Consider the following 70,487-nt stretch of genomic DNA (forward strand, 5'->3'; position numbering starts at 1 on the left):
AAAATAAATTTATGATTACCAAGGGTAAGGAGGGGAGGGATAAACTGGAAGATTGGGATTGACACATACACATTATTATATATAAAATAAACAACAAACACCCACCATATGGCACAGAAAAGTACTCAATATATTATAATAATGTATAAGGGAAAAGAATCTGAAAAATAATATATGTATATATATATATAACTGAATATATATATGCTGAATATGTATAACTATATATAATACATATATATATATATATATGTATGTATAACTGAATTACTTTCCTATACACCTGAAACTAACATAACATTGTAAATCAACTATACTTCAGTTAAAATAAAATAAATAGTTGGTAAGTGAAACCTCAATTTTATCAATAGCAGGGTCAAGCGCAAGAGGAGGTTGAACGCCTTTTCATTTCCCTAGCCATGAAAACTTCAGGTACTTTAGGAAGCAGGAAGAACATTTCTCTACTACAGACTCTTAGCCCATTTCTGCAGGGCCTGCCTTCTGATATCTTTGCCATTATTTTCTATATAACTCCTGGCAGACATTCCCACTGATGACATTTTTCTTTACTGAACATTCCCAAACTAGATTACCCTTTTGGAAGGAGGCAAAGTTGATGTTTACCATGTAACTTCAGAAAATCTCACTGATGTCCTGGCTCTTTTGTGACCTACTCTCAACGAATATGTTGGTCTGTTTTGCTGAAAATTTTACCTTCATTTTAGTTGCAAAGGATTTGTTACCAAAAGAAACCACTCATTATACACAAATATACAATTTCAATGTTTTATAGGAGATTATTTGACTTAATTTAAATAAACAATCATTAGACGGAAAGAAATAGAAACAATAGAAGTAACAGCACATACATCATCAAATTGGGCTGACCTACATCCAGACGTAAACAGTGCTGGGAAGTCCTGAGTAACAGCAATCTTGAGTCCCAATTAGGAAAAGGTCCTGGGCAGTGCATCCATCCCATGGATGAGACTTCATAGTGCAGTTTTGTGGGCTCCTGCTTATAATTCCAAGCTGAAAACTGACATCATCAGTTTACACAAAAAAAATGCAGCTTCTTTTTTTAAGTTTTACAATGTTGTTTGTTTCACCTTGTGAGTCATTAGACTTCTTAGACCCCAGGGTCTGGCCAGATCCTCAAGGGCTTAAGAGATTCTAAGACCCACTCCCTCTCTTATCTAAATCACCATCTGACTCGTGCTTGCCAACAGGCAGGAAACTGGGCAGTGTTCGGGCAGGTCAGAAGCAGGTCAGAGGCCTTCTCTCCTGCTTCTAAAGCCTGAACAAGATTTCTTCCATTTTAATTTCCCTAATGTGATCTGAATCTCCTCACTCCCATTCTCAGCTCCCATTCTTAAAACAGGTGATCACACAGAAAATCAACCCTTGGGATCACTTTGCTTTCAGCAATGACTCTCCTTACAAGGATTTTCCAATTGGCCCCTCTCCTCAAGTGCCAAGTGCGTGTGATGCCTCAGGAGCCATGTATGAGATCCCAAGAAGTGATAACTCTGGTGTTTCCACCTCCATTCAGACAGACCAACTCCATTGCTTCCTAGCTCCCACTGTACCGATTTTTATTCTGGAGTTCTACATAATGTTGAATTTGGAAAAAAAAAAAAAAAAAAAGATTTATTGCCTTAAAACTTACAATGAAAAAGATGGAAAACCACTGCCTTACTGAACGTCTCTAGATCTGCCCATATTTCCAGGCTCTTCCTTTCAAAGGATTTTTGCTCACTTCCCTCAGTTCATTCATCCACTTCATAGAAATATGAACATCTGCCGCAGAATATGGACATGTTCCAATTATCGTTTATGTGGGGGGTAATAAAGATGAAATATGCAATCCTTGCCTTTGTGTTTGGTTTCCTACTGCAAAGGTAGAGCTGGAGGAAAAGGCTTCCATTTAGGACTTGGATCCCAGAGAGCAGGATAGCAAGAGAGGGTTTGTGAAACAGGGAATAAAAGAAAACAGCATGGGTCTACATCAGCAAGTTGGCCATCCACTACCCAAGCTCAAGCTGGAATCTAAAGTGGCAGGGATTCATGCCTCTCCCTACTCCCAGCAGGCCTGAAGTCAAGATGGCAGCAATTGATGTACAAATATACTCTCCCTCCCTCACCAATGGAGTGGAGGTAGGCCATGGAGATAACTCTTCTACAGTGGCATCTAGAATTTCACAAGGAGCATTAGGCTCTGGTTGCTTATGGTAGAAACTGCTTTTTTACTGCATCCCTTGTCTCACTTCTCTGTCTCACTTCTCCACTCCCCTTACCAGTGCTTTGGGCAAATCTCCTCCCAAGTAAACTACTTGCACTTGAATCCTTATCTCATGGTCAGTTTCTAAGGGAACCCAATCTAAAACAGGGATATTTAATAGAATATCAGAAATTTAGGTTTGGAATATGAGAGAGAGAGAACAGGCAAATATATAGATTCAAAACCAAACAGCAGTTTTATTTTTATACTACACAATATCCAACATAATTTTCCAAGTACTGTAGACAATTCTTAGATGGACTGATGTACACCTTTAGATGCTACATGGTTGACTAGTTATTAAGCTCCACTTCTGGCAGCATGATTGATCCTGAAAACCCTGACTGCCTCGCAGTGCTTTAATAATTTCTCACCAACAGTACCCAATAGGACATCAGAGATACATTCTCTGTGGTAGCTTTTGGTTTCCTAGGTGTTCCACTTTTGGCTGAGAATTTCTTGGATCCTGACTTAGCTCTCTATTTGAACCAATCTCTGCATTTACACATTTTGAAAATGTCTCCATGGAAGGGAGGTAATTCTCAGTGGAAGAAACAAAGTTGTGGAGTGATATACTGCAAGGCTGAACAATCAGTTAATTTAAATATAAGTGATATTTTAAATGTATTTAAAAGTTGGAATCAGTGAACTAAGATGGACTGGAATGGGTGAATTTAACTCAGATGACCATTATATCGACTACTGTGGGCAAGAATCCCTTAGAAAAAATGGAGTAGCCATCATAGTCAACAAAAGAGTGTGAAATGCAGTACTCGGATGCAATCTCAAAAACGACAGAATGGTAATGATAACCCTATATGCGAGACAGAATAAGAGACACAGATGCATAGAACAGTCTTATGGACTCTGAGGGAGAAGATGAGGGTGGGACGTTGTGGGACAATAGCATTGAAACATGTATATTATCATATGTGAAACAGAACACCATTCCAGGTTCGATGCATGAGACAAATGCTCAGGGTTGGGGCAATGGGATGACCCAGAGGGATGGGATGGGGAGGGAGGTGGGAGGGGGGTCCAGGATGGGGAACACATGTAAACCCATGGCTGATTCATGTCAATGTATGGCAAAAACCACTACAATATTGTAAAGTAATTAGCCCCCAACTAAAATAAATAAGTTTATTTAAAAAAATTAAATTAAAAAAAAAAGACAGAATGATTTCTGTTCATTTACAAGGCAAACCATTCAATATCATGGTAATTAAAGTCTATGCCCCAACCAGTAACACCGAAGAAGCTGAAGTTGAACAGTACTATGAAGACCCAGAAGACCTTCTAGAACTAACGCCCAAAAAAGATATCCTTTTCATTATAGGGGACTGGAATGTAAAAGTGGGAAGGCAAGAAACACATGGAATAACAGGCAAATTTGGCCTTGGAGTACAGAATGAAGCAGGGCAAAGACTAATAGAGTTCTGCCAAGAGAATGCACTGGTCATAGCAAACACCCTCTTCCAACAACACAAGAGAAGACTCTACACATGGACATCACCAGATGGTCAACACCAAAATCAGAATGATTATATTCTTTGCAGCCAAAGATGGAGAAGCTCTATACAGTCAGCAAAAACAAGACCAGGAGCTGACTGTGGATCACATCATAAACTCCTTATTGCCAAATTAAGACTGAAATTGAAGAAAGTGGAGAAAACCACTAGACCATTCAGATACAACCTAAATCAAATCCCTTATGACTATACAGGAGAAGTAGATTTAAAGGACTATATCTAATAGACAGAATACCTATGAACTATGATGATGAACTATGGATGGAGTTTCGTGACATTGTACAGGAGACAGGAATCAAGACCATCCCCAAGAAAAAGAAATGCAAAAGCAAAATGGCTGTCTGAGGAGGCCTTACAAATAGCTCTGAAAAGAAGAGAAGCGAAAAGCAAAGGAGAAAAGGAAAGATATACCCATTTGAATGCAGAGTTCCAAAGAATAGCAAGGAGAGATAAGAAAGCCTTACTCAGTGATCAATGCAAAGAAATAGAGGAAAACGATAGAATGGGAAAGACTAGAGATCTTTTCAAGCAAATTAGAGATACCAAGGGAACATTTCATGCAAAGATGGGCTCAATAAAGGACAGATATGGTAGGAACGTAACAGAAGCAGAAGATACTAAGTAGAGGTGGCAAGAACACACAGAAGAACTGTACAGAAAAGATCTTCACAGCACAGATATTCACGATGGTGTGATCACTCACCTAGAGCCAGACATCCTGGAATGTGAAGTCAAGTGGGCTTTAGAAAGCATCACTACGAACAAAGCTAGTGGAGGTGATGGAATTCCAGTTGACATATTTCAAATCCTGAAAGATGATGCTGGGAAAGTACTGCACCCAATATGCCAGCAAATATGGAAAACTCAGCAGTGGCCACAGGACTGGAAAAGGTCAGTTTTTGTTCCAATCCCAAAGAAAGGCAATGCCAAAGAATGCTCAAACTACCGCACAATTGCACTCATCTCACATGCTAGTAAAGTAATGCTCAAAATTCTCCAAGCCAGGCTTCAGCAGTATGTGAACCATGAACTTCCAGATGTTCAAGCTGGTTTTAGAAAAGGCAGAGGAACCAGAGATCAAATTGCCAACATCTGATGGATCATCGAGAAAGCAAGAGAGTTCCAGAAAAACATCTACTTCTGCTTTATTGAATATGCCAAAGCCTTCGACTGTGTGGATCACAATAAACTGTGGAAAATTCTGAAAGAGATGGGAATACCAGACCATCTGACCTGCCTCTTGAGAAACCTGTATGCAGGTCAGGAAGCAACAGTTAGAACTGGACATGGAACAACAGACTGGTTCCAAATAAGAAAAGGAGTATGTCAAGGCTTTATATTGTCACCCTGCTTATTTAACTTATATGCAGAGTACATCATGAGAAGTGCTGGGCTGGAGGAAGCACAAGCTGGAATCAAGATTGCTGGGACAAATATCAATAACCTCAGATATGCAGATGACACCACCCTAATGGCAGAAAGCGAAGAAGAACTAAAGAGCCTCTTGATGAACGTGAAAGTGGAGAGTGAAAAAGTTGGCTTAAAGCTCAACATTCACAAAATTAAGATCATGGCATCCGATCCCATCACTTCATGGCAGATAGGTGGGGAAACAGTGGAAACAGTGGCTAACTTTATCTTTCTGGGCTCAAAAATCACTGCATGTAAGCCATAAAGAAAAACACCAATACAGTATACTAACATATATATCTGGTATGTAGTCAATCGGTAAAGATAACCCTGTATGCAAGACATCAAAAGAGACACAGATAAATAGAACAGTATTATGGACTCTAAGGGAGAGGGCGAGGGTGGGATGATATGAGAGAATGGCATGGAAACATGTAAATTATCATATGTGAAACGAATCGCCAGTCCAGGTTCAATGCATGATACTGGGTGCTCCGGGCTGGTACACTGGGATGACCCGGAGGGATGGGATGGGGAGGGATGTGGAAGGGGGGTTCTGGAAGGGGAAAACATGCACACCCATGGTGGAATCATGTCAATGTATGGCAAAACAAATACAATATTGTAAAGTTAAAAAACAGAAAATAAACCAATTAAAAAAATCACTGCAGATGGTGATTGCAGCCATGAAATTAAAAGATGCTTACTCCTTGGAAGGAAAGTTATGACCAACCTAGACAGCATATTAAAAAGCAGAGACATTACTTTGCCAACAAAGGTCCGTATAGTGAAGGCTATGGTTTTTCCAGTGGTCATGTATGGATGTGAGAGTTGTCCTATAAAGAAAGCTGAGTGCCGAAGAATTGATGCTTTTGAACTGTGGTGTTGGAGAAGACTCTTGAGAGTCCCTTGAACTGCAAGGAGATCCAACCAATCCATCTTAAACGAGATCAGTCCTGGATGTTCATTGGATAGACTGATGTTGAAGCTGAAACTCCAGTACTCTGGCCACCTGATAGAAAGAGCTGACTCATTGGAAAAGACCCTGATGCTGGGAAAGATTGAGGGCAGGAGGAGAAGGAGAAGACAGAGGATGAGATGGCTGGATGGCATTACCAACTCGATGGACATGGGTTTGGGTGGTCTCAGGGAGTTGGTGAAGGACAGGGAGGCCTGGCGTGCTGTGGTTCAAGGTGTCGCAGAGAGTTGGACACGACTGAGTGACTGAACTGAACTGAACTGAAAAGTTGTTATCATAGAACAGCATGCATATTTAGATGTATTTATCAAATATTAATCCATTGAAGACAACTGAAGCACAACCTCACTTTCTGTGCATTTAGAATGAAGGTTCTCTTACTAGACATAGATGATGGTCACTAAATATTTGCTAGAAGAAGGGCTTTCTAGGACTGTATCTAAATTTCATATAATGTGTCATTGACTGGGAAAGTTTTAATAAGTTTTGAGTGTGTGTGTGTGTGTGTGTGTGATGGAACCACAGACCAACTTGCTCAGCCATTGCCCTAGGCAATAGCAAGTGAGTCATGTAAGGAGCAATGTTGGAAGAAGTGTCAATCTTTTCTAACTTTAAGGCTTGTGATAATATTGACTAGACTGAGAAGTTTTTGTTCAATGGCAAAAATTCAAAATATGAGTTTTTCTTAGGCAATTTTCATGAAGCAAATTATTAGCAAATGGTCAGTGAGAGGGATTACTTTGAAATAATGTGCAACTGAGATCTGCAACACTTGGTGATTTCTTTAAAAGATTTTGTTTGTGACCCAGGTCAGAAGGTCACAATTACAATCCTCTTGCCCTAGTATGAACTGCCATTGTGTTACTGAATGACGAATTTCAGAAAACTCAAGAACTTTGCGATGGCTGAGTGAGTGAGTGAAAGTCACTCAGTCGTGTCCAACTCTTTGCAACCCCATGGACTGTAGCCTATGGAATTCTCCAGGTCAGAATACTGGAGTGGGTAGCCTTTCCCTTCTCCAGGGGATCTTTCCAACCCAGGGATCGAACCCAGGTCTCCCGCATTGCAGGCAGATTCCTTACCAGCTGAACCACAAGGGAAGACCTTGGGATGGCTGCCTCATTCTGTATTGAACAGCTTGGATATTTAGACCACAGTATGTGGGGGTGGGTGCTGTGTACACATAAAAGCAAAATCCCAATGCACAGGAATCAGCATCTCCCTCAACACCCTCTTTACAGCTAAACACGCACAGACCCACTGTGCCTACCAGCCAGGACCAATTGCATTTGTGCGGGTCTGTGCTGCCTTTCAGACAGGTTTTTGAAAAGAGTAGCCTGGAGTATTTCTGAATACAGTAAAGAAAGTTGTTTTTTTCCCCCTTACATACCGGAGGGTTTTCCTATAGCCTTGAATATCAGCTTTAGAATCCCAGAAAGGTCTTACCACACAATACAGGCATTTTATTCACAGAGTACAGTATCAGGATATTCTTTTTTTGAGATGAATAATACAGTTTTAAAGTGATTGCAGAGTTCCTGAAGTTAGTAGGACTTTGGAGAATACAGGACAACTTGAACCTAAGGTGCTTAAGACCCTTGTAAAAGTTTTACGGTTCTTTCATGCTTTTGCTTTTGTGTTTTAAAATGTAGAAAGACCTTGAGGGAGAGAAGAGGAAGCAAAATGTTATCAGAAGAGGAAAAAATATCTTGTGAATGCTACCTGGAGGGGAAAATGTGAAACTGGATCTGAATTTCCTTTTTGTTTTTGAGAAGAATGTTACTGCCTATGAAATATGAGGCCTGTGAAGGACAAAATGTTTCAAAGTCACTCTTTGAAACAGCCCCCAAATTCCACATGTGGGGTGTTTTTGTTACATGACTGAACAACTTGTAACTGACAGTGAAAGCTCTAGAATCCCCTTTTCTGCACTCACAAATCTCAGACATTCAATTACTTATCACTTATTCCTATCACTTATTATGGGCTTCCCAGGTGGCTCAGTGGTAAAGAATCTGCCTGCCAGTGCAGGAGACACAAGAGATTAAGGTTCAATCCCCGGGTCAGGAAGATTCCCTGGAGGAGGAAATGGCAAATCACTCCAGTATTCTTGCCTGGAGAATCCCCATGGACAGAGGAGCCTGGCAGGTTACAGTCCATGGGGTCACAAAGGGTCAGAAATGGCTGAGGATGCAGACAGTAGCACTAGCCTATCACTTATTATTCATTCTGTAAAAATTATGGTAATATCTACTATGTACCAGGTACAGCATCATGTTGTGAAGATGAAGATAATGGTGAGAAAAAACAGACACTTTCCCTTGTGTCTTGGAGTTGACCGTCTAGTGTGCACAGATAACAGACATAATGGCCACAACTCTGACTGCTGCCAGAGACAATAGGAGAGGCTATGAAAACACAGGAAGGTTGATATGCTTTGGAGGTCAGGAAACAGGTTCCTGTAAGGCAGTCAGGACTGAGGTGAAATGTCAAAGGACATTCCAGGTTGTGGGAAGAACCTAGGGAGAAACTCTGGGATAGGAAGGAAAGAAGGGGACTGCTCCTGGAACTAAAAGGTGGAGAGGAAAATCTAGAGGTAGGGTGGAGAGAAATGGCAGGGAGAGGGCTCCAGATCAGTAGCACAGCCCCTCATAGAGCTGCTTTTTCACCTCTTCTGGATTTCTGACTTTATGTTAAAAGAAAATGGACAGCCATTAAAGCGTTTGAAAGAGAGATGTGACAAGATTTGATGGTGTTTTTTAAAAAAAACACACTGAATGGAAGGTGAATGAGAAGTTGGAAGCCAGCAGGAGACCTGATGGGGTGAGCGATGGGGGCTAGTTCAAAGGCTGTGGCTGTAACCCTGACCAGAGATGGTAGTGGCAGGAGGGACAGAATTGGAGTTTCTTGAAATATTAATACTTAAGCCAGTAGCAAAGGACTGGATGGGAGAGGAAGAAATACGTGATCAGGGAAGATGTTGGGGTGGGCAGGGAGAGAGGAGGTGGTGAAGTAACCCGCAGTACACGTAAGTGGCGGGGCATCCAGACCATTAATCACGGGGCTGGTCAGAAAGCAGAAAGAAGGGTTTGTGTGGGTGTGTAGGTACAGGGAAAGGGAGGTGGGGTGGCAACAGGAGAGAGGGGCAGGGGTCGTGTTTGTGGGGGAGAGGTGGAAGTGAATGGCCACTCTAGCACCTAGGCCTCCAGTCTTTCCAGCACAAGGGGTGGCTTTGAAACTTTGGACCGTGACCCCCAGGGAGAAATACATTCTACACAGTCCTGCACACAGTGCAGGGGATAGAGAAATTCACAAGACAGTGTTTCCCTGTTTCACATGCAACGAAGGGAGATTTCCTATTATGTATGTGTTAGTGGCTCAGTCATGTCGGACTCTTTGCGACACCATGAGTTATGTAGTTCACCAGGCACGTCTGTCCATGGGATTCTGCAGGCAAGAATACTGGAGTGGGTTGCCAAGCCCTTCTCCAGATTTCCTAATCTTACACTTAAAAAAAAAAGAGGTCAGCTTGGGCATGTCCCCACTCTTCTGCCCACTTTCCCTAGGCGCTGACTGCAGTGCTAACTGCGTGCTGACAGCTGTGCTGACAGGGGTGCTGAGGGCGTGTTGACAGCGGTGCTGACAGCGGTGCGGACAGCCAGCTGATGGCGGCTGCGGCCACTGTGGCATCACCCGCGGGGTACTTTGTGACTCAGGAGCTGGGGCGAGGCCTTTAGTGCAGGCGGCACAGTCCGGCAGCCAGACCGCGCAGCAGTTTGTGCCTGAAGCACTGCGGGCCGCTGTGGTGACCCAACACTCCGCGGCGGCCCTTCACTCTCCAAACATGTCAGCCTCCACCAGCTCTCGCCGACCCATCAAGGGAATCCTGAAAAAGAGAAGTCCCGCGGCTTCCTCAGTCGCAGGCTCGGCCCAGCAGTCCGGTGCACCACTCCCGGATGTCCATAAAAAGAAATCCCGGAAGTGGGACGAGTCGAGCATCTTGGCTACCTGCCGTCCAGAGTACAGAGACTACGATTTCATGAAGGTGAATGAGCCCAGCACTCCCCAGTTCGGTCTGCAGGATTATGGGGAAGGAAGTTCAGAAACTTCTTTCGACGCGACTCTCGACAACTTAGCCAAGAGATTAGCCGCCATCTACATCTCCGATTCCGACTATCCAGCGCGGGAGCCCGAACTGGATGGAGCGCATAGCAGCAAACTCTACCTTGACAGGCAAGAGAAACATCGGCAGTTCGAAAGGAAAAGGAAACTTCACTACAGCGAAGGAAAGAACATCGAACTCGCCAGACTACTGATTTCCACAGATCTACTGCATGACGACGAGGATGAAGAAAGTTGGCACGTCGTCAGCCACGACAAGACTACCACCCAGGAAGACGCAGAGCAAGGTGCCACCAGCGATGAAGGCCTGAAGACCCAGACCGCCTGGTACACCAATGATGGTGACGAAGACGACGACAAGTAGACCGCATTTGATACAGTAGACAATGGTGGATCTCCACGTGGCAGTTGTGGCATCCACATCTTGTTCCTCTAGTCCGCGGCTGCTTCTTCTGTGCAGCTCGGGCAAGTACTGAAATACTTAACAGTTACATTGCACTGTGATAATTCAATGGTAAACATCGCAAATAATAGCTTAACTGGAAAAATCTCTGCTTGGTACTCTGGTTCTTTGCCGTAAATACCGATTCTGGTATTCCTCTAAAACCGCATTACTTTGAGAAAAGTGTTCCTTAATGTAAATGTATATAGTATATAGCTTTTCATGTGTTAAAGGTTTCAAAGGGGTGCGGGGGGGGCACTAATTTATATTCACTTCTAACCATACTACCTTTAATTGAAATGGTTTTGTTATAAAGGGAAAAGGCGATTGGTCCAGTGGGTTATGTAGTCTGATGAATATTCAGGCTGTAAAACACTTGTCTTCAGGGTGATCGGCCTGTTTACTTGAGAGGGAATATATTATGTGATTGTTGCATTTTAGCTTTAAATTTTATCTTACTTTGCTTTCAGTGGTTACAAGAAAATGACTAAATGTTTTCTTGATTAAAAAAAAAGTCCTTTTCCCATGAATTATCAGGTTCAAATTGTCCCAATAGTCTACTCTGTGCACTATATGGGCAGATTTGATATCAATTATAACTCTTCTTTCCTCATCCCCAGGAAGTCTTGCCCTCTCCACTCTTTGTTACCTCATGCCCCAGGAGGACTGAGGAAACAAAGGGTGGAGAGAGTAAGACAGGTTTGAGAAGGAACCACCGAGGTAATATTAAACTTTTAAGAAAACTATTACAATATTGTAAAGTAACTAGCCCCCAACTAAAATAAATAAATTTATAAAAAAAAAAATAAGGCACAAAAAACTAAAATAAATAAATAAATAAATAAAAAAGAATAACTGATATCAAATCTGCCCATATAGTAGTGCATACAGGCAGAGTAGACACTGGAACGATTTTAACCTGATGATTCATGGAAAAAGGACTAGTTTTTATAAGAAAACATTTAGTCATTTTCTTGTAAACACTGAAAGCTAATTAAGATAAAATTCACTTTCACTTTTCTGGGGCATACACAGCACAGTTTTTATGGAGTATCATAGATGATCAAAACATCAGAAACACTTCCTTCTCTCAAATATTCTTTCATTTGTTGCCACAGTGTCACTTCCATTTCAACCATCATGGTCCCTCCAGTCTTCTAAGATGTGGAGAAAATAGACTGCATAGCAGAAGTGTAATAGTCAGGAAATAGAATTCAGTTGCTAAATTTCTACACCTTTTTGGTTTACAGCCTGCTAAATAATTTGCTATTATTAGTTCATCATTTGTTCTAATTACCTTTTAGAGAGCAACTGAGATTTTTTTTTCACAACAGACTCCTGTGAAACTGGTGACATGGTTACAGTCGCAGAATGTATGTGGACAGAAGACAGTTCAAAGGTTTTGTGTGTGTGTGTGTGTGTGTGTGTGTGTCTTTTTCCATTTTTCTCTTTGAAACATTACTGAGGTAATTGTGGGTTCACATGCTATTGTGAGAAATCATACAGAGAGAGCCTGTGTACCCTTCACCCAGATTCCCTATGGTAACGTATCGCAAAACTAGGGCAACGTCACAACAAGATATTGACACCATCACTACAATCAAGATACAGAACATTCCATCACAGCAAGAATCCCTCAGGTTGCCCATTTGCAGCCACATGGTCTCCATTTCTATAATTTTGTCATTTCAAGAATGTTATATAAAGGAAAACATGTAGCACGTAACCTTTTGGGATATACCAGATTTTTTAGCCTTTTATCCATTCAAGGACATATGGACTAGTTCCAGGTTTTGGTATTACAAATGAAGCTGCTGTGAACATTCATGTACAGGTTTTTGTGTCAGCATAAGTTTTCACTTCTCTGGGATAAATGCCCAGGAGTGCAATTGCTGGCTTGCATGGTAGTTGCAGTTTCCTAAGAAACTGCCAAATTGTTTTACGGAGTGACTGTGCCATTTTACATTCCCACCAGCACCCAGCAACGTGTGAGCATTCCAGTTTCTCTGCATCCTCGCCAGCATTTGGTGTTACCTCTATTTTTCATTTGTCATTTTTAATCTATGTGTACTGGTGTCTTAATTTGCCTTTTGCTAATAGTTAATGATGTTGAACATCTTTCCATGTGCTTATTGGCAATCTGTAGATCCTCTTCGGTGAAATGTTTTCTGCTCATTTTCTATTTTGATTATTTTACTATTCAACCTTGAGAGTTCTTTGCAATTTTTTTCACAATTGGTAGCTTATTATTATCCTCTCACAGACACTTTTGCAAAGCAAAAGGTTTTGATTTTGATGTGATTCACTTGATCAAGTTTTCCTTTTCTTTGTGGTGATTTTGGTACCCTTGTCAAATGTAATCTCGAAAGATTTTTTTTTTTTTCCAAATCATGATTTCCTAATTAAGTGACATGGTATTAGGATGCATAGATTATGGACCTTTATTATTTAAGTTTGATTTTCCTATGGAAAAAGGTATCTGAAAATGTTGAGTTCCAGTTTCAACTTTTTATCAACATCACCTCCCCTGCTTAACTCCTTTGATGTCACCATTTGTTCACTCATTTTTAAGTAGGAAATTCAGCCAGGCTGGCTTTTTAAAACCTGGGACAGAAAATGGTATAAATGGGTTGCTAAAAAAGAGTAACTTCTACTTGAATGTCAAAGCGAATCCATTTTCCCCCCTAGACTTTGAAATTGCTTCCATTGTTTCCCCTCTACATTAGTACACTAAATAGCATGCTCTAATAAGGCAGAGTATTATTTAAAAAAAAAATGATAGTCAAGAGCCACTAAATTGGTTCCTTGAAATTACAACCTCAATTTGACAAATACTGAACTCAAAGGATCAGAATTTTTTTCTCTTAAAAGATTTTGTTCTGGGAGTAACCCTGTAGGTACTTATCATCCCTTCACACTTTAGAGTAAATGAAGAACACGGTATGAATATGGATGAAAGGGAGGGGACTATGAAAGTGAGACAAAGAGGTACCCAGAAGCAAAGAGCTGGGAAGGGAGGGGGAGAAATGAGGGAAAAAAAATGAGTGGAGGTTTAAGCTCACTAGTTTTAAAAGTTATGACTTGCTCTCAATGAGTCATTAACTCTGAACCGTCATCAAGAGGACACAAAATCTTAGTGAAGAAATGATGAAGAAAAGAAGAGTTCTCCACTCAGCCAAATAATTAAAGCAATGCTATTACCCCTGCCACTACTAATCACCATTTATTGAGTATATGCAGTGTATCAGACAGGGTACCAGGGCTTTGAAAGCCTTATCTCTTTCAGTGATGCCAATGATCCTCTGAAATAGTATTTTGTCCATTTGAGAAAGGAGAAAATTTCAAATAAATAACATTGCATAGTTGGCCCAAATGTATAGCTGCTAGGTGGTAGAATCAGGATTCATACCCAAGCCTGTCTGGCAGACTCAGGCATGGTGTTTTCCCCACCGTACAGTACTGGCTCTGTGCAGGTCCTTAGTGGTGGTGGAAGCCACCCCACCCCACCCCACCCCACCCCTCCCCCCTAATCACACACATCTGTCCTCACCTTGTAGCAGGGGCTGCTTTTCTGTACAGACAGTGCAACTGGTCTAAGGAGAATGTCCTCCAGTCTATTCTAGGAGGGGCCTGTGACCTCTGCCACACTGCCCACGTCCTCCTGCTACCACCTCCCATCCCCTGCTCCGAGCTTGTGCTCGGCCAGGAGCCTGAGACATTCATTCATACAAAGATGCCACCAGGGACAAGTATATGTGTCAATTGCACTTTGAAGGGCACACATTTTTTGTGTGTGCATTTACCAAGTACAGCCCTGTGTCAGGTGCAGTAGCCAGGGAAAGAAAGATGAATGAAACACAATCTCTGCCCTCAAGGAGGTCTAAGTCTAGTGCGGGAGACCTGTATGGTTCTGAAATGTTCATTGATGGGAACACTTTCAAAGAAGAGGATGCCTGTATTTAAAGAGGGACAAGTCCTGACTTAGATTACGTAACGGCTTGAAGCAACGAAGGGATTTCCACATGCCTGGGAAGCAAGCCACACGCAGCCTTCAGAGGAGCCCCAGTCTCCTGAAGGTGAGGACAGAGGGAGCCTAGCCCTTGAGACCTGGTCTAGTTCAGCAGCAGCAGCCGCCCTGCTCACAGCTGGCTGGGGTTGGGGAGGCGGGCAGTAAAGAGGGATTATGGACCAGCCATGGAAGGAGTCACAAGTAGCGAGCTCAACAGAGAGAGATGAGGACCTCTGAGGCAATAACAAATGGTTCTGCATTGTTTTCTGGCAGAATCCTTTCCTGCGATGCTGAGTTTTGAACTTATTTGAATGAGGAATTGTAGACACTTTGTCTCAGAAGTGAAGCAGTTATGTAAAATGCGAACCATGCTTCCTTTGTTTTTGGCTCCTGCTTTATGCCACTGTATTGTCCTCTTTGGCATTACCTTTCTTTGGGATTGGAAGGAAAACTCACCTCTTCCAGTCCTGCGGCCACTGCTGAGTTTTCCAAATTTGCTGGCATATCGAGTGCAGCACTTTCACAGCATCACCTTTGAGGATTTGAAATAGCTAAACTGGAATTCCATCACCTCCACTAGCTTTGTTCGTAGTGACGCTTTCTAAGGCCCACTTGACTTCCCATTCCAGGATGTCTGGCTCTAGGTGAGTGATCACACCATCGTGATTATCTGGGTCATGAAGATCTTTTCTGTACATTTCTTCTGTGTATTCCTGCCACCTCTTCTTAATATCTTCTGCTTCTGTTAGGTCCATACCATTTCTGTCCTTTATCGAGCCTATCTTTGCATGAAATGTTCCTTTGGTATCTCTAATTTTCTTGAAGAGATCTCTAGTCTTTTCCAATCTGTTGCTTTCCTCTGTTTCTTTGCACTGATCGCTGAGGAAGGCTTCCTTATCTCTCCTTGCTATTCTTTGGAACTCTGCATTCAGAAAGGCAATGCCAAAGAATGCTCAAACTACTGCACAATTGCACTCATCTCACATGCTAGTAAAGTAATGCTCAAAATTCTCCAAGACAGGCTTCAGCAATACGTGAACCGTGAACTTCCAGATGTTCAAGCTGGTTTTAGAAAAGGCAGAGGAACCAGAGATCAAATTGCCAATATCCGCTGGATCATCGAAAAAGCAAGAGAGTTCCAGAAAAACATCTATTTCTGCTTTATTGACTATGCCAAAGCCTTCGACTGTGTGGATCACAATCAACTGTGGAAAATTCTGAAAGAGATGGGAATACCAGACCATCTGACCTGTCTCTTGAGAAACCTGTATGCAGGTCAGAAAGCAACAGTTAGAACTGGACATGGAACAACAGACTGGTTCCAAATAGGAAAAGGAGTACGTGAAGGCTGTCTATTGTCACCCTGCTTATTTAACTTATATGCAGAGTACATCATGAGAAACGCTGGGCTGGAAGAAACACAAGCTGGAATCAAGATTGCCGGGAGAAATATCAATAAGCTCAGGTATGCGGATGACACCACCCTTATGGCAGAAAGTGAAGAAGAACTAAAGAGCCTCTTGATGAATGTGAAAGAGGAGAGTGAAAAACTTGGCTTAAAGCTCAACGTTCAGAAGACTAAGACCGTGGCATCTGGTCCCATCACTTCATGGGAAATAGATGGGGAAACAGTGGAAACAGTGTCAGACTATTTTTTTTTTAGGCTCCAGAATCACTGCTGATGGTGATTGCCCCCATGAAATTAAAAGACGCTTACTCCTTGGAAGGAAGGTTATGGCCAACCTAGATAGCATATTTAAAAGCAGAGACATTACTTTGCCAACAAAAGTCCGCCTAGTCAAGGCTATGGTTTTTCCAGTGGTCATGTATGGATGTGAGACTTGGACGATGAAGAAAGCTGAGCGCCGAAGAATTGATGATTTTGAACTGAGGTGTTGGAGAAGACTCTTGAGAGTCCCTTGGACTGCAAGGAGATCCAATCAATCCATCCTAAAAGAGATCAATCCTGGGTGTTCATTGGAAGGTCTGATGTTGAAGCTGAAACTCCAATACTTTGGGCACCTCATGCGAAGGGTTGACTCATTGGAAAAGACCCTAATGCTGGGTAGGATTGGGGGCTGGAGGAGAAGGGGACGACAGAGGATGAGATGGTTGGATGGCATCACCGACTCCATGGACATGGGTTTGGGTAGACTCCCGGAGTTGGTGATGGACAGAGAGGCCTGGCGTGCTGCAATTCAAGGGGTCACAGAGAGGCGGACACGACTGAGTGACTGAACTGAACTGATTGTCCTCTTTTGGAACATTGGGGCTCATGGTTGAAACTGGGGGTTGGGGAAGGTGCTGGCTTGTGCTGGGAGGAGAGAGGGACCCATCTTCATCCCTTCATCCCTCCCCAGATGGCTGGGGAGGAGGGGTGGAGGAAACCCAGGAGAGTGGCAGCAGGAGAGGCCAGCCAGGCTGGAGCCTGACAGAAGGAAAACACTAAGGGAGGAAAACAGAAGACGAAAGACTCCAGTCGTGTAGGGAAATACTGAGGTAGAAATGATAACATTCAATGCCATAAACCTCTTGCATTTTTCTTCTGTGCTAAAAGTTTACGTCCCTTACTTGGGCCACTGAGCCAGCTCCTGTCTGTTTTACAAAGGAGTTCTGCCACTCCAGTGCTACCTTGGTGACAAATCAGGTCTTTGAGGAGGGCCCCCTGGCAAGAGGCTGGCAAGTGGGGACAAAAGTGAGGAGTGGGGAAGACCCAAGGTGGACAAAATGAGGTGGCTGGATAGGTGATCGGGGAGTCTCAGGGGAGTAAGATGATGTCCTGAGTAGGGCCACAGCACTCAGGAGCCACTTTTTTAAAATTGAAGTATAGTTGATTTACAGTGTTGTGTTAGTTTCTGGTGTACAGGAAAGTGATTCAGTTATATAACTATATACTATGAAGTAAAAGTGAAAGTGTTAGTTGATCAGTTGTGTCCGACTCTTTGCCACCCCATGGGTTATGTGGTTCACCAGGCTCCTCTGTCCATGGGATTCTCCAGGCAAGAATACTGGAGTGGACTGGCATGCCCTTCTCCAGATTTCCTAATCTTACACTTAAAAAAAAAAGAGGTCCGCTTGGGCGGTGCCCACTCTCCTGCCCACTTCCACTATGCGCTGACTGCGGCGCTGACAGCGTGCTGAAGGCGGCGCTGTCGGCGTGCTGAAGGCGGCGCTGTCGGCGTGCTGAAGGCGGCGCTGTCGGCGTGCTGAGGGCGTGCTCTGTCGGCGTGCTGAAGGCAGCGCTGTCGGCGTGCTGAGGGCGTGCTGTCGGCGGTGCTGACGAGGGGTGCGACCATTGTGGCGTCACCCACGGGGTACTTTGTGACTCAGGAGCTGGCGCGAGGCCTTTAGTGCAGGCGGCACAGTCCGGCAGCCAGACCGCGCAGCAGTTTGTGCCTGAAGCACAGCGGGCCGCTGTGGTGACCCAACACTCCGCAGCGGCCCTTCACTCTCCAAACATGTCAGGCTCCACCAGCTCTCGCCGACCCATCAAGGGAATCCTGAAAAAGAGAAGTCCCAGGGCTTCCTCAGTCGCAGGCTCGGCCCAGCAGTCCGGTGCACCACTCCCGGAGGTCCATAGAAAGAAATCCCAGAAGTGGGACGAGTCGAGCATCTTGGCTACCTGCCGTCCAGAGTACAGAGACTGCGATTTCATGAAGGTGAATGAGCCCAGCACCCCCCAGTTCGGTCTGCAGGATTATGGGGAAGGAAGTTCAGAAACTTCTTTCGACGCGACTCTCGACAACTTAGCCAAGAGATTAGCCGCCATCTACACCTCCGATTCCGACTATCCAGCGCGGGAGCCCGAACTGGATGGAGCGCATAGCAGCAAACTCTACCTTGACAGACAAGAGAAACATCGGCAGTTCGAAAGGAAAAGGAAACTTCACTACAGCGATGGAAAGACCATCAAACTCGCCAGACTACTGATTTCCACAGATCTACTGCATGACGACGAGGATGAAGAAAGTTGGCACGTCGTCAGCCACGACAAGACTACCACCCAGGAAGACGCAGAGCAAGGTGCCACCAGCGACGAAGGCCTGAAGACCCAGACCGCCTGGTACACCAATGATGATGACGAAGACGACGACAAGTAGACCGCATTTGATACAGTAGACAATGGTGGATCTCCACGCGGCAGTTGTTGCATCCACATCTTGTTCCTCTAGTCCGTGGCAAGTACTGAAATACTTAACAGTTACATTGCACTGTGATAATTCAATGGTAAACATCGCAAATAATAGCTTAACTGGAAAAATCTCTGCTTGGTACTCTGGTTCTTTGCCGTAAATACCGATTCTGGTATTCCTCTAAAACCGCATTACTTTGAGAAAAGTGTTCCTTAATGTAAATGTATATAGTATATAGCTTTTCATGTGTTAAAGGTTTCAAAGGGGTGCGGGGGGGCACTAATTTATATTCACTTCTAACCATACTACCTTTAATTGAAATGGTTTTGTTATAAAGGGAAAAGGCGATTGGTACAGTGGGGTATGTAGTCTGATGAATATTCAGGCTGTAAAACACTTGTCTTCAGGGTGATCGGCCTGTTTACTTGAGAGGGAATATATTATGTGATTGTGGCATTTTAACTTTAAATTTTATCTTACTTTGCTTTCAGTGTTTACAAGAAAGGGACTAAATGTTTTGTTGATTAAAAAAAGTCCTTTTCCTGTGAATTATCAGGTTCAAATTGTCCCAATAGTCTACTCTGTGCACTATATGGGCAGATTTGATATCGATTATAACTCTTTCTTTCCTCATCCCCAGGAAGTCTTGCCCTCTCTATCCTTTATTACCACATGCCCCAGGAGGACTGAGGAAACAATGGGTGGAGAGAGTAAGACAGGTTTGAGAAGGAACCACCGAGATAATATTAGACTTTTAAGAATAACTGATATCAAGTCTGCCCATATAGTGCACACAGGCAGAGTAGACACTGGAACAATTTAACCTGATGATTCATGGAAAAAGGACTAGTTTTTATAAGAAAACATTTGGTCATTTTCTTGTAAACACTGAAAGCAAATTAAGATAAAATTCACTTTCACTTTTCTGGGGCATACACAGCACAGTTTTTATGGATTATCACAGATGATCAAAACATCAGAAACACTTGTTGCCACAGTGTCACTTCCGTTTCAACCATCACGGCCCCTCCAATCTTCTAAGATGTGGAGAAACTAGACTGCATAGCAGAAGTGTAATAGTCGGGAAATAGAATTCAGTTGCTAAATTTCTACCCCTTTTTGGTTTACAGCCTGCTAAACAATTTTCTATTATTAGTTCATCATTTGTTCTCATTACCTTTTAGAGAACAACTGAGATTTTTTTTTCACAACAGACTCCTGTGCAACTGGTGACATGGTTACAGTCCCAGAATGTATGTGGACAGAAGACAGCGCAAAGGTTTTGTGTGTGTGTGTGTGTGTGTGTGTGTGTGTATTTCCATTTTGCTCTTTGGAACATTACTGATGTAATTGTGGGTTCACATGCTGTTGTGAGAAATCATACAGAGAGAGCCTGTGTACCCTTCACCCAGATTCCCTATGGTAACATATCGAAAAACTAGTGCAACGCCACAACAAGATATTGACATCATCACTACAATCAAGATACAGAACATTCCATCACAGCAAGAATCCCTCAGGTTGCCCATTTGCAGCCACATGGTCTCCATTTCTATAATTTTGTCATTTCAAGAATATTATATAAACGAAAACATGTAGCATGTAACCTTTTGGGATATACCAGATTTTTTAGCCTTTTATCCATTCAAGGACATATGGACTAGTTCCAGGTTTTGGTATTACAAATGAAGCTGCTGTGAACATTCATGTACAGGTTTTTGTGTGAGCATATGTTTTCACTTCTCTGGGATAAATGCCCAGGAGTGCAATTGCTGGCTTGCATGGTAGTTGCAGTTCCCTAAGAAACTGCCAAATTGTTTTACAGAGTGACTGTGCCATTTTACATTCCCACCAGCACCCAGCAACGTGTGAGCATTCCGGTTTCTCTGCATCCTCGCCAGCATTTCGTGTTACCTCTATTTTTCATTTGTCATTTTTAATCTATGTGTACTGGTGTCTTAATTTGCCTTTTGCTAATAGTTAATGATGTTGAACATCTTTCCATGTGCTTATTGGCAATCTGTAGATCCTCTTCGGTGAAATGTTTTCTGCTCATTTTCTATTTTGATTATTTTACTATTCAACCTTGAGAGTTCTTTGCAATTTTTTTCACAATTGGTAGCTTATTATTATCCTCTCACAGACACTTTTGCAAAGCAAAAGGTTTTGATTTTGATGTGATTCACTTGATCAAGTTTTCCTTTTCTTTGTGGTGATTTTGGTACCCTTGTCAAATGTAATCTCGAAAGATTTTTTTTTTCCAAATCATGATTTCCTAATTAAGTGACATGGTATTAGGATGCATAGATTATGGACCTTTATTATTTAAGTTTGATTTTCCTTTGGAAAAAGGTATCTGAAAATGTTGAGTTCCAGTTTCAACTTTTTATCAACATCACCTCCCCTGCTTAACTCCTTTGATGTCACCATTTGTTCACTCATTTTTAAGTAGGAAATTCAGCCAGGCTGGCTATTTAAAACCTGGGACAGAAAATGGTATAAATGGGTTGCTAAAAAAGAGTAACTTCTACTTGAAGGTCAAAGCGAATCCATTTTCCCCCCTAGACTTTGAAATTGCTTCCATTGTTTCCCCTCTACATTAGTACACTAAATAGCATGCTCTAATAAGGCAGAGTATTATTTAAAAAAAAAATGATAGTCAAGAGCCACTAAATTGGTTCCTTGAAATTACAACCTCAATTTGACAAATACTGAACTCAAAGGATCAGAATTTTTTTCTCTTAAAAGATTTTGTTCTGGGAGTAACACTGTAGGTACTTATCAACCCTTCACACTTTAGAGTAAATGAAGAACACGGTATGAATATGGATGAAAGGGAGGGGACTATGAAAGTGAGACAAAGAGGTACCCAGAAGCAAAGAGCTGGGAAGGGAGGGGGAGAAATGAGGGGAAAAAAAAAGAGTGGAGGTTTAAGCTCACTAGTTTTAAAAGTTATGACTTGCTCTCAATGAGTCATTAACTCTGAACCGTCATCAAGAGGACACAAAATCTTAGTGAAGAAATGATGAAGAAAAGAAGAGTTCTCCACTCAGCCAAATAATTAAAGCAATGCTATTACCCCTGCCACTACTAATCACCATTTATTGAGTATATGCAGTGTATCAGACAGGGTACCAGGGCTTTGAAAGCCTTATCTCTTTCAGTGATGCCAATGATCCTCTGAAATAGTATTTTGTCCATTTGAGAAAGGAGAAAATTTCAAATAAATAACATTGCATAGTTGGCCCAAATGTATAGCTGCTAGGTGGTAGAATCAGGATTCATACCCAAGCCTGTCTGGCAGACTCAGGCATGGTGTTTTCCCCACCGTACAGTACTGGCTCTGTGCAGGTCCTTAGTGGTGGTGGAAGCCACCCCACCCCACCCCACCCCACCCCTCCCCCCTAATCACACACATCTGTCCTCACCTTGTAGCAGGGGCTGCTTTTCTGTACAGACAGTGCAACTGGTCTAAGGAGAATGTCCTCCAGTCTATTCTAGGAGGGGCCTGTGACCTCTGCCACACTGCCCACGTCCTCCTGCTACCACCTCCCATCCCCTGCTCCGAGCTTGTGCTCGGCCAGGAGCCTGAGACATTCATTCATACAAAGATGCCACCAGGGACAAGTATATGTGTCAATTGCACTTTGAAGGGCACACATTTTTTGTGTGTGCATTTACCAAGTACAGCCCTGTGTCAGGTGCAGTAGCCAGGGAAAGAAAGATGAATGAAACACAATCTCTGCCCTCAAGGAGGTCTAAGTCTAGTGCGGGAGACCTGTATGGTTCTGAAATGTTCATTGATGGGAACACTTTCAAAGAAGAGGATGCCTGTATTTAAAGAGGGACAAGTCCTGACTTAGATTACGTAACGGCTTGAAGCAACGAAGGGATTTCCACATGCCTGCGAAGCAAGCCACACGCAGCCTTCAGAGGAGCCCCAGTCTCCTGAAGGTGAGGACAGAGGGAGCCTAGCCCTTGAGACCTGGTCTAGTTCAGCAGCAGCAGCCGCCCTGCTCACAGCTGGCTGGGGTTGGGGAGGCGGGCAGTAAAGAGGGATTATGGACCAACCATGGAAGGAGTCACAAGTAGCGAGCTCAACAGAGAGAGATGAGGACCTCTGAGGCAATAACAAATGGTTCTGCATTGTTTTCTGGCAGAATCCTTTCCTGCGATGCTGAGTTTTGAACTTATTTGAATGAGGAATTGTAGACACTTTGTCTCAGAAGTGAAGCAGTTATGTAAAATGCGAACCATGCTTCCTTTGTTTTTGGCTCCTGCTTTATGCCACTGTATTGTCCTCTTTGGCATTACCTTTCTTTGGGATTGGAAGGAAAACTCACCTCTTCCAGTCCTGCGGCCACTGCTGAGTTTTCCAAATTTGCTGGCATATCGAGTGCAGCACTTTCACAGCATCACCTTTGAGGATTTGAAATAGCTAAACTGGAATTCCATCACCTCCACTAGCTTTGTTCGTAGTGACGCTTTCTAAGGCCCACTTGACTTCCCATTCCAGGATGTCTGGCTCTAGGTGAGTGATCACACCATCGTGATTATCTGGGTCGTGAAGATCTTTTCTGTACATTTCTTCTGTGTATTCCTGCCACCTCTTCTTAATATCTTCTGCTTCTGTTAGGTCCATACCATTTCTGTCCTTTATCGAGCCTATCTTTGCATGAAATGTTCCTTTGGTATCTCTAATTTTCTTGAAGAGATCTCTAGTCTTTTCCAATCTGTTGCTTTCCTCTGTTTCTTTGCACTGATCGCTGAGGAAGGCTTCCTTATCTCTCCTTGCTATTCTTTGGAACTCTGCATTCAGAAAGGCAATGCCAAAGAATGCTCAAACTACTGCACAATTGCACTCATCTCACATGCTAGTAAAGTAATGCTCAAAATTCTCCAAGACAGGCTTCAGCAATACGTGAACCGTGAACTTCCAGATGTTCAAGCTGGTTTTAGAAAAGGCAGAGGAACCAGAGATCAAATTGCCAATATCCGCTGGATCATCGAAAAAGCAAGAGAGTTCCAGAAAAACATCTATTTCTGCTTTATTGACTATGCCAAAGCCTTCGACTGTGTGGATCACAATCAACTGTGGAAAATTCTGAAAGAGATGGGAATACCAGACCATCTGACCTGTCTCTTGAGAAACCTGTATGCAGGTCAGAAAGCAACAGTTAGAACTGGACATGGAACAACAGACTGGTTCCAAATAGGAAAAGGAGTACGTGAAGGCTGTCTATTGTCACCCTGCTTATTTAACTTATATGCAGAGTACATCATGAGAAACGCTGGGCTGGAAGAAACACAAGCTGGAATCAAGATTGCCGGGAGAAATATCAATAAGCTCAGGTATGCGGATGACACCACCCTTATGGCAGAAAGTGAAGAAGAACTAAAGAGCCTCTTGATGAAGGTGAAAGAGGAGAGTGAAAAACTTGGCTTAAAGCTCAACGTTCAGAAGACTAAGACCGTGGCATCTGGTCCCATCACTTCATGGGAAATAGATGGGGAAACAGTGGAAACAGTGTCAGACTATTTTTTTTTAGGCTCCAGAATCACTGCTGATGGTGATTGCCCCCATGAAATTAAAAGACGCTTACTCCTTGGAAGGAAGGTTATGGCCAACCTAGATAGCATATTTAAAAGCAGAGACATTACTTTGCCAACAAAAGTCCGCCTAGTCAAGGCTATGGTTTTTCCAGTGGTCATGTATGGATGTGAGACTTGGACGATGAAGAAAGCTGAGCGCCGAAGAATTGATGATTTTGAACTGAGGTGTTGGAGAAGACTCTTGAGAGTCCCTTGGACTCCAAGGAGACCCAATCAATCCATCCTAAAAGAGATCAATCCTGGGTGTTCATTGGAAGGTCTGATGTTGAAGCTGAAACTCCAATACTTTGGGCACCTCATGCGAAGGGTTGACTCATTGGAAAAGACACTAATGCTGGGTAGGATTGGGGGCTGGAGGAGAAGGGGACGACAGAGGATGAGATGGTTGGATGGCATCACCGACTCCATGGACATGGGTTTGGGTAGACTCCCGGAGTTGGTGATGGACAGAGAGGCCTGGCGTGCTGCAATTCAAGGGGTCACAGAGAGGCGGACACGACTGAGCGACTGAACTGAACTGATTGTCCTCTTTTGGAACATTGGGGCTCATGGTTGAAACTGGGGGTTGGGGAAGGTGCTGGCTTGTGCTGGGAGGAGAGAGGGACCCATCTTCATCCCTTCATCCCTCCCCAGATGGCTGGGGAGGAGGGGTGGAGGAAACCCAGGAGAGTGGCAGCAGGAGAGGCCAGCCAGGCTGGAGCCTGACAGAAGGAAAACACTAAGGGAGGAAAACAGAAGACGAAAGACTCCAGTCGTGTAGGGAAATACTGAGGTAGAAATGATAACATTCAATGCCATAAACCTCTTGCATTTTTCTTCTGTGCTAAAAGTTTACGTCCCTTACTTGGGCCACTGAGCCAGCTCCTGTCTGTTTTACAAAGGAGTTCTGCCACTCCAGTGCTACCTTGGTGACAAATCAGGTCTTTGAGGAGGGCCCCCTGGCAAGAGGCTGGCAAGTGGGGAAAAAAGTGAGGAGTGGGGAAGACCCAAGGTGGACAAAATGAGGTGGCTGGATAGGTGATCTGGGAGTCTCAGGGGAGTAAGATGATGTCCTGAGTAGGGCCACAGCACTCAGGAGCCACTTTTTTAAAATTGAAGTATAGTTGATTTACAGTGTTGTGTTAGTTTCTGGTGTACAGGAAAGTGATTCAGTTATATAACTATATACTATGAAGTAAAAGTGAAAGTGTTAGTTGATCAGTTGTGTCCGACTCTTTGCCACCCCATGGGTTATGTGGTTCACCAGGCTCCTCTGTCCATGGGATTCTCCAGGCAAGAATACTGGAGTGGACTGGCATGCCCTTCTCCAGATTTCCTAATCTTACACTTAAAAAAAAAAGAGGTCCGCTTGGGCGGTGCCCACTCTCCTGCCCACTTCCACTATGCGCTGACTGCAGCGCTGACAGCGTGCTGAAGGCGGCGCTGTCGGCGTGCTGAAGGCGGCGCTGTCGGCGTGCTGAAGTCGGCGCTGTCGGCGTGCTGAGGGCGTGCTCTGTCGGCGTGCTGAAGGCGGCGCTGTCGGCGTGCTGAGGGCGTGCTGTCGGCGGTGCTGACGAGGGGTGCGACCATTGTGGCGTCACCCACGGGGTACTTTGTGACTCAGGAGCTGGCGCGAGGCCTTTAGTGCAGGCGGCACAGTCCGGCAGCCAGACCGCGCAGCAGTTTGTGCCTGAAGCACAGCGGGCCGCTGTGGTGACCCAACACTCCGCAGCGGCCCTTCACTCTCCAAACATGTCAGGCTCCACCAGCTCTCGCCGACCCATCAAGGGAATCCTGAAAAAGAGAAGTCCCAGGGCTTCCTCAGTCGCAGGCTCGGCCCAGCAGTCCGGTGCACCACTCCCGGAGGTCCATAGAAAGAAATCCCAGAAGTGGGACGAGTCGAGCATCTTGGCTACCTGCCGTCCAGAGTACAGAGACTGCGATTTCATGAAGGTGAATGAGCCCAGCACCCCCCAGTTCGGTCTGCAGGATTATGGGGAAGGAAGTTCAGAAACTTCTTTCGACGCGACTCTCGACAACTTAGCCAAGAGATTAGCCGCCATCTACACCTCCGATTCCGACTATCCAGCGCGGGAGCCCGAACTGGATGGAGCGCATAGCAGCAAACTCTACCTTGACAGACAAGAGAAACATCGGCAGTTCGAAAGGAAAAGGAAACTTCACTACAGCGATGGAAAGACCATCAAACTCGCCAGACTACTGATTTCCACAGATCTACTGCATGACGACGAGGATGAAGAAAGTTGGCACGTCGTCAGCCACGACAAGACTACCACCCAGGAAGACGCAGAGCAAGGTGCCACCAGCGACGAAGGCCTGAAGACCCAGACCGCCTGGTACACCAATGATGATGACGAAGACGACGACAAGTAGACCGCATTTGATACAGTAGACAATGGTGGATCTCCACGTGGCAGTTGTTGCATCCACATCTTGTTCCTCTAGTCCACGGCAAGTACTGAAATACTTAACAGTTACATTGCACTGTGATAATTCAATGGTAAACATCGCAAATATTAGCTTAACTGGAAAAATCTCTGCTTGGTACTCTGGTTCTTTGCCGTAAATACCGATTCTGGTATTCCTCTAAAACCGCATTACTTTGAGAAAAGTGTTCCTTAATGTAAATGTATACAGTATATAGCTTTTCATGTGTTAAAGGTTTCAAAGGGGTGTGGGGGGGGCACTAATTTATATTCACTTCTCACCATACTACCTTTAATTGAAATGGTTTTGTTATAAAGGGAAAAGGCGATTGGTACAGTGGGGTATGTAGTCTGATGAATATTCAGGCTGTAAAACACTTGTCTTCAGGGTGATCGGCCTGTTTACTTGAGAGGGAATATATTATGTGATTGTTGCATTTTAACTTTAAATTTTATCTTACTTTGCTTTCAGTGTTTACAAGAAAAGGACTAAATGTTTTGTTGATTAAAAAAAGTCCTTTTCCTGTGAATTATCAGGTTCAAATTGTCCCAATAGTCTACTCTGTGCACTATATGGGCAGATTTGATATCGATTATAACTCTTTCTTTCCTCATCCCCAGGAAGTCTTGCCCTCTCTATCCTTTATTACCACATGCCCCAGGAGTACTGAGGAAACAATGGGTGGAGAGAGTAAGACAGGTTTGAGAAGGAACCACCGAGATAATATTAGACTTTTAAGAATAACTGATATCAAGTCTGCCCATATAGTGCACACAGGCAGAGTAGACACTGGAACAATTTAACCTGATGATTCATGGAAAAAGGACTAGTTTTTATAAGAAAACATTTGGTCATTTTCTTGTAAACACTGAAAGCAAATTAAGATAAAATTCACTTTCACTTTTCTGGGGCATACACAGCACAGTTTTTATGGAGTATCACAGATGATCAAAACATCAGAAACACTTGTTGCCACAGTGTCACTTCCGTTTCAACCATCACGGCCCCTCCAATCTTCTAAGATGTGGAGAAACTAGACTGCATAGCAGAAGTGTAATAGTCGGGAAATAGAATTCAGTTGCTAAATTTCTACCCCTTTTTGGTTTACAGCCTGCTAAACAATTTTCTATTATTAGTTCATCATTTGTTCTCATTACCTTTTAGAGAACAACTGAGATTTTTTTTTCACAACAGACTCCTGTGCAACTGGTGACATGGTTACAGTCCCAGAATGTATGTGGACAGAAGACAGCGCAAAGGTTTTGTGTGTGTGTGTGTGTGTGTGTGTGTGTATTTCCATTTTGCTCTTTGGAACATTACTGATGTAATTGTGGGTTCACATGCTGTTGTGAGAAATCATACAGAGAGAGCCTGTGTACCCTTCACCCAGATTCCCTATGGTAACATATCGAAAAACTAGTGCAACGCCACAACAAGATATTGACATCATCACTACAATCAAGATACAGAACATTCCATCACAGCAAGAATCCCTCAGGTTGCCCATTTGCAGCCACATGGTCTCCATTTCTATAATTTTGTCATTTCAAGAATATTATATAAACGAAAACATGTAGCATGTAACCTTTTGGGATATACCAGATTTTTTAGCCTTTTATCCATTCAAGGACATATGGACTAGTTCCAGGTTTTGGTATTACAAATGAAGCTGCTGTGAACATTCATGTACAGGTTTTTGTGTGAGCATATGTTTTCACTTCTCTGGGATAAATGCCCAGGAGTGCAATTGCTGGCTTGCATGGTAGTTGCAGTTCCCTAAGAAACTGCCAAATTGTTTTACAGAGTGACTGTGCCATTTTACATTCCCACCAGCACCCAGCAACGTGTGAGCATTCCGGTTTCTCTGCATCCTCGCCAGCATTTCGTGTTACCTCTATTTTTCATTTGTCATTTTTAATCTATGTGTACTGGTGTCTTAATTTGCCTTTTGCTAATAGTTAATGATGTTGAACATCTTTCCATGTGCTTATTGGCAATCTGTAGATCCTCTTCGGTGAAATGTTTTCTGCTCATTTTCTATTTTGATTATTTTACTATTCAACCTTGAGAGTTCTTTGCAATTTTTTTCACAATTGGTAGCTTATTATTATCCTCTCACAGACACTTTTGCAAAGCAAAAGGTTTTGATTTTGATGTGATTCACTTGATCAAGTTTTCCTTTTCTTTGTGGTGATTTTGGTACCCTTGTCAAATGTAATCTCGAAAGATTTTTTTTTTCCAAATCATGATTTCCTAATTAAGTGACATGGTATTAGGATGCATAGATTATGGACCTTTATTATTTAAGTTTGATTTTCCTTTGGAAAAAGGTATCTGAAAATGTTGAGTTCCAGTTTCAACTTTTTATCAACATCACCTCCCCTGCTTAACTCCTTTGATGTCACCATTTGTTCACTCATTTTTAAGTAGGAAATTCAGCCAGGCTGGCTATTTAAAACCTGGGACAGAAAATGGTATAAATGGGTTGCTAAAAAAGAGTAACTTCTACTTGAAGGTCAAAGCGAATCCATTTTCCCCCCTAGACTTTGAAATTGCTTCCATTGTTTCCCCTCTACATTAGTACACTAAATAGCATGCTCTAATAAGGCAGAGTATTATTTAAAAAAAAATGATAGTCAAGAGCCACTAAATTGGTTCCTTGAAATTACAACCTCAATTTGACAAATACTGAACTCAAAGGATCAGAATTTTTTTCTCTTAAAAGATTTTGTTCTGGGAGTAACACTGTAGGTACTTATCAACCCTTCACACTTTAGAGTAAATGAAGAACACGGTATGAATATGGATGAAAGGGAGGGGACTATGAAAGTGAGACAAAGAGGTACCCAGAAGCAAAGAGCTGGGAAGGGAGGGGGAGAAATGAGGGGAAAAAAAAAGAGTGGAGGTTTAAGCTCACTAGTTTTAAAAGTTATGACTTGCTCTCAATGAGTCATTAACTCTGAACCGTCATCAAGAGGACACAAAATCTTAGTGAAGAAATGATGAAGAAAAGAAGAGTTCTCCACTCAGCCAAATAATTAAAGCAATGCTATTACCCCTGCCACTACTAATCACCATTTATTGAGTATATGCAGTGTATCAGACAGGGTACCAGGGCTTTGAAAGCCTTATCTCTTTCAGTGATGCCAATGATCCTCTGAAATAGTATTTTGTCCATTTGAGAAAGGAGAAAATTTCAAATAAATAACATTGCATAGTTGGCCCAAATGTATAGCTGCTAGGTGGTAGAATCAGGATTCATACCCAAGCCTGTCTGGCAGACTCAGGCATGGTGTTTTCCCCACCGTACAGTACTGGCTCTGTGCAGGTCCTTAGTGGTGGTGGAAGCCACCCCACCCCACCCCACCCCACCCCTCCCCCCTAATCACACACATCTGTCCTCACCTTGTAGCAGGGGCTGCTTTTCTGTACAGACAGTGCAACTGGTCTAAGGAGAATGTCCTCCAGTCTATTCTAGGAGGGGCCTGTGACCTCTGCCACACTGCCCACGTCCTCCTGCTACCACCTCCCATCCCCTGCTCCGAGCTTGTGCTCGGCCAGGAGCCTGAGACATTCATTCATACAAAGATGCCACCAGGGACAAGTATATGTGTCAATTGCACTTTGAAGGGCACACATTTTTTGTGTGTGCATTTACCAAGTACAGCCCTGTGTCAGGTGCAGTAGCCAGGGAAAGAAAGATGAATGAAACACAATCTCTGCCCTCAAGGAGGTCTAAGTCTAGTGCGGGAGACCTGTATGGTTCTGAAATGTTCATTGATGGGAACACTTTCAAAGAAGAGGATGCCTGTATTTAAAGAGGGACAAGTCCTGACTTAGATTACGTAACGGCTTGAAGCAACGAAGGGATTTCCACATGCCTGCGAAGCAAGCCACACGCAGCCTTCAGAGGAGCCCCAGTCTCCTGAAGGTGAGGACAGAGGGAGCCTAGCCCTTGAGACCTGGTCTAGTTCAGCAGCAGCAGCCGCCCTGCTCACAGCTGGCTGGGGTTGGGGAGGCGGGCAGTAAAGAGGGATTATGGACCAACCATGGAAGGAGTCACAAGTAGCGAGCTCAACAGAGAGAGATGAGGACCTCTGAGGCAATAACAAATGGTTCTGCATTGTTTTCTGGCAGAATCCTTTCCTGCGATGCTGAGTTTTGAACTTATTTGAATGAGGAATTGTAGACACTTTGTCTCAGAAGTGAAGCAGTTATGTAAAATGCGAACCATGCTTCCTTTGTTTTTGGCTCCTGCTTTATGCCACTGTATTGTCCTCTTTGGCATTACCTTTCTTTGGGATTGGAAGGAAAACTCACCTCTTCCAGTCCTGCGGCCACTGCTGAGTTTTCCAAATTTGCTGGCATATCGAGTGCAGCACTTTCACAGCATCACCTTTGAGGATTTGAAATAGCTAAACTGGAATTCCATCACCTCCACTAGCTTTGTTCGTAGTGACGCTTTCTAAGGCCCACTTGACTTCCCATTCCAGGATGTCTGGCTCTAGGTGAGTGATCACACCATCGTGATTATCTGGGTCGTGAAGATCTTTTCTGTACATTTCTTCTGTGTATTCCTGCCACCTCTTCTTAATATCTTCTGCTTCTGTTAGGTCCATACCATTTCTGTCCTTTATCGAGCCTATCTTTGCATGAAATGTTCCTTTGGTATCTCTAATTTTCTTGAAGAGATCTCTAGTCTTTTCCAATCTGTTGCTTTCCTCTGTTTCTTTGCACTGATCGCTGAGGAAGGCTTCCTTATCTCTCCTTGCTATTCTTTGGAACTCTGCATTCAGAAAGGCAATGCCAAAGAATGCTCAAACTACTGCACAATTGCACTCATCTCACATGCTAGTAAAGTAATGCTCAAAATTCTCCAAGACAGGCTTCAGCAATACGTGAACCGTGAACTTCCAGATGTTCAAGCTGGTTTTAGAAAAGGCAGAGGAACCAGAGATCAAATTGCCAATATCCGCTGGATCATCGAAAAAGCAAGAGAGTTCCAGAAAAACATCTATTTCTGCTTTATTGACTATGCCAAAGCCTTCGACTGTGTGGATCACAATCAACTGTGGAAAATTCTGAAAGAGATGGGAATACCAGACCATCTGACCTGTCTCTTGAGAAACCTGTATGCAGGTCAGAAAGCAACAGTTAGAACTGGACATGGAACAACAGACTGGTTCCAAATAGGAAAAGGAGTACGTGAAGGCTGTCTATTGTCACCCTGCTTATTTAACTTATATGCAGAGTACATCATGAGAAACGCTGGGCTGGAAGAAACACAAGCTGGAATCAAGATTGCCGGGAGAAATATCAATAAGCTCAGGTATGCGGATGACACCACCCTTATGGCAGAAAGTGAAGAAGAACTAAAGAGCCTCTTGATGAAGGTGAAAGAGGAGAGTGAAAAACTTGGCTTAAAGCTCAACGTTCAGAAGACTAAGACCGTGGCATCTGGTCCCATCACTTCATGGGAAATAGATGGGGAAACAGTGGAAACAGTGTCAGACTATTTTTTTTTAGGCTCCAGAATCACTGCTGATGGTGATTGCCCCCATGAAATTAAAAGACGCTTACTCCTTGGAAGGAAGGTTATGGCCAACCTAGATAGCATATTTAAAAGCAGAGACATTACTTTGCCAACAAAAGTCCGCCTAGTCAAGGCTATGGTTTTTCCAGTGGTCATGTATGGATGTGAGACTTGGACGATGAAGAAAGCTGAGCGCCGAAGAATTGATGATTTTGAACTGAGGTGTTGGAGAAGACTCTTGAGAGTCCCTTGGACTCCAAGGAGACCCAATCAATCCATCCTAAAAGAGATCAATCCTGGGTGTTCATTGGAAGGTCTGATGTTGAAGCTGAAACTCCAATACTTTGGGCACCTCATGCGAAGGGTTGACTCATTGGAAAAGACACTAATGCTGGGTAGGATTGGGGGCTGGAGGAGAAGGGGACGACAGAGGATGAGATGGTTGGATGGCATCACCGACTCCATGGACATGGGTTTGGGTAGACTCCCGGAGTTGGTGATGGACAGAGAGGCCTGGCGTGCTGCAATTCAAGGGGTCACAGAGAGGCGGACACGACTGAGCGACTGAACTGAACTGATTGTCCTCTTTTGGAACATTGGGGCTCATGGTTGAAACTGGGGGTTGGGGAAGGTGCTGGCTTGTGCTGGGAGGAGAGAGGGACCCATCTTCATCCCTTCATCCCTCCCCAGATGGCTGGGGAGGAGGGGTGGAGGAAACCCAGGAGAGTGGCAGCAGGAGAGGCCAGCCAGGCTGGAGCCTGACAGAAGGAAAACACTAAGGGAGGAAAACAGAAGACGAAAGACTCCAGTCGTGTAGGGAAATACTGAGGTAGAAATGATAACATTCAATGCCATAAACCTCTTGCATTTTTCTTCTGTGCTAAAAGTTTACGTCCCTTACTTGGGCCACTGAGCCAGCTCCTGTCTGTTTTACAAAGGAGTTCTGCCACTCCAGTGCTACCTTGGTGACAAATCAGGACTTTGAGGAGGGCCCCCTGGCAAGAGGCTGGCAAGTGGGGACAAAAGTGAGGAGTGGGGAAGACCCAAGGTGGACAAAATGAGGTGGCTGGATAGGTGATCTGGGAGTCTCAGGGGAGTAAGATGATGTCCTGAGTAGGGCCACAGCACTCAGGAGCCACTTTTTTAAAATTGAAGTATAGTTGATTTACAGTGTTGTGTTAGTTTCTGGTGTACAGGAAAGTGATTCAGTTATATAACTATATACTATGAAGTAAAAGTGAAAGTGTTAGTTGATCAGTTTTGTCCGACTCTTTGCCACCCCATGGGTTATGTGGTTCACCAGGCTCCTCTGTCCATGGGATTCTCCAGGCAAGAATACTGGAGTGGACTGGCATGCCCTTCTCCAGATTTCCTAATCTTACACTTAAAAAAAAAAGAGGTCCGCTTGGGCGGTGCCCACTCTCCTGCCCACTTCCACTATGCGCTGACTGCAGCGCTGACAGCGTGCTGAAGGCGGCGCTGTCGGCGTGCTGAAGGCGGCGCTGACGGCGTGCTGAAGGCGGCGCTGTCGGCGTGCTGAGGGCGTGCTGTCGGCGGTGCTGACGAGGGGTGCGACCATTGTGGCGTCACCCACGGGGTACTTTGTGACTCAGGAGCTGGCGCGAGGCCTTTAGTGCAGGCGGCACAGTCCGGCAGCCAGACCGCGCAGCAGTTTGTGCCTGAAGCACAGCGGGCCGCTGTGGTGACCCAACACTCCGCAGCGGCCCTTCACTCTCCAAACATGTCAGGCTCCACCAGCTCTCGCCGACCCATCAAGGGAATCCTGAAAAAGAGAAGTCCCAGGGCTTCCTCAGTCGCAGGCTCGGCCCAGCAGTCCGGTGCACCACTCCCGGAGGTCCATAGAAAGAAATCCCAGAAGTGGGACGAGTCGAGCATCTTGGCTACCTGCCGTCCAGAGTACAGAGACTGCGATTTCATGAAGGTGAATGAGCCCAGCACCCCCCAGTTCGGTCTGCAGGATTATGGGGAAGGAAGTTCAGAAACTTCTTTCGACGCGACTCTCGACAACTTAGCCAAGAGATTAGCCGCCATCTACACCTCCGATTCCGACTATCCAGCGCGGGAGCCCGAACTGGATGGAGCGCATAGCAGCAAACTCTACCTTGACAGACAAGAGAAACATCGGCAGTTCGAAAGGAAAAGGAAACTTCACTACAGCGATGGAAAGACCATCAAACTCGCCAGACTACTGATTTCCACAGATCTACTGCATGACGACGAGGATGAAGAAAGTTGGCACGTCGTCAGCCACGACAAGACTACCACCCAGGAAGACGCAGAGCAAGGTGCCACCAGCGACGAAGGCCTGAAGACCCAGACCGCCTGGTACACCAATGATGATGACGAAGACGACGACAAGTAGACCGCATTTGATACAGTAGACAATGGTGGATCTCCACGCGGCAGTTGTTGCATCCACATCTTGTTCCTCTAGTCCGTGGCAAGTACTGAAATACTTAACAGTTACATTGCACTGTGATAATTCAATGGTAAACATCGCAAATAATAGCTTAACTGGAAAAATCTCTGCTTGGTACTCTGGTTCTTTGCCGTAAATACCGATTCTGGTATTCCTCTAAAACCGCATTACTTTGAGAAAAGTGTTCCTTAATGTAAATGTATATAGTATATAGCTTTTCATGTGTTAAAGGTTTCAAAGGGGTGCGGGGGGCCACTAATTTATATTCACTTCTAACCATACTACCTTTAATTGAAATGGTTTTGTTATAAAGGGAAAAGGCGATTGGTACAGTGGGGTATGTAGTCTGATGAATATTCAGGCTGTAAAACACTTGTCTTCAGGGTGATCGGCCTGTTTACTTGAGAGGGAATATATTATGTGATTGTGGCATTTTAACTTTAAATTTTATCTTACTTTGCTTTCAGTGTTTACAAGAAAAGGACTAAATGTTTTGTTGATTAAAAAAAGTCCTTTTCCTGTGAATTATCAGGTTCAAATTGTCCCAATAGTCTACTCTGTGCACTATATAGGCAGATTTGATATCGATTATAACTCTTTCTTTCCTCATCCCCAGGAAGTCTTGCCCTCTCTATCCTTTATTACCACATGCCCCAGGAGGACTGAGGAAACAATGGGTGGAGAGAGTAAGACAGGTTTGAGAAGGAACCACCGAGATAATATTAGACTTTTAAGAATAACTGATATCAAGTCTGCCCATATAGTGCACACAGGCAGAGTAGACACTGGAACAATTTAACCTGATGATTCATGGAAAAAGGACTAGTTTTTATAAGAAAACATTTGGTCATTTTCTTGTAAACACTGAAAGCAAATTAAGATAAAATTCACTTTCACTTTTCTGGGGCATACACAGCACAGTTTTTATGGAGTATCACAGATGATCAAAACATCAGAAACACTTGTTGCCACAGTGTCACTTCCGTTTCAACCATCACGGACCCTCCAATCTTCTAAGATGTGGAGAAACTAGACTGCATAGCAGAAGTGTAATAGTCGGGAAATAGAATTCAGTTGCTAAATTTCTACCCCTTTTTGGTTTACAGCCTGCTAAACAATTTTCTATTATTAGTTCATCATTTGTTCTCATTACCTTTTAGAGAACAACTGAGATTTTTTTTTCACAACAGACTCCTGTGCAACTGGTGACATGGTTACAGTCCCAGAATGTATGTGGACAGAAGACAGCGCAAAGGTTTTGTGTGTGTGTGTGTGTGTGTGTGTGTGTATTTCCATTTTGCTCTTTGGAACATTACTGATGTAATTGTGGGTTCACATGCTGTTGTGAGAAATCATACAGAGAGAGCCTGTGTACCCTTCACCCAGATTCCCTATGGTAACATATCGAAAAACTAGTGCAACGCCACAACAAGATATTGACATCATCACTACAATCAAGATACAGAACATTCCATCACAGCAAGAATCCCTCAGGTTGCCCATTTGCAGCCACATGGTCTCCATTTCTATAATTTTGTCATTTCAAGAATATTATATAAACGAAAACATGTAGCATGTAACCTTTTGGGATATACCAGATTTTTTAGCCTTTTATCCATTCAAGGACATATGGACTAGTTCCAGGTTTTGGTATTACAAATGAAGCTGCTGTGAACATTCATGTACAGGTTTTTGTGTGAGCATATGTTTTCACTTCTCTGGGATAAATGCCCAGGAGTGCAATTGCTGGCTTGCATGGTAGTTGCAGTTCCCTAAGAAACTGCCAAATTGTTTTACAGAGTGACTGTGCCATTTTACATTCCCACCAGCACCCAGCAACGTGTGAGCATTCTGGTTTCTCTGCATCCTCGCCAGCATTTCGTGTTACCTCTATTTTTCATTTGTCATTTTTAATCTATGTGTACTGGTGTCTTAATTTGCCTTTTGCTAATAGTTAATGATGTTGAACATCTTTCCATGTGCTTATTGGCAATCTGTAGATCCTCTTCGGTGAAATGTTTTCTGCTCATTTTCTATTTTGATTATTTTACTATTCAACCTTGAGAGTTCTTTGCAATTTTTTTCACAATTGGTAGCTTATTATTATCCTCTCACAGACACTTTTGCAAAGCAAAAGGTTTTGATTTTGATGTGATTCACTTGATCAAGTTTTCCTTTTCTTTGTGGTGATTTTGGTACCCTTGTCAAATGTAATCTCGAAAGATTTTTTTTTTCCAAATCATGATTTCCTAATTAAGTGACATGGTATTAGGATGCATAGATTATGGACCTTTATTATTTAAGTTTGATTTTCCTTTGGAAAAAGGTATCTGAAAATGTTGAGTTCCAGTTTCAACTTTTTATCAACATCACCTCCCCTGCTTAACTCCTTTGATGTCACCATTTGTTCACTCATTTTTAAGTAGGAAATTCAGCCAGGCTGGCTATTTAAAACCTGGGACAGAAAATGGTATAAATGGGTTGCTAAAAAAGAGTAACTTCTACTTGAAGGTCAAAGCGAATCCATTTTCCCCCCTAGACTTTGAAATTGCTTCCATTGTTTCCCCTCTACATTAGTACACTAAATAGCATGCTCTAATAAGGCAGAGTATTATTTAAAAAAAAATGATAGTCAAGAGCCACTAAATTGGTTCCTTGAAATTACAACCTCAATTTGACAAATACTGAACTCAAAGGATCAGAATTTTTTTCTCTTAAAAGATTTTGTTCTGGGAGTAACACTGTAGGTACTTATCAACCCTTCACACTTTAGAGTAAATGAAGAACACGGTATGAATATGGATGAAAGGGAGGGGACTATGAAAGTGAGACAAAGAGGTACCCAGAAGCAAAGAGCTGGGAAGGGAGGGGGAGAAATGAGGGGAAAAAAAAAGAGTGGAGGTTTAAGCTCACTAGTTTTAAAAGTTATGACTTGCTCTCAATGAGTCATTAACTCTGAACCGTCATCAAGAGGACACAAAATCTTAGTGAAGAAATGATGAAGAAAAGAAGAGTTCTCCACTCAGCCAAATAATTAAAGCAATGCTATTACCCCTGCCACTACTAATCACCATTTATTGAGTATATGCAGTGTATCAGACAGGGTACCAGGGCTTTGAAAGCCTTATCTCTTTCAGTGATGCCAATGATCCTCTGAAATAGTATTTTGTCCATTTGAGAAAGGAGAAAATTTCAAATAAATAACATTGCATAGTTGGCCCAAATGTATAGCTGCTAGGTGGTAGAATCAGGATTCATACCCAAGCCTGTCTGGCAGACTCAGGCATGGTGTTTTCCCCACCGTACAGTACTGGCTCTGTGCAGGTCCTTAGTGGTGGTGGAAGCCACCCCACCCCACCCCACCCCACCCCTCCCCCCTAATCACACACATCTGTCCTCACCTTGTAGCAGGGGCTGCTTTTCTGTACAGACAGTGCAACTGGTCTAAGGAGAATGTCCTCCAGTCTATTCTAGGAGGGGCCTGTGACCTCTGCCACACTGCCCACGTCCTCCTGCTACCACCTCCCATCCCCTGCTCCGAGCTTGTGCTCGGCCAGGAGCCTGAGACATTCATTCATACAAAGATGCCACCAGGGACAAGTATATGTGTCAATTGCACTTTGAAGGGCACACATTTTTTGTGTGTGCATTTACCAAGTACAGCCCTGTGTCAGGTGCAGTAGCCAGGGAAAGAAAGATGAATGAAACACAATCTCTGCCCTCAAGGAGGTCTAAGTCTAGTGCGGGAGACCTGTATGGTTCTGAAATGTTCATTGATGGGAACACTTTCAAAGAAGAGGATGCCTGTATTTAAAGAGGGACAAGTCCTGACTTAGATTACGTAACGGCTTGAAGCAACGAAGGGATTTCCACATGCCTGCGAAGCAAGCCACACGCAGCCTTCAGAGGAGCCCCAGTCTCCTGAAGGTGAGGACAGAGGGAGCCTAGCCCTTGAGACCTGGTCTAGTTCAGCAGCAGCAGCCGCCCTGCTCACAGCTGGCTGGGGTTGGGGAGGCGGGCAGTAAAGAGGGATTATGGACCAACCATGGAAGGAGTCACAAGTAGCGAGCTCAACAGAGAGAGATGAGGACCTCTGAGGCAATAACAAATGGTTCTGCATTGTTTTCTGGCAGAATCCTTTCCTGCGATGCTGAGTTTTGAACTTATTTGAATGAGGAATTGTAGACACTTTGTCTCAGAAGTGAAGCAGTTATGTAAAATGCGAACCATGCTTCCTTTGTTTTTGGCTCCTGCTTTATGCCACTGTATTGTCCTCTTTGGCATTACCTTTCTTTGGGATTGGAAGGAAAACTCACCTCTTCCAGTCCTGCGGCCACTGCTGAGTTTTCCAAATTTGCTGGCATATCGAGTGCAGCACTTTCACAGCATCACCTTTGAGGATTTGAAATAGCTAAACTGGAATTCCATCACCTCCACTAGCTTTGTTCGTAGTGACGCTTTCTAAGGCCCACTTGACTTCCCATTCCAGGATGTCTGGCTCTAGGTGAGTGATCACACCATCGTGATTATCTGGGTCGTGAAGATCTTTTCTGTACATTTCTTCTGTGTATTCCTGCCACCTCTTCTTAATATCTTCTGCTTCTGTTAGGTCCATACCATTTCTGTCCTTTATCGAGCCTATCTTTGCATGAAATGTTCCTTTGGTATCTCTAATTTTCTTGAAGAGATCTCTAGTCTTTTCCAATCTGTTGCTTTCCTCTGTTTCTTTGCACTGATCGCTGAGGAAGGCTTCCTTATCTCTCCTTGCTATTCTTTGGAACTCTGCATTCAGAAAGGCAATGCCAAAGAATGCTCAAACTACTGCACAATTGCACTCATCTCACATGCTAGTAAAGTAATGCTCAAAATTCTCCAAGACAGGCTTCAGCAATACGTGAACCGTGAACTTCCAGATGTTCAAGCTGGTTTTAGAAAAGGCAGAGGAACCAGAGATCAAATTGCCAATATCCGCTGGATCATCGAAAAAGCAAGAGAGTTCCAGAAAAACATCTATTTCTGCTTTATTGACTATGCCAAAGCCTTCGACTGTGTGGATCACAATCAACTGTGGAAAATTCTGAAAGAGATGGGAATACCAGACCATCTGACCTGTCTCTTGAGAAACCTGTATGCAGGTCAGAAAGCAACAGTTAGAACTGGACATGGAACAACAGACTGGTTCCAAATAGGAAAAGGAGTACGTGAAGGCTGTCTATTGTCACCCTGCTTATTTAAGTTATACGCAGAGTACATCATGAGAAACGCTGGGCTGGAAGAAACACAAGCTGGAATCAAGATTGCCGGGAGAAATATCAATAAGCTCAGGTATGCGGATGACACCACCCTTATGGCAGAAAGTGAAGAAGAACTAAAGAGCCTCTTGATGAAGGTGAAAGAGGAGAGTGAAAAACTTGGCTTAAAGCTCAACGTTCAGAAGACTAAGACCGTGGCATCTGGTCCCATCACTTCATGGGAAATAGATGGGGAAACAGTGGAAACAGTGTCAGACTATTTTTTTTTAGGCTCCAGAATCACTGCTGATGGTGATTGCCCCCATGAAATTAAAAGACGCTTACTCCTTGGAAGGAAGGTTATGGCCAACCTAGATAGCATATTTAAAAGCAGAGACATTACTTTGCCAACAAAAGTCCGCCTAGTCAAGGCTATGGATTTTCCAGTGGTCATGTATGGATGTGAGACTTGGACGATGAAGAAAGCTGAGCGCCGAAGAATTGATGATTTTGAACTGTGGTGTTGGAGAAGACTCTTGAGAGTCCCTTGGACTGCAAGGAGATCCAATCAATCCATCCTAAAAGAGATCAATCCTGGGTGTTCATTGGAAGGTCTGATGTTGAAGCTGAAACTCCAATACTTTGGGCACCTCATGCGAAGGGTTGACTCATTGGAAAAGACCCTAATGCTGGGTAGGATTGGGGGCTGGAGGAGAAGGGGACGACAGAGGATGAGATGGTTGGATGGCATCACCGACTCCATGGACATGGGTTTGGGTAGACTCCCGGAGTTGGTGATGGACAGAGAGGCCTGGCGTGCTGCAATTCAAGGGGTCACAGAGAGGCGGACATGACTGAGTGACTGAACTGAACTGATTGTCCTCTTTTGGAACATTGGGGCTCATGGTTGAAACTGGGGGTTGGGGAAGGTGCTGGCTTGTGCTGGGAGGAGAGAGGGACCCATCTTCATCCCTTCATCCCTCCCCAGATGGCTGGGGAGGAGGGGTGGAGGAAACCCAGGAGAGTGGCAGCAGGAGAGGCCAGCCAGGCTGGAGCCTGACAGAAGGAAAACACTAAGGGAGGAAAACAGAAGACGAAAGACTCCAGTCGTGTAGGGAAATACTGAGGTAGAAATGATAACATTCAATGCCATAAACCTCTTGCATTTTTCTTCTGTGCTAAAAGTTTACGTCCCTTACTTGGGCCACTGAGCCAGCTCCTGTCTGTTTTACAAAGGAGTTCTGCCACTCCAGTGCTACCTTGGTGACAAATCAGGTCTTTGAGGAGGGCCCCCTGGCAAGAGGCTGGCAAGTGGGGACAAAAGTGAGGAGTGGGGAAGACCCAAGGTGGACAAAATGAGGTGGCTGGATAGGTGATCTGGGAGTCTCAGGGGAGTAAGATGATGTCCTGAGTAGGGCCACAGCACTCAGGAGCCACTTTTTTAAAATTGAAGTATAGTTGATTTACAGTGTTGTGTTAGTTTCTGGTGTACAGGAAAGTGATTCAGTTATATAACTATATACTATGAAGTAAAAGTGAAAGTGTTAGTTGATCAGTTGTGTCCGACTCTTTGCCACCCCATGGGTTATGTGGTTCACCAGGCTCCTCTGTCCATGGGATTCTCCAGGCAAGAATACTGGAGTGGACTGGCATGCCCTTCTCCAGATTTCCTAATCTTACACTTAAAAAAAAAAGAGGTCCGCTTGGGCGGTGCCCACTCTCCTGCCCACTTCCACTATGCGCTGACTGCGGCGCTGACAGCGTGCTGAAGGCGGCGCTGTCGGCGTGCTGAAGGCGGCGCTGTCGGCGTGCTGAGGGCGAGCTCTGTCGGCGTGCTGAAGGCGGCGCTGTCGGCGTGCTGAGGGCGTGCTGAGGGCGTGCTGAGGGGGTGCTGTCCGTGGTGCTGACGAGGGGTGCGACCATTGTGGCGTCACCCACGGGGTACTTTGTGACTCAGGAGCTGGCGCGAGGCCTTTAGTGCAGGCGGCACAGTCCGGCAGCCAGACCGCGCAGCAGTTTGTGCCTGAAGCACAGCGGGCCGCTGTGGTGACCCAACACTCCGCAGCGGCCCTTCACTCTCCAAACATGTCAGGCTCCACCAGCTCTCGCCGACCCATCAAGGGAATCCTGAAAAAGAGAAGTCCCAGGGCTTCCTCAGTCGCAGGCTCGGCCCAGCAGTCCGGTGCACCACTCCCGGAGGTCCATAGAAAGAAATCCCAGAAGTGGGACGAGTCGAGCATCTTGGCTACCTGCCGTCCAGAGTACAGAGACTGCGATTTCATGAAGGTGAATGAGCCCAGCACCCCCCAGTTCGGTCTGCAGGATTATGGGGAAGGAAGTTCAGAAACTTCTTTCGACGCGACTCTCGACAACTTAGCCAAGAGATTAGCCGCCATCTACACCTCCGATTCCGACTATCCAGCGCGGGAGCCCGAACTGGATGGAGCGCATAGCAGCAAACTCTACCTTGACAGACAAGAGAAACATCGGCAGTTCGAAAGGAAAAGGAAACTTCACTACAGCGATGGAAAGACCATCAAACTCGCCAGACTACTGATTTCCACAGATCTACTGCATGACGACGAGGATGAAGAAAGTTGGCACGTCGTCAGCCACGACAAGACTACCACCCAGGAAGACGCAGAGCAAGGTGCCACCAGCGACGAAGGCCTGAAGACCCAGACCGCCTGGTACACCAATGATGATGACGAAGACGACGACAAGTAGACCGCATTTGATACAGTAGACAATGGTGGATCTCCACGCGGCAGTTGTTGCATCCACATCTTGTTCCTCTAGTCCGTGGCAAGTACTGAAATACTTAACAGTTACATTGCACTGTGATAATTCAATGGTAAACATCGCAAATAATAGCTTAACTGGAAAAATCTCTGCTTGGTACTCTGGTTCTTTGCCGTAAATACCGATTCTGGTATTCCTCTAAAACCGCATTACTTTGAGAAAAGTGTTCCTTAATGTAAATGTATATAGTATATAGCTTTTCATGTGTTAAAGGTTTCAAAGGGGTGCGGGGGGGCACTAATTTATATTCACTTCTAACCATACTACCTTTAATTGAAATGGTTTTGTTATAAAGGGAAAAGGCGATTGGTACAGTGGGGTATGTAGTCTGATGAATATTCAGGCTGTAAAACACTTGTCTTCAGGGTGATCGGCCTGTTTACTTGAGAGGGAATATATTATGTGATTGTGGCATTTTAACTTTAAATTTTATCTTACTTTGCTTTCAGTGTTTACAAGAAAAGGACTAAATGTTTTGTTGATTAAAAAAAGTCCTTTTCCTGTGAATTATCAGGTTCAAATTGTCCCAATAGTCTACTCTGTGCACTATATGGGCAGATTTGATATCGATTATAACTCTTTCTTTCCTCATCCCCAGGAAGTCTTGCCCTCTCTATCCTTTATTACCACATGCCCCAGGAGGACTGAGGAAACAATGGGTGGAGAGAGTAAGACAGGTTTGAGAAGGAACCACCGAGATAATATTAGACTTTTAAGAATAACTGATATCAAGTCTGCCCATATAGTGCACACAGGCAGAGTAGACACTGGAACAATTTAACCTGATGATTCATGGAAAAAGGACTAGTTTTTATAAGAAAACATTTAGTCATTTTCTTGTAAACACTGAAAGCAAATTAAGATAAAATTCACTTTCACGTTTCTGGGGCATACACAGCACAGTTTTTATGGAGTATCATAGATGATCAAAACATCAGAAACACTTGTTGCCACAGTGTCACTTCCGTTTCAACCATCACGGCCCCTCCAATCTTCTAAGATGTGGAGAAACTAGACTGCATAGCAGAAGTGTAATAGTCAGGAAATAGAATTCAGTTGCTAAATTTCTACCCCTTTTTGGTTTACAGCCTGCTAATCAATTTTCTATTATTAGTTCATCATTTGTTCTCATTACCTTTTAGAGAACAACTGAGATTTTTTTTTCACAACAGACTCCTGTGCAACTGGTGACATGGTTACAGTCCCAGAATGTATGTGGACAGAAGACAGCGCAAAGGTTTTGTGTGTGTGTGTGTGTGTGTGTGTGTGTGTGTGTGTGTGTGTGTGTATTTCCATTTTGCTCTTTGGAACATTACTGATGTAATTGTGGGTTCACATGCTGTTGTGAGAAATCATACAGAGAGAGCCTGTGTACCCTTCACCCAGATTCCCTATGGTAACATATCGAACAACTAGTGCAACGCCACAACAAGATATTGACATCATCACTACAATCAAGATACAGAACATTCCATCACAGCAAGAATCCCTCAGGTTGCCCATTTGCAGCCACATGGTCTCCATTTCTATAATTTTGTCATTTCAAGAATATTATATAAACGAAAACATGTAGCATGTAACCTTTTGGGATATACCAGATTTTTTAGCCTTTTATCCATTCAAGGACATATGGACTAGTTCCAGGTTTTGGTATTACAAATGAAGCTGCTGTGAACATTCATGTACAGGTTTTTGTGTGAGCATATGTTTTCACTTCTCTGGGATAAATGCCCAGGAGTGCAATTGCTGGCTTGCATGGTAGTTGCAGTTCCCTAAGAAACTGCCAAATTGTTTTACAGAGTGACTGTGCCATTTTACATTCCCACCAGCACCCAGCAACGTGTGAGCATTCCGGTTTCTCTGCATCCTCGCCAGCATTTCGTGTTACCTCTATTTTTCATTTGTCATTTTTAATCTATGTGTACTGGTGTCTTAATTTGCCTTTTGCTAATAGTTAATGATGTTGAACATCTTTCCATGTGCTTATTGGCAATCTGTAGATCCTCTTCGGTGAAATGTTTTCTGCTCATTTTCTATTTTGATTATTTTACTATTCAACCTTGAGAGTTCTTTGCAATTTTTTTCACAATTGGTAGCTTATTATTATCCTCTCACAGACACTTTTGCAAAGCAAAAGGTTTTGATTTTGATGTGATTCACTTGATCAAGTTTTCCTTTTCTTTGTGGTGATTTTGGTACCCTTGTCAAATGTAATCTCAAAAGATTTTTTTTTTTTCCAAATCATGATTTCCTAATTAAGTGACATGGTATTAGGATGCATAGATTATGGACCTTTATTATTTAAGTTTGATTTTCCTTTGGAAAAAGGTATCTGAAAATGTTGAGTTCCAGTTTCAACTTTTTATCAACATCACCTCCCCTGCTTAACTCCTTTGATGTCACCATTTGTTCACTCATTTTTAAGTAGGAAATTCAGCCAGGCTGGCTATTTAAAACCTGGGACAGAAAATGGTATAAATGGGTTGCTAAAAAAGAGTAACTTCTACTTGAAGGTCAAAGCGAATCCATTTTCCCCCCTAGACTTTGAAATTGCTTCCATTGTTTCCCCTCTACATTAGTACACTAAATAGCATGCTCTAATAAGGCAGAGTATTATTTTAAAAAAAATGATAGTCAAGAGCCACTAAATTGGTTCCTTGAAATTACAACCTCAATTTGACAAATACTGAACTCAAAGGATCAGAATTTTTTTCTCTTAAAAGATTTTGTTCTGGGAGTAACACTGTAGGTACTTATCAACCCTTCACACTTTAGAGTAAATGAAGAACACGGTATGAATATGGATGAAAGGGAGGGGACTATGAAAGTGAGACAAAGAGGTACCCAGAAGCAAAGAGCTGGGAAGGGAGGGGGAGAAATGAGGGGGAAAAAAAAGAGTGGAGGTTTAAGCTCACTAGTTTTAAAAGTTATGACTTGCTCTCAATGAGTCATTAACTCTGAACCGTCATCAAGAGGACACAAAATCTTAGTGAAGAAATGATGAAGAAAAGAAGAGTTCTCCACTCAGCCAAATAATTAAAGCAATGCTATTACCCCTGCCACTACTAATCACCATTTATTGAGTATATGCAGTGTATCAGACAGGGTACCAGGGCTTTGAAAGCCTTATCTCTTTCAGTGATGCCAATGATCCTCTGAAATAGTATTTTGTCCATTTGAGAAAGGAGAAAATTTCAAATAAATAACATTGCATAGTTGGCCCAAATGTATAGCTGCTAGGTGGTAGAATCAGGATTCATACCCAAGCCTGTCTGGCAGACTCAGGCATGGTGTTTTCCCCACCGTACAGTACTGGCTCTGTGCAGGTCCTTAGTGGTGGTGGAAGCCACCCCACCCCACCCCACCCCACCCCTCCCCCCTAATCACACACATCTGTCCTCACCTTGTAGCAGGGGCTGCTTTTCTGTACAGACAGTGCAACTGGTCTAAGGAGAATGTCCTCCAGTCTATTCTAGGAGGGGCCTGTGACCTCTGCCACACTGCCCACGTCCTCCTGCTACCACCTCCCATCCCCTGCTCCGAGCTTGTGCTCGGCCAGGAGCCTGAGACATTCATTCATACAAAGATGCCACCAGGGACAAGTATATGTGTCAATTGCACTTTGAAGGGCACACATTTTTTGTGTGTGCATTTACCAAGTACAGCCCTGTGTCAGGTGCAGTAGCCAGGGAAAGAAAGATGAATGAAACACAATCTCTGCCCTCAAGGAGGTCTAAGTCTAGTGCGGGAGACCTGTATGGTTCTGAAATGTTCATTGATGGGAACACTTTCAAAGAAGAGGATGCCTGTATTTAAAGAGGGACAAGTCCTGACTTAGATTACGTAACGGCTTGAAGCAACGAAGGGATTTCCACATGCCTGCGAAGCAAGCCACACGCAGCCTTCAGAGGAGCCCCAGTCTCCTGAAGGTGAGGACAGAGGGAGCCTAGCCCTTGAGACCTGGTCTAGTTCAGCAGCAGCAGCCGCCCTGCTCACAGCTGGCTGGGGTTGGGGAGGCGGGCAGTAAAGAGGGATTATGGACCAACCATGGAAGGAGTCACAAGTAGCGAGCTCAACAGAGAGAGATGAGGACCTCTGAGGCAATAACAAATGGTTCTGCATTGTTTTCTGGCAGAATCCTTTCCTGCGATGCTGAGTTTTGAACTTATTTGAATGAGGAATTGTAGACACTTTGTCTCAGAAGTGAAGCAGTTATGTAAAATGCGAACCATGCTTCCTTTGTTTTTGGCTCCTGCTTTATGCCACTGTATTGTCCTCTTTGGCATTACCTTTCTTTGGGATTGGAAGGAAAACTCACCTCTTCCAGTCCTGCGGCCACTGCTGAGTTTTCCAAATTTGCTGGCATATCGAGTGCAGCACTTTCACAGCATCACCTTTGAGGATTTGAAATAGCTAAACTGGAATTCCATCACCTCCACTAGCTTTGTTCGTAGTGACGCTTTCTAAGGCCCACTTGACTTCCCATTCCAGGATGTCTGGCTCTAGGTGAGTGATCACACCATCGTGATTATCTGGGTCGTGAAGATCTTTTCTGTACATTTCTTCTGTGTATTCCTGCCACCTCTTCTTAATATCTTCTGCTTCTGTTAGGTCCATACCATTTCTGTCCTTTATCGAGCCTATCTTTGCATGAAATGTTCCTTTGGTATCTCTAATTTTCTTGAAGAGATCTCTAGTCTTTTCCAATCTGTTGCTTTCCTCTGTTTCTTTGCACTGATCGCTGAGGAAGGCTTCCTTATCTCTCCTTGCTATTCTTTGGAACTCTGCATTCAGAAAGGCAATGCCAAAGAATGCTCAAACTACTGCACAATTGCACTCATCTCACATGCTAGTAAAGTAATGCTCAAAATTCTCCAAGACAGGCTTCAGCAATACGTGAACCGTGAACTTCCAGATGTTCAAGCTGGTTTTAGAAAAGGCAGAGGAACCAGAGATCAAATTGCCAATATCCGCTGGATCATCGAAAAAGCAAGAGAGTTCCAGAAAAACATCTATTTCTGCTTTATTGACTATGCCAAAGCCTTCGACTGTGTGGATCACAATCAACTGTGGAAAATTCTGAAAGAGATGGGAATACCAGACCATCTGACCTGTCTCTTGAGAAACCTGTATGCAGGTCAGAAAGCAACAGTTAGAACTGGACATGGAACAACAGACTGGTTCCAAATAGGAAAAGGAGTACGTGAAGGCTGTCTATTGTCACCCTGCTTATTTAAGTTATACGCAGAGTACATCATGAGAAACGCTGGGCTGGAAGAAACACAAGCTGGAATCAAGATTGCCGGGAGAAATATCAATAAGCTCAGGTATGCGGATGACACCACCCTTATGGCAGAAAGTGAAGAAGAACTAAAGAGCCTCTTGATGAAGGTGAAAGAGGAGAGTGAAAAACTTGGCTTAAAGCTCAACGTTCAGAAGACTAAGACCGTGGCATCTGGTCCCATCACTTCATGGGAAATAGATGGGGAAACAGTGGAAACAGTGTCAGACTATTTTTTTTTAGGCTCCAGAATCACTGCTGATGGTGATTGCCCCCATGAAATTAAAAGACGCTTACTCCTTGGAAGGAAGGTTATGGCCAACCTAGATAGCATATTTAAAAGCAGAGACATTACTTTGCCAACAAAAGTCCGCCTAGTCAAGGCTATGGATTTTCCAGTGGTCATGTATGGATGTGAGACTTGGACGATGAAGAAAGCTGAGCGCCGAAGAATTGATGATTTTGAACTGTGGTGTTGGAGAAGACTCTTGAGAGTCCCTTGGACTGCAAGGAGATCCAATCAATCCATCCTAAAAGAGATCAATCCTGGGTGTTCATTGGAAGGTCTGATGTTGAAGCTGAAACTCCAATACTTTGGGCACCTCATGCGAAGGGTTGACTCATTGGAAAAGACCCTAATGCTGGGTAGGATTGGGGGCTGGAGGAGAAGGGGACGACAGAGGATGAGATGGTTGGATGGCATCACCGACTCCATGGACATGGGTTTGGGTAGACTCCCGGAGTTGGTGATGGACAGAGAGGCCTGGCGTGCTGCAATTCAAGGGGTCACAGAGAGGCGGACATGACTGAGTGACTGAACTGAACTGATTGTCCTCTTTTGGAACATTGGGGCTCATGGTTGAAACTGGGGGTTGGGGAAGGTGCTGGCTTGTGCTGGGAGGAGAGAGGGACCCATCTTCATCCCTTCATCCCTCCCCAGATGGCTGGGGAGGAGGGGTGGAGGAAACCCAGGAGAGTGGCAGCAGGAGAGGCCAGCCAGGCTGGAGCCTGACAGAAGGAAAACACTAAGGGAGGAAAACAGAAGACGAAAGACTCCAGTCGTGTAGGGAAATACTGAGGTAGAAATGATAACATTCAATGCCATAAACCTCTTGCATTTTTCTTCTGTGCTAAAAGTTTACGTCCCTTACTTGGGCCACTGAGCCAGCTCCTGTCTGTTTTACAAAGGAGTTCTGCCACTCCAGTGCTACCTTGGTGACAAATCAGGTCTTTGAGGAGGGCCCCCTGGCAAGAGGCTGGCAAGTGGGGACAAAAGTGAGGAGTGGGGAAGACCCAAGGTGGACAAAATGAGGTGGCTGGATAGGTGATCTGGGAGTCTCAGGGGAGTAAGATGATGTCCTGAGTAGGGCCACAGCACTCAGGAGCCACTTTTTTAAAATTGAAGTATAGTTGATTTACAGTGTTGTGTTAGTTTCTGGTGTACAGGAAAGTGATTCAGTTATATAACTATATACTATGAAGTAAAAGTGAAAGTGTTAGTTGATCAGTTGTGTCCGACTCTTTGCCACCCCATGGGTTATGTGGTTCACCAGGCTCCTCTGTCCATGGGATTCTCCAGGCAAGAATACTGGAGTGGACTGGCATGCCCTTCTCCAGATTTCCTAATCTTACACTTAAAAAAAAAAGAGGTCCGCTTGGGCGGTGCCCACTCTCCTGCCCACTTCCACTATGCGCTGACTGCGGCGCTGACAGCGTGCTGAAGGCGGCGCTGTCGGCGTGCTGAAGGCGGCGCTGTCGGCGTGCTGAGGGCGAGCTCTGTCGGCGTGCTGAAGGCGGCGCTGTCGGCGTGCTGAGGGCGTGCTGAGGGCGTGCTGAGGGGGTGCTGTCCGTGGTGCTGACGAGGGGTGCGACCATTGTGGCGTCACCCACGGGGTACTTTGTGACTCAGGAGCTGGCGCGAGGCCTTTAGTGCAGGCGGCACAGTCCGGCAGCCAGACCGCGCAGCAGTTTGTGCCTGAAGCACAGCGGGCCGCTGTGGTGACCCAACACTCCGCAGCGGCCCTTCACTCTCCAAACATGTCAGGCTCCACCAGCTCTCGCCGACCCATCAAGGGAATCCTGAAAAAGAGAAGTCCCAGGGCTTCCTCAGTCGCAGGCTCGGCCCAGCAGTCCGGTGCACCACTCCCGGAGGTCCATAGAAAGAAATCCCAGAAGTGGGACGAGTCGAGCATCTTGGCTACCTGCCGTCCAGAGTACAGAGACTGCGATTTCATGAAGGTGAATGAGCCCAGCACCCCCCAGTTCGGTCTGCAGGATTATGGGGAAGGAAGTTCAGAAACTTCTTTCGACGCGACTCTCGACAACTTAGCCAAGAGATTAGCCGCCATCTACACCTCCGATTCCGACTATCCAGCGCGGGAGCCCGAACTGGATGGAGCGCATAGCAGCAAACTCTACCTTGACAGACAAGAGAAACATCGGCAGTTCGAAAGGAAAAGGAAACTTCACTACAGCGATGGAAAGACCATCAAACTCGCCAGACTACTGATTTCCACAGATCTACTGCATGACGACGAGGATGAAGAAAGTTGGCACGTCATCAGCCACGACAAGACTACCACCCAGGAAGACGCAGAGCAAGGTGCCACCAGCGACGAAGGCCTGAAGACCCAGACCGCCTGGTACACCAATGATGATGACGAAGACGACGACAAGTAGACCGCATTTGATACAGTAGACAATGGTGGATCTCCACGCGGCAGTTGTTGCATCCACATCTTGTTCCTCTAGTCCGTGGCAAGTACTGAAATACTTAACAGTTACATTGCACTGTGATAATTCAATGGTAAACATCGCAAATAATAGCTTAACTGGAAAAATCTCTGCTTGGTACTCTGGTTCTTTGCCGTAAATACCGATTCTGGTATTCCTCTAAAACCGCATTACTTTGAGAAAAGTGTTCCTTAATGTAAATGTATATAGTATATAGCTTTTCATGTGTTAAAGGTTTCAAAGGGGTGCGGGGGGGCACTAATTTATATTCACTTCTAACCATACTACCTTTAATTGAAATGGTTTTGTTATAAAGGGAAAAGGCGATTGGTACAGTGGGGTATGTAGTCTGATGAATATTCAGGCTGTAAAACACTTGTCTTCAGGGTGATCGGCCTGTTTACTTGAGAGGGAATATATTATGTGATTGTGGCATTTTAACTTTAAATTTTATCTTACTTTGCTTTCAGTGTTTACAAGAAAAGGACTAAATGTTTTGTTGATTAAAAAAAGTCCTTTTCCTGTGAATTATCAGGTTCAAATTGTCCCAATAGTCTACTCTGTGCACTATATGGGCAGATTTGATATCGATTATAACTCTTTCTTTCCTCATCCCCAGGAAGTCTTGCCCTCTCTATCCTTTATTACCACATGCCCCAGGAGGACTGAGGAAACAATGGGTGGAGAGAGTAAGACAGGTTTGAGAAGGAACCACCGAGATAATATTAGACTTTTAAGAATAACTGATATCAAGTCTGCCCATATAGTGCACACAGGCAGAGTAGACACTGGAACAATTTAACCTGATGATTCATGGAAAAAGGACTAGTTTTTATAAGAAAACATTTAGTCATTTTCTTGTAAACACTGAAAGCAAATTAAGATAAAATTCACTTTCACGTTTCTGGGGCATACACAGCACAGTTTTTATGGAGTATCATAGATGATCAAAACATCAGAAACACTTGTTGCCACAGTGTCACTTCCGTTTCAACCATCACGGCCCCTCCAATCTTCTAAGATGTGGAGAAACTAGACTGCATAGCAGAAGTGTAATAGTCAGGAAATAGAATTCAGTTGCTAAATTTCTACCCCTTTTTGGTTTACAGCCTGCTAATCAATTTTCTATTATTAGTTCATCATTTGTTCTCATTACCTTTTAGAGAACAACTGAGATTTTTTTTTCACAACAGACTCCTGTGCAACTGGTGACATGGTTACAGTCCCAGAATGTATGTGGACAGAAGACAGCGCAAAGGTTTTGTGTGTGTGTGTGTGTGTGTGTGTGTGTGTGTGTGTGTGTGTGTGTGTATTTCCATTTTGCTCTTTGGAACATTACTGATGTAATTGTGGGTTCACATGCTGTTGTGAGAAATCATACAGAGAGAGCCTGTGTACCCTTCACCCAGATTCCCTATGGTAACATATCGAACAACTAGTGCAACGCCACAACAAGATATTGACATCATCACTACAATCAAGATACAGAACATTCCATCACAGCAAGAATCCCTCAGGTTGCCCATTTGCAGCCACATGGTCTCCATTTCTATAATTTTGTCATTTCAAGAATATTATATAAACGAAAACATGTAGCATGTAACCTTTTGGGATATACCAGATTTTTTAGCCTTTTATCCATTCAAGGACATATGGACTAGTTCCAGGTTTTGGTATTACAAATGAAGCTGCTGTGAACATTCATGTACAGGTTTTTGTGTGAGCATATGTTTTCACTTCTCTGGGATAAATGCCCAGGAGTGCAATTGCTGGCTTGCATGGTAGTTGCAGTTCCCTAAGAAACTGCCAAATTGTTTTACAGAGTGACTGTGCCATTTTACATTCCCACCAGCACCCAGCAACGTGTGAGCATTCCGGTTTCTCTGCATCCTCGCCAGCATTTCGTGTTACCTCTATTTTTCATTTGTCATTTTTAATCTATGTGTACTGGTGTCTTAATTTGCCTTTTGCTAATAGTTAATGATGTTGAACATCTTTCCATGTGCTTATTGGCAATCTGTAGATCCTCTTCGGTGAAATGTTTTCTGCTCATTTTCTATTTTGATTATTTTACTATTCAACCTTGAGAGTTCTTTGCAATTTTTTTCACAATTGGTAGCTTATTATTATCCTCTCACAGACACTTTTGCAAAGCAAAAGGTTTTGATTTTGATGTGATTCACTTGATCAAGTTTTCCTTTTCTTTGTGGTGATTTTGGTACCCTTGTCAAATGTAATCTCAAAAGATTTTTTTTTTTTCCAAATCATGATTTCCTAATTAAGTGACATGGTATTAGGATGCATAGATTATGGACCTTTATTATTTAAGTTTGATTTTCCTTTGGAAAAAGGTATCTGAAAATGTTGAGTTCCAGTTTCAACTTTTTATCAACATCACCTCCCCTGCTTAACTCCTTTGATGTCACCATTTGTTCACTCATTTTTAAGTAGGAAATTCAGCCAGGCTGGCTATTTAAAACCTGGGACAGAAAATGGTATAAATGGGTTGCTAAAAAAGAGTAACTTCTACTTGAAGGTCAAAGCGAATCCATTTTCCCCCCTAGACTTTGAAATTGCTTCCATTGTTTCCCCTCTACATTAGTACACTAAATAGCATGCTCTAATAAGGCAGAGTATTATTTTAAAAAAAATGATAGTCAAGAGCCACTAAATTGGTTCCTTGAAATTACAACCTCAATTTGACAAATACTGAACTCAAAGGATCAGAATTTTTTTCTCTTAAAAGATTTTGTTCTGGGAGTAACACTGTAGGTACTTATCAACCCTTCACACTTTAGAGTAAATGAAGAACACGGTATGAATATGGATGAAAGGGAGGGGACTATGAAAGTGAGACAAAGAGGTACCCAGAAGCAAAGAGCTGGGAAGGGAGGGGGAGAAATGAGGGGAAAAAAAAAGAGTGGAGGTTTAAGCTCACTAGTTTTAAAAGTTATGACTTGCTCTCAATGAGTCATTAACTCTGAACCGTCATCAAGAGGACACAAAATCTTAGTGAAGAAATGATGAAGAAAAGAAGAGTTCTCCACTCAGCCAAATAATTAAAGCAATGCTATTACCCCTGCCACTACTAATCACCATTTATTGAGTATATGCAGTGTATCAGACAGGGTACCAGGGCTTTGAAAGCCTTATCTCTTTCAGTGATGCCAATGATCCTCTGAAATAGTATTTTGTCCATTTGAGAAAGGAGAAAATTTCAAATAAATAACATTGCATAGTTGGCCCAAATGTATAGCTGCTAGGTGGTAGAATCAGGATTCATACCCAAGCCTGTCTGGCAGACTCAGGCATGGTGTTTTCCCCACCGTACAGTACTGGCTCTGTGCAGGTCCTTAGTGGTGGTGGAAGCCACCCCACCCCACCCCACCCCACCCCTCCCCCCTAATCACACACATCTGTCCTCACCTTGTAGCAGGGGCTGCTTTTCTGTACAGACAGTGCAACTGGTCTAAGGAGAATGTCCTCCAGTCTATTCTAGGAGGGGCCTGTGACCTCTGCCACACTGCCCACGTCCTCCTGCTACCACCTCCCATCCCCTGCTCCGAGCTTGTGCTCGGCCAGGAGCCTGAGACATTCATTCATACAAAGATGCCACCAGGGACAAGTATATGTGTCAATTGCACTTTGAAGGGCACACATTTTTTGTGTGTGCATTTACCAAGTACAGCCCTGTGTCAGGTGCAGTAGCCAGGGAAAGAAAGATGAATGAAACACAATCTCTGCCCTCAAGGAGGTCTAAGTCTAGTGCGGGAGACCTGTATGGTTCTGAAATGTTCATTGATGGGAACACTTTCAAAGAAGAGGATGCCTGTATTTAAAGAGGGACAAGTCCTGACTTAGATTACGTAACGGCTTGAAGCAACGAAGGGATTTCCACATGCCTGCGAAGCAAGCCACACGCAGCCTTCAGAGGAGCCCCAGTCTCCTGAAGGTGAGGACAGAGGGAGCCTAGCCCTTGAGACCTGGTCTAGTTCAGCAGCAGCAGCCGCCCTGCTCACAGCTGGCTGGGGTTGGGGAGGCGGGCAGTAAAGAGGGATTATGGACCAACCATGGAAGGAGTCACAAGTAGCGAGCTCAACAGAGAGAGATGAGGACCTCTGAGGCAATAACAAATGGTTCTGCATTGTTTTCTGGCAGAATCCTTTCCTGCGATGCTGAGTTTTGAACTTATTTGAATGAGGAATTGTAGACACTTTGTCTCAGAAGTGAAGCAGTTATGTAAAATGCGAACCATGCTTCCTTTGTTTTTGGCTCCTGCTTTATGCCACTGTATTGTCCTCTTTGGCATTACCTTTCTTTGGGATTGGAAGGAAAACTCACCTCTTCCAGTCCTGCGGCCACTGCTGAGTTTTCCAAATTTGCTGGCATATCGAGTGCAGCACTTTCACAGCATCACCTTTGAGGATTTGAAATAGCTAAACTGGAATTCCATCACCTCCACTAGCTTTGTTCGTAGTGACGCTTTCTAAGGCCCACTTGACTTCCCATTCCAGGATGTCTGGCTCTAGGTGAGTGATCACACCATCGTGATTATCTGGGTCATGAAGATCTTTTCTGTACATTTCTTCTGTGTATTCCTGCCACCTCTTCTTAATATCTTCTGCTTCTGTTAGGTCCATACCATTTCTGTCCTTTATCGAGCCTATCTTTGCATGAAATGTTCCTTTGGTATCTCTAATTTTCTTGAAGAGATCTCTAGTCTTTTCCAATCTGTTGCTTTCCTCTGTTTCTTTGCACTGATCGCTGAGGAAGGCTTCCTTATCTCTCCTTGCTATTCTTTGGAACTCTGCATTCAGAAAGGCAATGCCAAAGAATGCTCAAACTACTGCACAATTGCACTCATCTCACATGCTAGTAAAGTAATGCTCAAAATTCTCCAAGACAGGCTTCAGCAATACGTGAACCGTGAACTTCCAGATGTTCAAGCTGGTTTTAGAAAAGGCAGAGGAACCAGAGATCAAATTGCCAATATCCGCTGGATCATCGAAAAAGCAAGAGAGTTCCAGAAAAACATCTATTTCTGCTTTATTGACTATGCCAAAGCCTTCGACTGTGTGGATCACAATCAACTGTGGAAAATTCTGAAAGAGATGGGAATACCAGACCATCTGACCTGTCTCTTGAGAAACCTGTATGCAGGTCAGAAAGCAACAGTTAGAACTGGACATGGAACAACAGACTGGTTCCAAATAGGAAAAGGAGTACGTGAAGGCTGTCTATTGTCACCCTGCTTATTTAACTTATACGCAGAGTACATCATGAGAAACGCTGGGCTGGAAGAAACACAAGCTGGAATCAAGATTGCCGGGAGAAATATCAATAAGCTCAGGTATGCGGATGACACCACCCTTATGGCAGAAAGTGAAGAAGAACTAAAGAGCCTCTTGATGAAGGTGAAAGAGGAGAGTGAAAAACTTGGCTTAAAGCTCAACGTTCAGAAGACTAAGACCGTGGCATCTGGTCCCATCACTTCATGGGAAATAGATGGGGAAACAGTGGAAACAGTGTCAGACTATTTTTTTTTAGGCTCCAGAATCACTGCTGATGGTGATTGCCCCCATGAAATTAAAAGACGCTTACTCCTTGGAAGGAAGGTTATGGCCAACCTAGATAGCATATTTAAAAGCAGAGACATTACTTTGCCAACAAAAGTCCGCCTAGTCAAGGCTATGGATTTTCCAGTGGTCATGTATGGATGTGAGACTTGGACGATGAAGAAAGCTGAGCGCCGAAGAATTGATGATTTTGAACTGTGGTGTTGGAGAAGACTCTTGAGAGTCCCTTGGACTGCAAGGAGATCCAATCAATCCATCCTAAAAGAGATCAATCCTGGGTGTTCATTGGAAGGTCTGATGTTGAAGCTGAAACTCCAATACTTTGGGCACCTCATGCGAAGGGTTGACTCATTGGAAAAGACCCTAATGCTGGGTAGGATTGGGGGCTGGAGGAGAAGGGGACGACAGAGGATGAGATGGTTGGATGGCATCACCGACTCCATGGACATGGGTTTGGGTAGACTCCCGGAGTTGGTGATGGACAGAGAGGCCTGGCGTGCTGCAATTCAAGGGGTCACAGAGAGGCGGACACGACTGAGCGACTGAACTGAACTGATTGTCCTCTTTTGGAACATTGGGGCTCATGGTTGAAACTGGGGGTTGGGGAAGGTGCTGGCTTGTGCTGGGAGGAGAGAGGGACCCATCTTCATCCCTTCATCCCTCCCCAGATGGCTGGGGAGGAGGGGTGGAGGAAACCCAGGTGAGTGGCAGCAGGAGAGGCCAGCCAGGCTGGAGCCTGACAGAAGGAAAACACTAAGGGAGGAAAACAGAAGACGAAAGACCAGTCGTGTAGGGAAATACTGAGGTAGAAATGATAACATTCAATGCCATAAACCTCTTGCATTTTTCTTCTGTGCTAAAAGTTTACGTCCCTTACTTGGGCCACTGAGCCAGCTCCTGTCTGTTTTACAAAGGAGTTCTGCCACTCCAGTGCTACCTTGGTGACAAATCAGGTCTTTGAGGAGGGCCCCCTGGCAAGAGGCTGGCAAGTGGGGACAAAAGTGAGGAGTGGGGGAGACCCAAGGTGGACAAAATGAGGTGGCTGGATAGGTGATCGGGGAGTCTCAGGGGAGTAAGATGATGTCCTGAGTAGGGCCACAGCACTCAGGAGCCACTTTTTTAAAATTGAAGTATAGTTGATTTACAGTGTTGTGTTAGTTTCTGGTGTACAGGAAAGTGATTCAGTTATATAACTATATACTATGAAGTAAAAGTGAAAGTGTTAGTTGATCAGTTGTGTCCGACTCTTTGCCACCCCATGGGTTATGTGGTTCACCAGGCTCCTCTGTCCATGGGATTCTCCAGGCAAGAATACTGGAGTGGACTGGCATGCCCTTCTCCAGATTTCCTAATCTTACACTTAAAAAAAAAAGAGGTCAGCTTGGGCGGTGCCCACTCTCCTGCCCACTTCCACTATGCGCTGACTGCGGCGCTGACAGCGTGCTGAAGGCGGCGCTGTCGGTGTGCTGAAGGCGGCGCTGTCGGCGTGCTGAGGGCGTGCTCTGTCGGCGTGCTGAAGGCGGCGCTGTCGGCGTGCTGAGGGCGTGCTGTCGGCGGTGCTGACGAGGGGTGCGACCATTGTGGCGTCACCCACGGGGTACTTTGTGACTCAGGAGCTGGCGCGAGGCCTTTAGTGCAGGCGGCACAGTCCGGCAGCCAGACCGCGCAGCAGTTTGTGCCTGAAGCACAGCGGGCCGCTGTGGTGACCCAACACTCCGCAGCGGCCCTTCACTCTCCAAACATGTCAGGCTCCACCAGCTCTCGCCGACCCATCAAGGGAATCCTGAAAAAGAGAAGTCCCAGGGCTTCCTCAGTCGCAGGCTCGGCCCAGCAGTCCGGTGCACCACTCCCGGAGGTCCATAGAAAGAAATCCCAGAAGTGGGACGAGTCGAGCATCTTGGCTACCTGCCGTCCAGAGTACAGAGACTGCGATTTCATGAAGGTGAATGAGCCCAGCACCCCCCAGTTCGGTCTGCAGGATTATGGGGAAGGAAGTTCAGAAACTTCTTTCGACGCGACTCTCGACAACTTAGCCAAGAGATTAGCCGCCATCTACACCTCCGATTCCGACTATCCAGCGCGGGAGCCCGAACTGGATGGAGCGCATAGCAGCAAACTCTACCTTGACAGACAAGAGAAACATCGGCAGTTCGAAAGGAAAAGGAAACTTCACTACAGCGATGGAAAGACCATCAAACTCGCCAGACTACTGATTTCCACAGATCTACTGCATGACGACGAGGATGAAGAAAGTTGGCACGTCGTCAGCCACGACAAGACTACCACCCAGGAAGACGCAGAGCAAGGTGCCACCAGCGACGAAGGCCTGAAGACCCAGACCGCCTGGTACACCAATGATGATGACGAAGACGACGACAAGTAGAACGCATTTGATACAGTAGACAATGGTGGATCTCCACGTGGCAGTTGTTGCATCCACATCTTGTTCCTCTAGTCCACGGCAAGTACTGAAATACTTAACAGTTACATTGCACTGTGATAATTCAATGGTAAACATCGCAAATATTAGCTTAACTGGAAAAATCTCTGCTTGGTACTCTGGTTCTTTGCCGTAAATACCGATTCTGGTATTCCTCTAAAACCGCATTACTTTGAGAAAAGTGTTCCTTAATGTAAATGTATACAGTATATAGCTTTTCATGTGTTAAAGGTTTCAAAGGGGTGTGGGGGGGGCACTAATTTATATTCACTTCTCACCATACTACCTTTAATTGAAATGGTTTTGTTATAAAGGGAAAAGGCGATTGGTACAGTGGGGTATGTAGTCTGATGAATATTCAGGCTGTAAAACACTTGTCTTCAGGGTGATCGGCCTGTTTACTTGAGAGGGAATATATTATGTGATTGTTGCATTTTAACTTTAAATTTTATCTTACTTTGCTTTCAGTGTTTACAAGAAAAGGACTAAATGTTTTGTTGATTAAAAAAAGTCCTTTTCCTGTGAATTATCAGGTTCAAATTGTCCAAATAGTCTACTCTGTGCACTATATGGGCAGATTTGATATCGATTATAACTCTTTCTTTCCTCATCCCCAGGAAGTCTTGCCCTCTCTATCCTTTATTACCACATGCCCCAGGAGTACTGAGGAAACAATGGGTGGAGAGAGTAAGACAGGTTTGAGAAGGAACCACCGAGATAATATTAGACTTTTAAGAATAACTGATATCAAGTCTGCCCATATAGTGCACACAGGCAGAGTAGACACTGGAACAATTTAACCTGATGATTCATGGAAAAAGGACTAGTTTTTATAAGAAAACATTTGGTCATTTTCTTGTAAACACTGAAAGCAAATTAAGATAAAATTCACTTTCACTTTTCTGGGGCATACACAGCACAGTTTTTATGGAGTATCACAGATGATCAAAACATCAGAAACACTTGTTGCCACAGTGTCACTTCCGTTTCAACCATCACGGCCCCTCCAATCTTCTAAGATGTGGAGAAACTAGACTGCATAGCAGAAGTGTAATAGTCGGGAAATAGAATTCAGTTGCTAAATTTCTACCCCTTTTTGGTTTACAGCCTGCTAAACAATTTTCTATTATTAGTTCATCATTTGTTCTCATTACCTTTTAGAGAACAACTGAGATTTTTTTTTCACAACAGACTCCTGTGCAACTGGTGACATGGTTACAGTCCCAGAATGTATGTGGACAGAAGACAGCGCAAAGGTTTTGTGTGTGTGTGTGTGTGTGTGTGTGTGTGTGTGTGTGTGTGTGTGTATTTCCATTTTGCTCTTTGGAACATTACTGATGTAATTGTGGGTTCACATGCTGTTGTGAGAAATCATACAGAGAGAGCCTGTGTACCCTTCACCCAGATTCCCTATGGTAACATATCGAAAAACTAGTGCAACGCCACAACAAGATATTGACATCATCACTACAATCAAGATACAGAACATTCCATCACAGCAAGAATCCCTCAGGTTGCCCATTTGCAGCCACATGGTCTCCATTTCTATAATTTTGTCATTTCAAGAATATTATATAAACGAAAACATGTAGCATGTAACCTTTTGGGATATACCAGATTTTTTAGCCTTTTATCCATTCAAGGACATATGGACTAGTTCCAGGTTTTGGTATTACAAATGAAGCTGCTGTGAACATTCATGTACAGGTTTTTGTGTGAGCATATGTTTTCACTTCTCTGGGATAAATGCCCAGGAGTGCAATTGCTGGCTTGCATGGTAGTTGCAGTTCCCTAAGAAACTGCCAAATTGTTTTACAGAGTGACTGTGCCATTTTACATTCCCACCAGCACCCAGCAACGTGTGAGCATTCCGGTTTCTCTGCATCCTCGCCAGCATTTCGTGTTACCTCTATTTTTCATTTGTCATTTTTAATCTATGTGTACTGGTGTCTTAATTTGCCTTTTGCTAATAGTTAATGATGTTGAACATCTTTCCATGTGCTTATTGGCAATCTGTAGATCCTCTTCGGTGAAATGTTTTCTGCTCATTTTCTATTTTGATTATTTTACTATTCAACCTTGAGAGTTCTTTGCAATTTTTTTCACAATTGGTAGCTTATTATTATCCTCTCACAGACACTTTTGCAAAGCAAAAGGTTTTGATTTTGATGTGATTCACTTGATCAAGTTTTCCTTTTCTTTGTGGTGATTTTGGTACCCTTGTCAAATGTAATCTCAAAAGATTTTTTTTTTTTCCAAATCATGATTTCCTAATTAAGTGACATGGTATTAGGATGCATAGATTATGGACCTTTATTATTTAAGTTTGATTTTCCTTTGGAAAAAGGTATCTGAAAATGTTGAGTTCCAGTTTCAACTTTTTATCAACATCACCTCCCCTGCTTAACTCCTTTGATGTCACCATTTGTTCACTCATTTTTAAGTAGGAAATTCAGCCAGGCTGGCTATTTAAAACCTGGGACAGAAAATGGTATAAATGGGTTGCTAAAAAAGAGTAACTTCTACTTGAAGGTCAAAGCGAATCCATTTTCCCCCCTAGACTTTGAAATTGCTTCCATTGTTTCCCATCTACATTAGTACACTAAATAGCATGCTCTAATAAGGCAGAGTATTATTTTAAAAAAAATGATAGTCAAGAGCCACTAAATTGGTTCCTTGAAATTACAACCTCAATTTGACAAATACTGAACTCAAAGGATCAGAATTTTTTTCTCTTAAAAGATTTTGTTCTGGGAGTAACACTGTAGGTACTTATCAACCCTTCACACTTTAGAGTAAATGAAGAACACGGTATGAATATGGATGAAAGGGAGGGGACTATGAAAGTGAGACAAAGAGGTACCCAGAAGCAAAGAGCTGGGAAGGGAGGGGGAGAAATGAGGGGAAAAAAAAAGAGTGGAGGTTTAAGCTCACTAGTTTTAAAAGTTATGACTTGCTCTCAATGAGTCATTAACTCTGAACCGTCATCAAGAGGACACAAAATCTTAGTGAAGAAATGATGAAGAAAAGAAGAGTTCTCCACTCAGCCAAATAATTAAAGCAATGCTATTACCCCTGCCACTACTAATCACCATTTATTGAGTATATGCAGTGTATCAGACAGGGTACCAGGGCTTTGAAAGCCTTATCTCTTTCAGTGATGCCAATGATCCTCTGAAATAGTATTTTGTCCATTTGAGAAAGGAGAAAATTTCAAATAAATAACATTGCATAGTTGGCCCAAATGTATAGCTGCTAGGTGGTAGAATCAGGATTCATACCCAAGCCTGTCTGGCAGACTCAGGCATGGTGTTTTCCCCACCGTACAGTACTGGCTCTGTGCAGGTCCTTAGTGGTGGTGGAAGCCACCCCACCCCACCCCACCCCACCCCTCCCCCCTAATCACACACATCTGTCCTCACCTTGTAGCAGGGGCTGCTTTTCTGTACAGACAGTGCAACTGGTCTAAGGAGAATGTCCTCCAGTCTATTCTAGGAGGGGCCTGTGACCTCTGCCACACTGCCCACGTCCTCCTGCTACCACCTCCCATCCCCTGCTCCGAGCTTGTGCTCGGCCAGGAGCCTGAGACATTCATTCATACAAAGATGCCACCAGGGACAAGTATATGTGTCAATTGCACTTTGAAGGGCACACATTTTTTGTGTGTGCATTTACCAAGTACAGCCCTGTGTCAGGTGCAGTAGCCAGGGAAAGAAAGATGAATGAAACACAATCTCTGCCCTCAAGGAGGTCTAAGTCTAGTGCGGGAGACCTGTATGGTTCTGAAATGTTCATTGATGGGAACACTTTCAAAGAAGAGGATGCCTGTATTTAAAGAGGGACAAGTCCTGACTTAGATTACGTAACGGCTTGAAGCAACGAAGGGATTTCCACATGCCTGCGAAGCAAGCCACACGCAGCCTTCAGAGGAGCCCCAGTCTCCTGAAGGTGAGGACAGAGGGAGCCTAGCCCTTGAGACCTGGTCTAGTTCAGCAGCAGCAGCCGCCCTGCTCACAGCTGGCTGGGGTTGGGGAGGCGGGCAGTAAAGAGGGATTATGGACCAACCATGGAAGGAGTCACAAGTAGCGAGCTCAACAGAGAGAGATGAGGACCTCTGAGGCAATAACAAATGGTTCTGCATTGTTTTCTGGCAGAATCCTTTCCTGCGATGCTGAGTTTTGAACTTATTTGAATGAGGAATTGTAGACACTTTGTCTCAGAAGTGAAGCAGTTATGTAAAATGCGAACCATGCTTCCTTTGTTTTTGGCTCCTGCTTTATGCCACTGTATTGTCCTCTTTGGCATTACCTTTCTTTGGGATTGGAAGGAAAACTCACCTCTTCCAGTCCTGCGGCCACTGCTGAGTTTTCCAAATTTGCTGGCATATCGAGTGCAGCACTTTCACAGCATCACCTTTGAGGATTTGAAATAGCTAAACTGGAATTCCATCACCTCCACTAGCTTTGTTCGTAGTGACGCTTTCTAAGGCCCACTTGACTTCCCATTCCAGGATGTCTGGCTCTAGGTGAGTGATCACACCATCGTGATTATCTGGGTCGTGAAGATCTTTTCTGTACATTTCTTCTGTGTATTCCTGCCACCTCTTCTTAATATCTTCTGCTTCTGTTAGGTCCATACCATTTCTGTCCTTTATCGAGCCTATCTTTGCATGAAATGTTCCTTTGGTATCTCTAATTTTCTTGAAGAGATCTCTAGTCTTTTCCAATCTGTTGCTTTCCTCTGTTTCTTTGCACTGATCGCTGAGGAAGGCTTCCTTATCTCTCCTTGCTATTCTTTGGAACTCTGCATTCAGAAAGGCAATGCCAAAGAATGCTCAAACTACTGCACAATTGCACTCATCTCACATGCTAGTAAAGTAATGCTCAAAATTCTCCAAGACAGGCTTCAGCAATACGTGAACCGTGAACTTCCAGATGTTCAAGCTGGTTTTAGAAAAGGCAGAGGAACCAGAGATCAAATTGCCAATATCCGCTGGATCATCGAAAAAGCAAGAGAGTTCCAGAAAAACATCTATTTCTGCTTTATTGACTATGCCAAAGCCTTCGACTGTGTGGATCACAATCAACTGTGGAAAATTCTGAAAGAGATGGGAATACCAGACCATCTGACCTGTCTCTTGAGAAACCTGTATGCAGGTCAGAAAGCAACAGTTAGAACTGGACATGGAACAACAGACTGGTTCCAAATAGGAAAAGGAGTACGTGAAGGCTGTCTATTGTCACCCTGCTTATTTAACTTATACGCAGAGTACATCATGAGAAACGCTGGGCTGGAAGAAACACAAGCTGGAATCAAGATTGCCGGGAGAAATATCAATAAGCTCAGGTATGCGGATGACACCACCCTTATGGCAGAAAGTGAAGAAGAACTAAAGAGCCTCTTGATGAAGGTGAAAGAGGAGAGTGAAAAACTTGGCTTAAAGCTCAACGTTCAGAAGACTAAGACCGTGGCATCTGGTCCCATCACTTCATGGGAAATAGATGGGGAAACAGTGGAAACAGTGTCAGACTATTTTTTTTTAGGCTCCAGAATCACTGCTGATGGTGATTGCCCCCATGAAATTAAAAGACGCTTACTCCTTGGAAGGAAGGTTATGGCCAACCTAGATAGCATATTTAAAAGCAGAGACATTACTTTGCCAACAAAAGTCCGCCTAGTCAAGGCTATGGATTTTCCAGTGGTCATGTATGGATGTGAGACTTGGACGATGAAGAAAGCTGAGCGCCGAAGAATTGATGATTTTGAACTGTGGTGTTGGAGAAGACTCTTGAGAGTCCCTTGGACTGCAAGGAGATCCAATCAATCCATCCTAAAAGAGATCAATCCTGGGTGTTCATTGGAAGGTCTGATGTTGAAGCTGAAACTCCAATACTTTGGGCACCTCATGCGAAGGGTTGACTCATTGGAAAAGACCCTAATGCTGGGTAGGATTGGGGGCTGGAGGAGAAGGGGACGACAGAGGATGAGATGGTTGGATGGCATCACCGACTCCATGGACATGGGTTTGGGTAGACTCCCGGAGTTGGTGATGGACAGAGAGGCCTGGCGTGCTGCAATTCAAGGGGTCACAGAGAGGCGGACACGACTGAGCGACTGAACTGAACTGATTGTCCTCTTTTGGAACATTGGGGCTCATGGTTGAAACTGGGGGTTGGGGAAGGTGCTGGCTTGTGCTGGGAGGAGAGAGGGACCCATCTTCATCCCTTCATCCCTCCCCAGATGGCTGGGGAGGAGGGGTGGAGGAAACCCAGGAGAGTGGCAGCAGGAGAGGCCAGCCAGGCTGGAGCCTGACAGAAGGAAAACACTAAGGGAGGAAAACAGAAGACGAAAGACTCCAGTCGTGTAGGGAAATACTGAGGTAGAAATGATAACATTCAATGCCATAAACCTCTTGCATTTTTCTTCTGTGCTAAAAGTTTACGTCCCTTACTTGGGCCACTGAGCCAGCTCCTGTCTGTTTTACAAAGGAGTTCTGCCACTCCAGTGCTACCTTGGTGACAAATCAGGTCTTTGAGGAGGGCCCCCTGGCAAGAGGCTGGCAAGTGGGGACAAAAGTGAGGAGTGGGGAAGACCCAAGGTGGACAAAATGAGGTGGCTGGATAGGTGATCGGGGAGTCTCAGGGGAGTAAGATGATGTCCTGAGTAGGGCCACAGCACTCAGGAGCCACTTTTTTAAAATTGAAGTATAGTTGATTTACAGTGTTGTGTTAGTTTCTGGTGTACAGGAAAGTGATTCAGTTATATAACTATATACTATGAAGTAAAAGTGAAAGTGTTAGTTGATCAGTTGTGTCCGACTCTTTGCCACCCCATGGGTTATGTGGTTCACCAGGCTCCTCTGTCCATGGGATTCTCCAGGCAAGAATACTGGAGTGGACTGGCATGCCCTTCTCCAGATTTCCTAATCTTACACTTAAAAAAAAAAGAGGTCAGCTTGGGCGGTGCCCACTCTCCTGCCCACTTCCACTATGCGCTGACTGCGGCGCTGACAGCGTGCTGAAGGCGGCGCTGTCGGCGTGCTGAAGGCGGCGCTGTCGGCGTGCTGAGGGCGAGCTCTGTCGGCGTGCTGAAGGCGGCGCTGTCGGCGTGCTGAGGGCGTGCTGAGGGGGTGCTGTCCGTGGTGCTGACGAGGGGTGCGACCATTGTGGCGTCACCCACGGGGTACTTTGTGACTCAGGAGCTGGCGCGAGGCCTTTAGTGCAGGCGGCACAGTCCGGCAGCCAGACCGCGCAGCAGTTTGTGCCTGAAGCACAGCGGGCTGCTGTGGTGACCCAACACTCCGCAGCGGCCCTTCACTCTCCAAACATGTCAGGCTCCACCAGCTCTCGCCGACCCATCAAGGGAATCCTGAAAAAGAGAAGTCCCAGGGCTTCCTCAGTCGCAGGCTCGGCCCGGCAGTCCGGTGCACCACTCCCGGAGGTCCATAGAAAGAAATCCCAGAAGTGGGACGAGTCGAGCATCTTGGCTACCTGCCGTCCAGAGTACAGAGACTGCGATTTCATGAAGGTGAATGAGCCCAGCACCCCCCAGTTCGGTCTGCAGGATTATGGGGAAGGAAGTTCAGAAACTTCTTTCGACGCGACTCTCGACAACTTAGCCAAGAGATTAGCCGCCATCTACACCTCCGATTCCGACTATCCAGCGCGGGAGCCCGAACTGGATGGAGCGCATAGCAGCAAACTCTACCTTGACAGACAAGAGAAACATCGGCAGTTCGAAAGGAAAAGAAAACTTCACTACAGCGATGGAAAGACCATCAAACTCGCCAGACTACTGATTTCCACAGATCTACTGCATGACGACGAGGATGAAGAAAGTTGGCACGTCGTCAGCCACGACAAGACTACCACCCAGGAAGACGCAGAGCAAGGTGCCACCAGCGACGAAGGCCTGAAGACCCAGACCGCCTGGTACACCAATGATGATGACGAAGACGACGACAAGTAGACCGCATTTGATACAGTAGACAATGGTGGATCTCCACGCGGCAGTTGTTGCATCCACATCTTGTTCCTCTAGTCCGTGGCAAGTACTGAAATACTTAACAGTTACATTGCACTGTGATAATTCAATGGTAAACATCGCAAATAATAGCTTAACTGGAAAAATCTCTGCTTGGTACTCTGGTTCTTTGCCGTAAATACCGATTCTGGTATTCCTCTAAAACCGCATTACTTTGAGAAAAGTGTTCCTTAATGTAAATGTATATAGTATATAGCTTTTCATGTGTTAAAGGTTTCAAAGGGGTGCGGGGGGGGCACTAATTTATATTCACTTCTAACCATACTACCTTTAATTGAAATGGTTTTGTTATAAAGGGAAAAGGCGATTGGTACAGTGGGGTATGTAGTCTGATGAATATTCAGGCTGTAAAACACTTGTCTTCAGGGTGATCGGCCTGTTTACTTGAGAGGGAATATATTATGTGATTGTTGCATTTTAACTTTAAATTTTATCTTACTTTGCTTTCAGTGTTTACAAGAAAAGGACTAAATGTTTTGTTGATTAAAAAAAGTCCTTTTCCTGTGAATTATCAGGTTCAAATTGTCCCAATAGTCTACTCTGTGCACTATATGGGCAGATTTGATATCGATTATAACTCTTTCTTTCCTCATCCCCAGGAAGTCTTGCCCTCTCTATCCTTTATTACCACATGCCCCAGGAGGACTGAGGAAACAATGGGTGGAGAGAGTAAGACAGGTTTGAGAAGGAACCACCGAGATAATATTAGACTTTTAAGAATAACTGATATCAAGTCTGCCCATATAGTGCACACAGGCAGAGTAGACACTGGAACAATTTAACCTGATGATTCATGGAAAAAGGACTAGTTTTTATAAGAAAACATTTAGTCATTTTCTTGTAAACACTGAAAGCAAATTAAGATAAAATTCACTTTCACTTTTCTGGGGCATACACAGCACAGTTTTTATGGAGTATCATAGATGATCAAAACATCAGAAACACTTGTTGCCACAGTGTCACTTCCGTTTCAACCATCACGGCCCCTCCAATCTTCTAAGATGTGGAGAAACTAGACTGCATAGCAGAAGTGTAATAGTCAGGAAATAGAATTCAGTTGCTAAATTTCTACCCCTTTTTGGTTTACAGCCTGCTAAACAATTTTCTATTATTAGTTCATCATTTGTTCTCATTATCTTTTAGAGAACAACTGAGATTTTTTTTTTCACAACAGACTCCTGTGCAACTGGTGACATGGTTACAGTCCCAGAATGTATGTGGACAGAAGACAGCGCAAAGGTTTTGTGTGTGTGTGTGTGTGTGTGTGTGTGTGTATTTCCATTTTGCTCTTTGGAACATTACTGATGTAATTGTGGGTTCACATGCTGTTGTGAGAAATCATACAGAGAGAGCCTGTGTACCCTTCACCCAGATTCCCTATGGTAACATATCGAAAAACTAGTGCAACGCCACAACAAGATATTGACATCATCACTACAATCAAGATACAGAACATTCCATCACAGCAAGAATCCCTCAGGTTGCCCATTTGCAGCCACATGGTCTCCATTTCTATAATTTTGTCATTTCAAGAATATTATATAAACGAAAACATGTAGCATGTAACCTTTTGGGATATACCAGATTTTTTAGCCTTTTATCCATTCAAGGACATATGGACTAGTTCCAGGTTTTGGTATTACAAATGAAGCTGCTGTGAACATTCATGTACAGGTTTTTGTGTGAGCATATGTTTTCACTTCTCTGGGATAAATGCCCAGGAGTGCAATTGCTGGCTTGCATGGTAGTTGCAGTTCCCTAAGAAACTGCCAAATTGTTTTACAGAGTGACTGTGCCATTTTACATTCCCACCAGCACCCAGCAACGTGTGAGCATTCCGGTTTCTCTGCATCCTCGCCAGCATTTCGTGTTACCTCTATTTTTCATTTGTCATTTTTAATCTATGTGTACTGGTGTCTTAATTTGCCTTTTGCTAATAGTTAATGATGTTGAACATCTTTCCATGTGCTTATTGGCAATCTGTAGATCCTCTTCGGTGAAATGTTTTCTGCTCATTTTCTATTTTGATTATTTTACTATTCAACCTTGAGAGTTCTTTGCAATTTTTTTCACAATTGGTAGCTTATTATTATCCTCTCACAGACACTTTTGCAAAGCAAAAGGTTTTGATTTTGATGTGATTCACTTGATCAAGTTTTCCTTTTCTTTGTGGTGATTTTGGTACCCTTGTCAAATGTAATCTCAAAAGATTTTTTTTTTTTCCAAATCATGATTTCCTAATTAAGTGACATGGTATTAGGATGCATAGATTATGGACCTTTATTATTTAAGTTTGATTTTCCTTTGGAAAAAGGTATCTGAAAATGTTGAGTTCCAGTTTCAACTTTTTATCAACATCACCTCCCCTGCTTAACTCCTTTGATGTCACCATTTGTTCACTCATTTTTAAGTAGGAAATTCAGCCAGGCTGGCTATTTAAAACCTGGGACAGAAAATGGTATAAATGGGTTGCTAAAAAAGAGTAACTTCTACTTGAAGGTCAAAGCGAATCCATTTTCCACCCTAGACTTTGAAATTGCTTCCATTGTTTCCCCTCTACATTAGTACACTAAATAGCATGCTCTAATAAGGCAGAGTATTATTTTAAAAAAAATGATAGTCAAGAGCCACTAAATTGGTTCCTTGAAATTACAACCTCAATTTGACAAATACTGAACTCAAAGGATCAGAATTTTTTTCTCTTAAAAGATTTTGTTCTGGGAGTAACACTGTAGGTACTTATCAACCCTTCACACTTTAGAGTAAATGAAGAACACGGTATGAATATGGATGAAAGGGAGGGGACTATGAAAGTGAGACAAAGAGGTACCCAGAAGCAAAGAGCTGGGAAGGGAGGGGGAGAAATGAGGGGAAAAAAAAAGAGTGGAGGTTTAAGCTCACTAGTTTTAAAAGTTATGACTTGCTCTCAATGAGTCATTAACTCTGAACCGTCATCAAGAGGACACAAAATCTTAGTGAAGAAATGATGAAGAAAAGAAGAGTTCTCCACTCAGCCAAATAATTAAAGCAATGCTATTACCCCTGCCACTACTAATCACCATTTATTGAGTATATGCAGTGTATCAGACAGGGTACCAGGGCTTTGAAAGCCTTATCTCTTTCAGTGATGCCAATGATCCTCTGAAATAGTATTTTGTCCATTTGAGAAAGGAGAAAATTTCAAATAAATAACATTGCATAGTTGGCCCAAATGTATAGCTGCTAGGTGGTAGAATCAGGATTCATACCCAAGCCTGTCTGGCAGACTCAGGCATGGTGTTTTCCCCACCGTACAGTACTGGCTCTGTGCAGGTCCTTAGTGGTGGTGGAAGCCACCCCACCCCACCCCACCCCACCCCTCCCCCCTAATCACACACATCTGTCCTCACCTTGTAGCAGGGGCTGCTTTTCTGTACAGACAGTGCAACTGGTCTAAGGAGAATGTCCTCCAGTCTATTCT

General features: G+C 44.0%; 8 protein-coding genes across 8 annotated transcripts; all 8 read left to right on the forward strand.

Annotated features, from left to right (window-relative positions):
* Positions 1 to 9,963: 9,963 nt before the first annotated feature.
* LOC145535966 (protein phosphatase inhibitor 2 family member C-like) lies at positions 9,964 to 10,874 on the forward strand. The gene has a single exon (XM_081564313.1). The coding sequence runs from the start codon at positions 10,047 to 10,049 to the stop codon at positions 10,686 to 10,688; it is 642 nt and encodes a 213-aa protein (XP_081420439.1). The 5' UTR covers positions 9,964 to 10,046; the 3' UTR covers positions 10,689 to 10,874.
* Positions 10,875 to 18,150: 7,276 nt separating this feature from the next.
* LOC145535948 (protein phosphatase inhibitor 2 family member C-like) lies at positions 18,151 to 19,036 on the forward strand. The gene has a single exon (XM_081564297.1). The coding sequence runs from the start codon at positions 18,234 to 18,236 to the stop codon at positions 18,873 to 18,875; it is 642 nt and encodes a 213-aa protein (XP_081420423.1). The 5' UTR covers positions 18,151 to 18,233; the 3' UTR covers positions 18,876 to 19,036.
* A 7,133-nt stretch (positions 19,037 to 26,169) lies between these two features.
* LOC145535892 (protein phosphatase inhibitor 2 family member C-like) lies at positions 26,170 to 28,532 on the forward strand. Its single transcript, XM_081564235.1, has 2 exons — positions 26,170 to 26,972; positions 28,143 to 28,532. Exon 1 carries the CDS (start codon positions 26,253 to 26,255, stop codon positions 26,892 to 26,894), a length of 642 nt encoding a protein of 213 aa, XP_081420361.1. The 5' UTR covers positions 26,170 to 26,252; the 3' UTR covers positions 26,895 to 26,972; positions 28,143 to 28,532.
* A 5,607-nt stretch (positions 28,533 to 34,139) lies between these two features.
* LOC145535957 (protein phosphatase inhibitor 2 family member C-like) lies at positions 34,140 to 35,025 on the forward strand. The gene has a single exon (XM_081564307.1). The coding sequence runs from the start codon at positions 34,223 to 34,225 to the stop codon at positions 34,862 to 34,864; it is 642 nt and encodes a 213-aa protein (XP_081420433.1). The 5' UTR covers positions 34,140 to 34,222; the 3' UTR covers positions 34,865 to 35,025.
* A 7,129-nt stretch (positions 35,026 to 42,154) lies between these two features.
* On the forward strand, positions 42,155 to 43,040 carry LOC145535961 (protein phosphatase inhibitor 2 family member C-like). The gene has a single exon (XM_081564310.1). The coding sequence runs from the start codon at positions 42,238 to 42,240 to the stop codon at positions 42,877 to 42,879; it is 642 nt and encodes a 213-aa protein (XP_081420436.1). The 5' UTR covers positions 42,155 to 42,237; the 3' UTR covers positions 42,880 to 43,040.
* A 7,149-nt stretch (positions 43,041 to 50,189) lies between these two features.
* On the forward strand, positions 50,190 to 51,075 carry LOC145535908 (protein phosphatase inhibitor 2 family member C-like). Its single transcript, XM_081564249.1, has one exon. It carries the CDS (start codon positions 50,273 to 50,275, stop codon positions 50,912 to 50,914), a length of 642 nt encoding a protein of 213 aa, XP_081420375.1. The 5' UTR covers positions 50,190 to 50,272; the 3' UTR covers positions 50,915 to 51,075.
* Positions 51,076 to 58,198: 7,123 nt separating this feature from the next.
* LOC145535498 (protein phosphatase inhibitor 2 family member C-like) lies at positions 58,199 to 59,088 on the forward strand. Its single transcript, XM_081563939.1, has one exon. The coding sequence runs from the start codon at positions 58,286 to 58,288 to the stop codon at positions 58,925 to 58,927; it is 642 nt and encodes a 213-aa protein (XP_081420065.1). The 5' UTR covers positions 58,199 to 58,285; the 3' UTR covers positions 58,928 to 59,088.
* Positions 59,089 to 66,207: 7,119 nt separating this feature from the next.
* On the forward strand, positions 66,208 to 67,113 carry LOC145535959 (protein phosphatase inhibitor 2 family member C-like). The gene has a single exon (XM_081564308.1). The coding sequence runs from the start codon at positions 66,311 to 66,313 to the stop codon at positions 66,950 to 66,952; it is 642 nt and encodes a 213-aa protein (XP_081420434.1). The 5' UTR covers positions 66,208 to 66,310; the 3' UTR covers positions 66,953 to 67,113.
* Positions 67,114 to 70,487: the final 3,374 nt, after the last annotated feature.

This window comes from Giraffa tippelskirchi, chromosome X, assembly GCF_054371585.1.
Source record: "Giraffa tippelskirchi isolate mGirTip1 chromosome X, T2T-mGirTip1v1.2.pri, whole genome shotgun sequence".
Taxonomy (NCBI): domain Eukaryota; kingdom Metazoa; phylum Chordata; class Mammalia; order Artiodactyla; family Giraffidae; genus Giraffa; species Giraffa tippelskirchi.

Excerpts from the sequence above, each read along its gene's own strand:
- LOC145535966 (XM_081564313.1), top strand. The coding sequence starts at position 10,047 with ATGTCAGCCTCCACCAGCTCTCGCCGACCCATCAAGGGAATCCTGAAA.
- LOC145535948 (XM_081564297.1), top strand. The coding sequence starts at position 18,234 with ATGTCAGGCTCCACCAGCTCTCGCCGACCCATCAAGGGAATCCTGAAA.
- LOC145535892 (XM_081564235.1), top strand. The coding sequence starts at position 26,253 with ATGTCAGGCTCCACCAGCTCTCGCCGACCCATCAAGGGAATCCTGAAA.
- LOC145535957 (XM_081564307.1), top strand. The coding sequence starts at position 34,223 with ATGTCAGGCTCCACCAGCTCTCGCCGACCCATCAAGGGAATCCTGAAA.
- LOC145535961 (XM_081564310.1), top strand. The coding sequence starts at position 42,238 with ATGTCAGGCTCCACCAGCTCTCGCCGACCCATCAAGGGAATCCTGAAA.
- LOC145535908 (XM_081564249.1), top strand. The coding sequence starts at position 50,273 with ATGTCAGGCTCCACCAGCTCTCGCCGACCCATCAAGGGAATCCTGAAA.
- LOC145535498 (XM_081563939.1), top strand. The coding sequence starts at position 58,286 with ATGTCAGGCTCCACCAGCTCTCGCCGACCCATCAAGGGAATCCTGAAA.
- LOC145535959 (XM_081564308.1), top strand. The coding sequence starts at position 66,311 with ATGTCAGGCTCCACCAGCTCTCGCCGACCCATCAAGGGAATCCTGAAA.